This window comes from Cicer arietinum, chromosome 5 (assembly GCF_000331145.2).
Source record: "Cicer arietinum cultivar CDC Frontier isolate Library 1 chromosome 5, Cicar.CDCFrontier_v2.0, whole genome shotgun sequence".
Lineage (NCBI taxonomy): Eukaryota > Viridiplantae > Streptophyta > Magnoliopsida > Fabales > Fabaceae > Cicer > Cicer arietinum.
In genome coordinates, this window is record NC_021164.2 from 54,003,577 (window position 1) to 54,054,181 (window position 50,605).

The following is a 50,605-nucleotide window of genomic DNA, read 5'->3' on the forward strand; positions in this document are numbered from 1 at the left end:
TCTTTCCCTTGCCAAACTGTTTGAGGAAAAATATAACCCCTCCACCAAGCCCAATAACTAGCTTAGTAGACCATACTCCTACACAAACTCCAACACTACAAACCGAAGCACAAGCCCAATCCTACCTACACCTTCAAAATGACCCAATCTGCAAATACTCAACCCACGCCCACGTCCTGTTCGTAAGCATTTTCTATTGCTGCAAGTTGATGAAATTATTGATGTTTCGCTTGAAAACGACCTACCGAATCAGACTGAATTTACTTCGGTCACGGAAGACGAAACTGAACATCACTTATCTTTCAATGCTCTCAAAGGTGTTCATGGGACTGGTACTATTCGTTTTCAAGGTCAGATTTAGGGAGTTCAAATCACAATTTTGTTGGATAGTGGAAATTCTGATAACTTTCTTTAGCCTCACATTGCACACTGCTTGAAAATTCCAATCCAAGAAGCACCTCGATTTCAGGTTTTGGTGGGTAACAGAAGCACTCTCACTGCTACATGTTTAATACATGACCTTCCTGTTACAATTCAAGGTCGTACGTTCCACCTTCCTGTTTTCTTGCTTCCAATCACTAGTGCTAATTTGATTTTGGGAGCACCTTGGCTTAAAACTTTGGAGCCTCATGTGTCGGACTATAACGCTCTATCCATCAAGTTTTACTTAAACAACAAATTCATCACTCTCCGGGGTGAATCTTCAAAAGAACCAGGCCAGGCCCAATTTCACCACATTTGTAGGTTGCATAACACTCACTCTATTGACACATCTTACACTCTTTAGTTCCACTCTATTTTGGAACAGAACTCTGATGATGTTCTTGCTGCATTACCTGATGATTTGGTTGCTTTACTACACTCTTATTGGCATGTGTTTGACTAACCAATAGGGTTACCTCCCCCACAGATTCAGGATCATTATATTCCATTACTTGTTGGCAGCAATCCGGTTAAGGTAAAACCCTATCGATATCCGCGTAGTCAAAAATATGAAATTGATCGAATGGTTTCATATATGCTTAATCATGGTATTATATAACCTAGTACAAGTCCTTTTACGTCACCTGTTTTACTAGTTAAGAAAAAAGACGGTTTGTGGCATTTTTGCACTGATTATCGAGCTTTGAATGCAATTACTACTAAGGATAGTTTTCCAATTCCAATTGTTGATGAGTTACTTGATGAATTATTTGGAGCTTCTTATTTCTCCAAATTAGATTTACGGTCTCGGTATCTTCAAATACTGGTTACTCGTGAGGATAGGCATAAGACGACATTTCGAACTTATCAAGGGTTATACGGATGGCTTGTTATGCCATTTGGCCTCTCTAATGCTCCGGCTTCATTCCAAAGTCTCATGAACTCTATTTTTAAGGAGCAGATATACAAATATGTGTTGGTTTTATTCGACGACATTCTTGTGTATAGTCCAACTTGGTTTTCTCACTTTAGCGCATTTAGAAGTGGTTCTCAAACTGTTGCAGCAACATGTCTTATTTGCCAAATTTTCGAAATGTTGTTTTGGTCGTACCACTGTGGATTACTTGGGACAAACCATCTCAAGTCAAGGTGTAACGCTCTGGATTTTGATCCAAGACATTACTTAAAAATATTTATTTTCTTTCAAAAACGACATTAATTTTTTTTTTTTTAAAAGTAGTCCATCATATGATCAATAAAATTTCTCTAGTAAATAGTTTGATTTCATTTTAAGAAATAACAAATGCAATTTATCGGATATTATCATTTTTATAAAGACAATTTACTAATTGTAGAAAATGTTCACTTAAAAATAGAATAGTTCAAGTTTTTCCTAGCAGAAGGACCCCGCCTCCGCATTTTTATTTAAAATCGACGATGAAAAATAAATAAACTTAAAAATTGTATCACAACAGTCTTATCACTACAAGCATTATTATTATTTTATTAAAGTACCCATTTTTCCCACGCGCATGTGCCAAGCGAACGTCATTCATGCAACTCTTCGAGATCGTTAGTACCTAAATGTTGGTATAAGGGGTTAGTTCATACCACGGCAAAATTATACCAAATAATAAATTAACAACCATAAAATATAAATATAAAATCTTTTTGTAATAAAAGATTTAGAGAAATTGATTTTTATAATTCGTAAGGTGTATCAAAAATTATAAAATGTATCTAAATAACAAGTAGTAACTCACCTTAGAACAAATAATTATATAAAAATAACAATGACAATAAAATATATGCAAATTATGCATGCCTTAAACATATATGATCCAGATTAATTTCTTTTAAATTACATAAAACATCAAATTTACGTTATCATGGATGTTCATGGTTAGAACTCAATAACTTCAACACATCAAATGTGAACAACTATCTCAAAAATCACTACCTTTTATTGATAAAAAATTAAAACTCATATCCCAAGAATACAATAACAACATAAATTTCATTCGTTTTAATATAAAATTTTCCGCATTTTAAAAACGAACTATTCATTAATACATTCAATAATCAATTTCCTCATATTGTTAAAATTAAAAAAGATAAAATTCTCATCAATTTCATCAAGACACATATAGTGTTCATAAAAGTCAAGTTTTAAAATTTAAATACTCAAGAGTCAAGAATTAAAATTAAATACATCATAATAAACATGTTAATAATTATATCATTATAAAAATTATAACTTTATAATTAAGTACTCTAAAACATGTATGACATTGAACGTTTTCACAACAAACATATTGATCAAGGTATGATAATAAAAATATAACTTTATAATTAATTTCATCAAAATAGAGATATTACTCAAGAGAAACAATCAAAGTATGATAGTTAATTTCTTTACGACGAAAATAAAATCGATATTTTTCTTTTAAAACATCCAGACATCATATCAATATCTTACAAATCGCTAATTTAATATCTAGCCTAACTCTGCATGGGGAAAAAGCCCTTACCTTGGACGCTTTCCATCCACGTACCACTATATAGCCCTAAAAACTCTCACCAAGATGAATAAAGGTTTATAGCTTCGATCAGAATGCGAGGGAATGTAAGGATGGTTGTTTGAGTGGCTTAGAAAATATTTGAGATAAATGTAGTGTTGGTAATGACGTGTGAGTGACTGACTTATTTTCCTCTACTGCAAGTTAATCGTGTCCTAAGAAGGAGAGGTGTATGTGACTAATAAAAGAGGCATAGAGCTGATCAGAGAGAATGAATAATTCTCTTCATTGAGTTTAATTGCACACATGAATAAGGAATTAAATTGGAATAATGTCATTCAATGACCAACCGTTAAGAATTAATTGGCATTCATGTATTTATTCTTGCCAGTTACACATTTGAATGGACACAATATAAACTAAATGTTATAAAATATAGTTATAAAATAGTAGTGTGGGTGATTCAATTTTGACTTAGTCAAAATTGGCTTGGTCATTGTTCACTCTAAGACAAATATTTCTACGAGTTTTAATTAGTCAATAATAAAAATCCCAATAATAAATTATTTAATATGAAAATACTTTATCAAATAATTAAACATCCAAGGAATAATTATCTTACTATCGTCACACTAAATTAATAAAAAATGATAAACAAAACTAATGATTTTAAATTAATTAATTAAAAAAAGTGTTACACAAGGTGTAGAGATGGATAAATCCAAAATTCAAGTTGTCATGGAATGGAAAGTCCATACTACTTTTAAGCTATTACGTGGGTTCTTGGGATTATCGGTTACTATCGCGATTTATAAAGAACTATGTTGTTATTGCTTCTCCACTTACTTCTTTACTAAAGAAGGATGGTTGACAACTAAAGCTTTTAATAATCTCAAGCATGCAATTACACAAACATTGGTGATCTCCCTCCCTGATTTTGCCATGCCTTTCACCTTGGAAACTGATGCCTCAAGAACTGGAATATGGGTTGTTCTTAGCCAAGCTCACCAACCTATTGCATATTTCTCCAAAAAAAATATGCCCTAGGATGCAAAAGCAATCAACATATATATGCGAATTGTATGCTATAATCGAGGCTTTTGGTCACAAATTTGTCATTAAAACTGATCAATGCAGCTTAAAGTCCATCACTGATCAGTTTGCCTTTCTCGCTCATTCTATTTCGCCATGTCTGTTCTTATGCCGCATTTGGTCTCTTTGATTTATCAAGCTATCAATGATGACCCTCTCTTGGCTGACATTCGCAATCACTGTTTGTTAGGTACTAGCTTTGCACCTCACTATCATGTTAAACATGATATGCTATTTTGGAAGAACTAACTAGTGTTCCCACAATCTCCTGAACTAATCCAACTTATTCTCAAAGAGTTCCACTCTTCGCCTTTGGGTGGTCATGCTGGTGTTACACGAACTAAAGCAAAAATTTCTACTCAGGTTTTTTGGTCTACTATGACAAAGGATATTAAGGTGTTTATGGCTCAATGCTTGATTTGCCAATAAGCCAAACATTCTAATGCTCTCCCTGCATGACTATTGCAGCCACTTCCAATTCCACATCAGATTTGGGACGACGTGGCTATGGAATTTATAACGGGACTTCCCTTGTCTAATTCATACATTGTGATATTGGTGGTTGTTGATAGGTTGTCAAAATACAGTCATTTTACTCCCTTGACGGCTGATTATAACAGTGCCAAAATTGTTGAGGTTTTTCTCAACACTATTGTGAAACTTCATGGATTTCCTAAATCAATTGTGTTAGATAGAGACAGAATCTTCACTAGCCATTTTTGGCAGCATGTGTTTTCCTCTGTTGTTTCACAAGCCACAATCCTCGATCTTGGTCCAAAATTTTGTCGTGGGATGAGTTTTGGTATAATACTTCCTTCCATACAAGTATTGGTATGACCCCATTTAAAGTGGTTTATGGTCGGGATCCCTCTGCTCTCATTTGTTATGGACTGAGTTCCCCTGACCCCCTTCCTTGCAACACATATTAGTGGAACGAGATGATACTATTGCTGCCCTCAAGGCTAACCTTGCTAGAACCCAACAAATTATAAAGAAGTTTGCTAACAGTAAATGTCGCTTTACTGAATTTCAAATTGGGGACATGGTGCTTGTGAAATTATGGCTGTATCGCCATCACTCCATTGCTCTACACCATAATCAATAACTGAGTATGCATTACTTCGGTCCATTTTCGATCATTGAACGAGTTGGACAGGTTGCTTATAACCTTTCGCTTCCATCGACTGCCTGAATTCATCCTATTTTTCACATATCGGCATTAAAGCCTTGTAAGGGAGATCACTTAATATTGTTTCTGCCACTATCATTAATTACTACATAACAAGGACCTCTTCTTAAGCCCCAATCTATTGTTGGTTCTCGCACAATCACTCATCAAGACCAACCAATTCAACAAGTGGGAAGGCATGCTGCCTATTGAAACTACTTGGGAGAATTGGACTGACTTTCACACTCTTTATCCTAACCTTGAGGACAAGGTTTTTGTTAATGAAGGGAGTAATGTTATGAGCAAGGATAAACATGTGAACTGGGAAAATACGACAGTTGTAGGAAACCGACAAAATAAAATGAATCAAGGACAACTGGTGAATGATCCACACATCATGAAGCCAATGAGAGGCCAAAGAGACAAGGTTCCTAACCGTAAATATTCCTTTTATCAGCATAAATAGGAGGAAGGTGTGCTAAAGATGGGTGTGTAGAAATTGAGAACATTCTTTCCTTTCTCTTGGCATTCCTTGAAATAATTTTCTCGTTATTTCTTTAATCAGGAGTTTTTTACATTCCTAGAAGTGAAGGGTTTGTTGTAACTTCAAATAACTCTTCTAAGAATTTCCCTTGTATTAGATTTGAATTTATCGAAACATAAATATGAGGTTTCAATACATCTTACATGTGCTATTATTATAATCGTTACACAATATAGTTTTGTATTAGTCAAAATAAGCTTATACAAGGGCCACAACAATTGGACTATCATAACCTAAATACTAGAAGTCAATATTAGATATATATTTTAGGTCTAAAATTTGATACACAACTTCAATTTATTAAAAGAACTTTGTTAAAGAATCTAGGAAATTTCAACTGGTGTATTTAAAACTGTCTCCAATCGCAGCAGCAAGAAAGGGAAAAAGCACGGCGTAATAATTAAGCTTGTAATTTGATTCCCAAATTTTTGTCAATGATTTATTAAAAAGTTTTTTGGACTAAACTTTTCATGGTAGATCATTTTTTTTTCAATTAATAGTATTGTTTGTTTTCCATCTTATTAATAATCTTGATATTGTTTTCAATTGGAGTTTTTTGGTTCTTATATATAGTAGATTTACATATGTGAAGTCTGTTTTCATCTAAATAATACTAACTAGATGTTAATCCGCACGTAGTGCGGGTTAATTTAATATATTATTGAGTATAAAATAATAATATATAAATTAAAAGTAATATTGTTTTTGTTTTAGAATAGAATATAGTAAAACTTTTATGTTTTAAGAGATAAATATATTTTTGAATAACCGTATATATACTAGTTTTTTTTTTATTTCAATTTATGCAATATATATTAAAATATGATATTATTATAAGATTTTTTTAACTTTAGGGATGTATCATGTAGTCTTTATCTTTAACATTTTTTCTACTTAGAATTGGTTTATTAAACCTTTTTATTTTTTTTGAATTGTTCCTTCTAATAATATATTTGTTAAATAATTTAACATTTCTTTATCGTAAAAGTTGTATATTTAACTATAATATGTTCTTCATTATATTTTTTAAGTTTATGTACTTTTTGACATTTTTAATTTTAAAAACTAATCATAGAAATTACTTTATGCAAAAAATTGGTTAACATTAGACTAATCAAGTGTAAAGCTAAATATGATAGTCCATTTCAATGAAAATGTAAATACATATTCATAAAGATTCACAAAGAGGTGTAAAACATTGATTAATAGTTGAATTTCAGTGTACACCAAAGACTTCTTAAGATAAAGATTACACTCCATAAGTTTTAGTCAAACAATAGTTAATGTTGTCTTACTCAAATTAATTGGTAATACAGTATAACTATCAACCCAAAAGTAAATTACTCAAATGGACAGTAAAAATTGAACAACTTCACATGTCTCTCATGATTTTCTTTATATACTCTAAGAGTTCTTAATAACTTAGTAGAGAATAATTGTTGTGTGGACACAAGAATTTAGATACACATAAAAGAAAAAAATGGAAAAGTAACAATTAAATAATGTATAGTTTTAAAATAATTAAAAGAAATATAATTTTTGTGTGTTTGATCAAATTGTGTGTCCAAATTCTTATGTTTACACAATAATTGCTTCTTAATAGAACAACTTGTCCTAGTATGAATTGTATTGATCATTCATGAGTAGTAGTTTGTTAAAAACAATGTTTAAAATAGTATTCAAAATATTGCAACAATTCTTCGCGTATGCAAATATAGCTGAGAGATATATGTGGAAGAAACACTACAAAGCAAAATAGAAATTTCTCGATAATCAAAGGTCTTAAATAATAAATAAATAAAAATAATAATAACAATAATAATAATAATAATAATAATAATAATATTTAGATAACAAAAATATTATTTACACAAAACTCTCAAGACAAACGAAAATTTGATACAAAACAATAGTTGGTGCGAAATTTGTATTTAAACTTCAAATATAAATACTATAACTGCAAATCAATTTTTTATCTAGTTTTTTGTATATGAAGAAGTTTCAATTAGTTTAACTATTGTTTCAATTAGTTTAACTATTTGTCATGGTCAAGAAATATCAAAATTAGGTTACCAAAAATTATATGCAAGAAAAGTTATCTCAGTTTAAGACATAGGAAATTTCAAGTAGTGAAATGGTTAAAAGTTTAGTGAAATAGTTAGAAATTATTTATTTTCAGACAAATATTTTTAGTATTCTTCATCTTTATTTTGTTTTGATTATGATATTTAATTTTTTAATTATAAAAAGTAAAAAAAATGCTACAAAAAAACGCATTTAATAGCTTAGAAAAAATACTCACCTTCAATATATGATATTCAACATTAATGACAACAGAGGAACAATGTTATTGAAATATTTGTAGACTTAGAATGTGCGACACGTTCAAATGAATATGGCTTTGTTGCATTTCATAATGTCTTTATTCATTGATAAGTGATTTTAACCAAACGAAAGATAGTGGTTGAAAATCAACTTATGGATCTTTAAGTGTGATAAACAATGCATTGAGGATTGTGAGTTGATTGTTTTTTTTTTTGTATGAGTTATTAAAATAAAAAATTTGATATTTGATCAAAGTCTTTTAAGTATATTGATTATAGTTAAAATTACTAAATATATGAAATAATTGTATTTAAATGGACAAGTGAAAGGGTTTTCTTTTCTTTACATTACATATTGGTGAAAAAAAATATAGTGTAACCAAAAATTGAAAGAAGTAGTGAGATTTAGAAGATTTCACATCATAATTTTTGTGAGGTGACAAATTTTAGAATATGTGGCTTACATATAGATGAGTTGTCGTTGATAGAATTTGAATATCTGTTTTAATATATTATAACAAATGTTATTTTTTCTTATTCTTGTAAAAATTTTAGATTGAAGAGGGAACTACGAGAATAAAATTTGTCTAAACTTAGTATAATGTGTCTTAAAATGTAACCAATCTGAACTCATATTTTTACGGTACATTTGCAAAATACCTCAACGAAAAGGCAAAAAAATTATACAAAGGCATTATGACTTTCAACGCTTATTTATTTTCAATATTTAATTTATACAACAATTGTTACATTTTGTATTCCATTTTTTACTCCTTATCCTTTAATTATCCATTTATTTTTATTTTTTTAATTCCTGACTTAAGATGATATAGAAATATACCTAATTCAATCTTCTTAACACCGAATGAAGGTGGAAGAAATTTGGTTTTAATGTATAGCAAATCAATCATTCTTTGAAAGGATTCTCTCTTTCTTTTGTTTTCTTTCGGATTACTTAATTGGTATTTGGAATGAACAATTTCCAAATCTAAAAAATTTGGAAATTTTGAAATGGAAAGATACTTCTGATCCAATCATATCATTCATTATATTGATAATTTCAAAAAACTGATCATACTATGAACATAGTAGAATGGCGGTCGGGCAAGCATTCCCCCATCGTCCAGTAGTTTAGGGCATCTCTCTTTCAAGAAGGCAACGGGGATTCGACTTCCCCTAGGGGTAGGGTACTACGAAAGGAAATGGATCAGGATTATTAATAAATGCTTAAATAGAGTCTTCTTGGATCGATGCTAGAGGGGCTAATGGAGATAAACTGTAAATTCGTTGGCAATATGTCTCCCTAGTTCAAATCTAACTCGACCCAAAAAATTTCTAATCCACCATTAAATGATATAACATTTGACGTACTCTAAAAATTTCCAATGGGCTCAGATACAGAAGAATAAAATCTAGAGTGGTATTTATTTTTTCCATAGTACATATTTTTTCCACAAATTCCGGATTTGCGGAATGGGATTGGGATCCATAAGTATAAAGTCTAAGGAAAGGAATAAAGTAAACAAAGAACACTCTTTTTTTGTTAAGAAACCCCATTCATTCAATATTGAACATCATTGTTACATGGTTATTTCTCTTTAAATGTGAGGGTAAAACATTTGAATATTTACTGAAAATTTTAATCGAAAATAAAGAAATACTACCTCACAAATCACCACCGTTGCTTCAGTTTTTGAATATCTACTTCCACAAGAAAAATAAACCATTAACAAATTAAGATAAGCATCTATGGAAATACAGCTACATTCCATACGTGCCTTAGATTTTGTGTGTTGTATAAGAATATGGTCGCCACTATGTTTTATGTTCATTAACGAGTTACTCTTGTGGTTGTGGCAAATCTAAGATATATCTCATGAACATTTAAATAAGTTTGGTTAAAGAGAATGTTTAATATTTGATCTGTTTATCTTTGTATTTGATTCTATGTTGCAATTTACTTTTACGGAAAAAAGAGTTTTTGTTGCTTTTGTCACTTATTGTATATCATGTTCTTCTGTATATTATTATTTTTGTTTGTTATATTAATTTTAAAGAGAAGTTTCCAAGACAATTTTTGGCCACATTGTTTATAATATATTTATATTTATGTTTATTTTATCTTGTGCGATTTGTGATAATTAAATCCCAAAATTTCACTTTTTACTGACCGTAGCGTTACATTTAAAAAGAAAAGTGATGAAAAGAGATCGTTGGTCTATATAGCTTCTGCAGCTTTTTTACCTTTCGATCAGAACCAGACATAAACCCCAAGTTATTTATGTTATTGGAATTGATAGTTTTCATAATCATTAATTGTGCAAATTTGATAATATTTATAATCATGTAAGACTTAATACTTTATATAAATATTATTTAAAGAAAAATTCTTCAACGAAAATGACACATTTTACCGATAAAAATTATGAATTTTACAATTTATGTATAAGACAAAAAGATACTAGGAAAAAAACATGAAATTGATTATGTTTATTTGTTAGAAATGATTCAGTAACTAACATATATATATATATATAGCTGACTCTTATCCTACGACTTCAATAGCCTGGCAATCAAATTGAAATTTGGCAGCTAGACAACATTGGAATTTTAGATGGAATTGGACTGGTCACGAATCTAATTACTTTGTGAGAGTAGATTGCCAATTACACTCTGAGTCAAGTTTCAGGAGTTGGCAATTAGGGGTGTTCAAAAATACAAAAATTCGAATCAAACTGTATAATTGAACCGAATTATTTCTGAACTGAGCCGATTTATAAAAGTTGAGAACCAAATAGGTTTTTCGAAAATAGTTTGTTAACTGAATTGATTTTTAAAAACTAGAATCGAAACGAAACGGTTTTCAATTCATTAAAACTAAACCAAACCGATTTTTAGTTTAAAAAAACAAGAATCGATTTTGTTTTTTTAGAAGTAATTAAGGGTAATTATGTAAAATTTAGCCTATAGGAACAAAAAAACTAAGTTAAAACTAGTTCAATTCAGAACAGTAAACCGGTTTATAAAACAATTTGGTTCGGTTTTTTGAACTGAAAATCAGTTCGGTTCAGTTTTCAAACAGTTCTAATTTAGAACTGAACTTTGTCCATCCCTATTGCCAATGATGATACTATTATTCACGTACACTACTTGAGGACGAGGATGATAAGTAAAGACAAAAAGATCACATGTGTAATCCTCGAAACCGAGCTAAAGCAGGTTATGTTTAAGCATTGTCTAGGGCTTGTTTTAAGCTGTAGAGAGTTGTATGCAGCCCACAAACCTTTGATGTATATGACTATAGGCCATTGGTAAGAAACAACAACAATCAAAATAAGCAGTATAATAACTTGCTTAACCAATATAATGGTTGTTGAAATATAACAGAGTAGAGAACTTGAAAGTTGAGATGACAGTCCTTGCATATTTAAAGTAAATTATTAGAAAAAAAATGCTACTATGTAGAACCTGAAAGCCAAATACAAAAGAGGGGAAAATGATTAAAAAGCAGCATAATAATGTTCAATTGGTCTCAAGAACTTTAACAACACTTTAGCATGAAAAAAATACTCTATGAGCTTATTTCTTGACTTATTGTCTACTCTAAAAGTCTTTTGATGTATCTTTGTAAACAAAAAATGCGTTATTTATGACATCAACATGAATTATTTATTTTGAGACGAAAAATAAAATAATTGAAATACTCAAGGACGGGTCTATTGTGAAAAACCAATTAAGTAATCTTCCAACTCATGTGGATATTGTGAATACTTGGGTGGAGGTAGCCTTACTACTAAGCATTTACTTTATCGAAGTTAGTGTCTTGCAATTTCTTTCTTGAAATTAATAAACATGATTCTCTCTTTTATGATGTTTGTCTTAATCTATAAAATAATCAAAGAGAAACAGTGGAATACTCTTTGGAGCACGTCAAAATTTCATTTACATAGACATTTTATTATATTTGGTTTTTCAATTAATGTATGTTGAACTCCAATTCTTGTTTACTGTTTATGAATGTAATGTTTATGTGGAAATGAGTAATAATTATTACGAGTGCTGTTCATTCTGTCACAAATTGCAGAGGAAGATCTAAGGCGTCTTCCTGCGACATATATATACAACTCTCATTTTGAACATTTAATGGCTTCGTCGTTTGAAAAGCAATTAACTTTAATATGGGAGGGTAAAAGGCCTAGTCATCTACTTTGCATTTCTCCTTTGAATTTAACATTCATCCAGAACGAATCTACTAAACTTGACAAAATTGAAACTTATACAAATCAGGGTTTCAACAAAATTTCTCATTTCGCAAATTCCATTATATATGAATTAAGATGATCTTGACAACTTTTTTCTAATTGACATTTTAGTCGTTGATATTCAAAAAGTTGCATGAGAACTGACTTCAAAGATAAGGTCTTTTAGAAACAAAATTTATCATACTCATCTATATTTTAGGTCTTTATGAAACTCTACCTATTGAAATATATGTTAGATGGATTGTTGATAATTTTGTACTCACTTGCATCTAATTTGTGTTTATTTGTATGCTTATTTTACATGCTTTCAAACTTTTTTCTTTTTAGATTAGTAAAAAGTGTGAGAATTTTTAAATTTTTCGACTTTAAATTTTGATTCTATTTATATGTTTTGATATATTTGTAGTCAATTTGTGTGTGTTGACATTTGGTCCAAATATATCCATGTTTTTTTAATCAAATTATGCTTATATTTTATTAAGTAGTACATTTTGTGGTATATGTAGTGAGATCTATGAAAATATATAATTTTATCCCACATCACTTATAAAATTACTAAAATTATTATTTAAACCAATATAGATTAATACAATTTAAAATTAGACCAACCATTAATCCGTTATTGAAGTATAAAATTCATTAAATTCAATTCATATTGTTTTTCATACATTTTTCTATTTCATCTTATTATATCATCATTGATATGAACTTAGAGGAAAATATGTATGGTTTCTAAAAATATTTAATTTGTTTTGTATGGTTATATACTAAAATATATTTTTAACTTCTTTCATGTAGTAAATTGTTTCAATATTAAAAAAAAAATTAATCTAAAATACATATTTTTTAATTAATTTTTACATTTTATAGAATTTATTTCGATACATCAAAGTAACAACAACCGCACTCTTCAATCCATTAAGACATTTTTTTTAAAGACAAAATCGCAAAACTAACTCTCAAAAACACAAAAATAATTGTCTCATTTTTAATAACTAAACAAATTAAGGGGAAGGATCTAAGGTTAAAACATACTAGTACCAGAAGCCCCAATAGAGCATAATGTCATTACTTACAAATGATATTAATTTTTTATTCTATATCTTTTTGGATTCATATTTTTGTTCGAAATCTCTTTGGACTTATATTTGATTTTGTGGTTGTGATTTCTCCAAAGCCACCTTAAAACCAAACATGGAGCCACATTGTTTACCAACTGATTCTATATCTCTTTTTTTATATGTTACGCTCTTTCTTTTGTAAAAGAAGCTCATAGATTAGATTTTGAACTCTTCAACAGTAAATTTACACATATTGATCAGGTTAAAGAAAGGACATCAATTAATTTTTCAAATAATCTTAAGAAAATGATCATATCGGTTTATTGAGGATATTTTTTCATTTCATTCTTCATCTGTAGACTTTGATAAGACTTATATTAATCCATAGAAAATTCTACAGGGTTACCTTGAGAGCACCCTTCAAGTTTGATTTCTCTTTGGTCATTAGTCTCATACATGAAATTTAATGAATTTGGAAGATGTATGTGAAGCCCCACATTTCAATTTAATATGTGCATGCAGTTTGGAACAATATATGAAATGATCAGAGTGAGTCGAGGCTGTAGCCCATCTCCAATTGGAAAAAAAAATCCCTTCTTCAGTTAACTTGCCTGTGTTTGTTGTGGCTTTCTCTTTCCACTTAGATATACTTAAGGTGGGTTTGATAGACATGATAAAAGACGAATAAAAATAAATTAGTATATTAAGTTTGAATTCAGTGTTTCGTGAACCAACATGATAGTTTAAAAACAATAGTTTACTCAATTATTCTTACAAAATATAATTTAAAATATAAATCGAAATATACTAAAATATAAATATAAAAACAATTTATAAAATATAATCTAAAATATAAAAATGTAAATCTAATCAAATAAAAATATAATTAATAGAATTTGATATTTAACTTAAAAATTAAATATCAATAATTAATTTAAAAAATATTTATAATTTTACACAAGAGTAGATTTGTCTTTTTATATAATTTAATTTATTAGTATTCACAATTATAAAAATATGAAAGTTAATTGAAATTTTAAAATAAATATAAGTTGTTTACAAGGTATTCTTGCCATCTATATATAATATATATAATATCTTTATTTACATTCTATCAAATAAAATATAATTATTTGGTTACTCATGATTTTATTTTTAAAATTTAAAGTTTTTATTTAGTAGTGTCAATGGATAGTTTTAATATAAAATTATTTAATTACTTATTTAATTTTTTTGTTAATTTATAATATTTAAAATATAATAAGTTAAATTTATAAATAAAAAAACTAATATGTAATTGTTTACAATGGTAATTTTGTTATTTAAATGTAATATATTATATTATATCATGATGAGATGTGTATCAAATACATCACAAAATAAAATGTGATCATGTGTGTATTAAACACAAGATATGGTAATTTTTATCTTGTCATTGTCCTATCATATATTATCCTATCCTTATTCAGCTTTATATCTTATCATGTCCGTTTCTATCATGCACATTGAATGTGCTCTTATAGCCTTAACCCAAACTGAGAAGTTTTCATTCTTTAATCTATAGAAAATTTGCCTCTTTGTTTCATTTGGTTGCTCAAAGTTTATATTAATTATATAAGCTGTTGTGTTTGAGTATATTGAAGATTTGTGTACAATAAAACCTAATGTATGTAAATCGATTGTTTAACAACAGTCTGGAAGAAACTTGTACGACACAACTTTGAAAAAATTAGATAGTTTAGAATCTCCATTAACTTTTCTTCTGGTTCAACTTTAATACTCGGAAGCAAGTACAAAAGAAACGAAATTAATGAGCGTTGGGTCAGAACACAAAATTGGAGAAAAGAAAAAAGAGAAAGACAAACAGGATCCAACATTGATGGGAGTGAATAAAGGAATACTCGTTCGTCAAGCTTTACAGAAAAAGTTTCCAAGCATTTCTAGCGCATTAGCGCATGAGTAAACGAGAGTGTAGAAGAGAATGAGGTTTTAGACCAAATAGACTACACGGCTTATTTTGTTTTCTCAATGAATTGCATTTTCTCCAAAATAGGGTGTTGGCATTGTATGTCATCTAAACTTGTTGTGAAAAATGGATTACTCAAAGATTTGATTAATCTTAAATGGGAGTTTGTTAGAAGCAAAATGTCCACGAAGCTACTCTCTCGATCAAGTATAAGTATTGTTTCATATCTTATATCTTTACGCTAAGCCTAACATTAATAAATCATAGTAAGTTGGTAGTGTTTTCTCTACCAGTCTATAAATAGTTGTTGTGACAAAAGGATAGAAGAATATGACTCATGCATGGAATGCGAGTATACATATGTTTGGATGATTATTTTAGTGTTATTGAGTTACTTTTGGGAAAATGCACATGGGAATAATGCATTTTACTTTGGGACTGAGCGTAATCTCAAGATGTCATCTGTTATAATTATTGACTATCTATTTATGTTGTGTACTTCAAAAGTAAGACATGTCGCTATATAGTATATAATGCACTTTTTGATACTACATCATTTCATCCCTCTTTTTGAATTGTTATACCTAGATTTAATTCGTAAATGGTGTTGAGAGTAGTTTTACATTTTCTAAAAATGTCAATGATTACTAATAAGATGTGGGAAATAGGCATAACCAAATATTTTGATAAACTTGTACTCGAGATGATGATGGATGAAGAAGAGCCAGTAAATAACCGAAGGAAGTCTGTTAATAAGGTAAGTGGCTTCAGTAAGGCATGCGGTAAATTGACTATCGTGCCACAAGATGTACACAAAAAGAAACCCATATAAAGGACAATCACATAAAGAGCTTTAAAATTGTTGGTTTCATAGTGTTAACCAGCCATACATTAATTAAGGAGTTATCAGACTTCAAAAATTTGAAACCTGGATCAGTTATTTAACCAGCCATATTTTCTCTTGCCCATTCCCTTGATGTTTAGTCCCCTATGGCCAATAAAAAAAGGACAAACCACCACTGCTGAAAAAACTGTATGGGCTGTTGTCGCTTGGATTGATGTTGTAGTGTTTCATGAGCCATTGTCGATCATGTTCATTCTACTACTAGGGCTTCTGCTTGTCACTCTCAGTTAATTAATGTTAATAACATAAGTTCAATTTCAGAATCAAAATACTAGTGGATCTTCTTATAACAGAGAGCACATATATCTTACTTAGGTAATGGTCATTCTTATTGCATTCTAAAGCAAATAATCAAATCATATACCTTGAATAAATATTGTCACCATCTGTGTTGCTTCTTGTTGCAGGATTCTTGAGACTAAAGTAGATCACGAAGGACATGCAAAAAAGTGGGAAAAAGGGATCGTTTTTTACAAGTCAAATTTTATACTTTGACAAACATCTTGAAAAATTGTTAAGGTGCGCAACCTTTTTATGAATTTTGCATCCTTTCTCGGTGGTTTAACAACCTGTGAAAGATGTGACTCGATCTGATTTTTATGAAGGAAAATCAATTTAAAAAAGCACTATTTACAGTTGCATAATTTCATGGTTGAAGGGAATAGTTTTAAATTCACAAATAGTTATGTCTCCTTGTATAATTGTTATACCTTTTCAGAAAGTTTGTAATTTGTGGTTTGATCCTTGGAGATGTATGCTTCTTGGAGAATTGGATGATTGCAAAATTGGACTCGGTACTTGATAACCTTCTAAAGAAACTAAGATCTAAGTTGCAGTTGGATAAAAATGAGTATCTTGTTAAGATTACTCTTGGAGGCAGGCTCCAAATATGTTTCATCATAAGCCTCCAAAACAAGATGTAATATTGCTGATTTAGGCTATTATGAAGAATTAACAAGTGCAATATTGTTCAAAGCTACCAAGTGCGATATTGTTGAAGAAACATTAAATCTAATGGAAGTAAATGGTTCTCTTCTTATAATACTTCTATTGGATTATGAAGTATAGATAAATAATTTGTTTTAGTTATCATGCAGTAGTTATAAAGTAGTTAAACATTAAGCACTTATGTTTTGTGCTATTTGGAATTACATTATTTAGTGACATGATATAGAAAATTAACAAATTGTGTTATTTCTTGTCATTTGTTTCAACATTAATCTTAGAAATGAGTATACATTTTTTTTTTATTTCAATTCATTAATCTATCTACATTTAGAATTGACGCATTAGAACTATTAACATGTAAGATATACGTTGAAGCACGTACGTATTAGCATTTCATAATATATATAAAAATAAAAATAAAAATAAAAATAAAAATAAAAATAAAAATCGGTTTAAATGAGCTTATTCATGTCTGTCAATACTTATAAACCATGAGGTCTATCGCATGCATTCAATACTTATAATGAGGTCTTCGTAGGTAGTTGCACCCTCCATAATACTAATCATTTTCATCTATGATGCGGTAGTTGCACCATCCATAATACTAATCATTTCCATCTATGATGTTTCGTAGTAGTTGCACCATCCAGACCAATCCTTTCCATCGATAAAATTTTTAGTTGCTTAACTTTACGAGGAATCGACGGGTACGCCCCTATCATATTTGAATCTATGCCCCTGTCATATTTGTTAGTCAGTTGACGTGACGATTGATATCATATCATAGCATATGCGTCTTTGTAGTTTAGAGAAATTTAACATCATAAGATACTTGTTTTACCTTTGTGTGTGTAATTACATACATAAAAATTAATAACAATTTAATTTAATTAATTTAAAGGCAAATTTCACTATTGATTCTTATAAAAGGTAAATTATAAGGTCATTGTGCAATGCAATGGTAGAGCTGGAAAAATTCCACATAGCAAAAACTTAATCAATGACAAAAAAAATCCACGATCAATATGTAGATTAGTCAAACCAACTTCTAATATATTTTTCATAATTGACTCAGAATAAAAAATATCTTTTAAAAAATTTCTTCAATTTCCAGAAAAGACGTAAAATTAATTAATTATTTAATACTTAAGACTGATCATTAAAATAGTATAAATGTTAATTCAATATATTTCTGGGGCGAATAATACATTCTAAAAGAACACGTTAGAATAAGTATTTGAACTCTAGTTTTAAAATTTATTTACTTATTTTTTCTTTATTTTATTTCTAGTGTCGTATTGGACTGTTGGTAGATATTGATAGTTACTACTATTAGTTTCTCATTTGGTTGTTATTTTAGCGCTTTATCCACTTTCATTCCAAAAAAGGATATATTAAGAAACTCGTGTTAAAAAGTATATTATCTTTATATACGAAAAAATAAAAGTATAATGTCTATTTGTATCCAGAAAAAAGTATAATCTTTTTTAATTCTTTTTCACAAATTAATTTCTTTTTTGGTACATTCATATTCATATGATAATATAATATTATAGAGTTAAAACACAGTATGTCGGAAACAAAAAAAAGCCAATATATAAAAGATTGCTGATAGAAAATTAAGTAAATATCTCTCCTCTACTTCTAATTCAACACTGAGAGAGTGGGGAGAAAATTCTTGTACTTGTGTACCATGCCATTTCTATCCTATATAAAGCATTGCAATTCACTAACATTCAACCAAACCACTATACATTATTCACTTCTATTATGTAGAGAGCAATGCAATTCACTAACATTCAACCTAACCACCATTCGTCCATACACTATCTTTGTCGTTTAACTATTTTATCTCTCCCACCATTGATGTGCTACAAATTACATTTTTTCTATACAAAAACAAATATCATTGTTCTTTTCTCTTGTGCAAAAAAAAACTTAATTGTTCTCTAATTTTATTGTTTTATCTCTTTTCTACCATTTAATTTACTACAAATGACCTTTTTTCTATATAACAACAAATTTCATTATTCTCTTCTCTCATGTAAAAAAAGTTGACAACTACTTACTCTCTCATATAAACCCAATCTCTTCAGTTATCCAAGTGTTAATTAAAGATATCCACTCTCCCTTAATCAAACCTCGCATTCCTCTTTTTCTTCACTTAAACTTTCATAATAAATAACACTACTATTTTTAATATTTAATTTATCTATTATACTTGAAAATAAGTATGAGTAAGATCGCAATTTTATAAAATACAATACTAAAATTTATTTTTTTCACTTGATATGTTAACACAAGTTTATTTTAATACACATTTCTACCTAGTTTATTTGCATATCTCGAAAATATCACTAACAACCAATTAGAGCTTATAAACAACTTAAATAAGACTAGATTAGTTCAAAAAACAAAATTAAAATAATATAAATAATAATAATAAATATTAAAAAGATGAGAAAAAAAATAGTATACCTCAGATCGACATAACTTTGACTGCACACAGCTCCTCCACTCCAAAAGTGTGAGTTTTTTATAAGATTATTATATATATCTTGTAAAAATGAGATGATCTGATATCCATTTGTTTTAGTCGTAAGGCCTACAAGTGAGAGTTAAATTTATGATTAATTCGTTACTCAGTTTTCCCAGAACAGAGAAAAAGTTTTTATGCATATATGTGTATACATGGGTTACACACAAAACATTTTAAATAAAGGATAACTTTGTCAATTCCATTTTATTTAAAACAAAATCATTTTTTCAATTCCCACAATCTGGTTCCAGCAGTATTTAATAGTTGATCAATTGGTTTGATCAAAGCCACTGTCACTAGATAAATAGTTAAACACCACAAGATTTTTCATTTGACTTAATGTATGGTTCACCAATGTAAGCAAAAATAAACTCTTTCCTTTATATGAGTTAAAATAATATGAATACAAGAGTAAGTAAAAAAACATTATTCAATCATAAAATTACTCCAAGAAAGAGTGATCATTTTGTTACTCCAAGAAGAAAATGGTTCAAAAGAATGGATCATCATCCCATAAAAAAATAGATTAAAAAAAAAACTAATTTTTTGCAATAAGTTGAAGAGTCCATTAAAATTTATAAATAAGTACCGCATTACAAATAAGTGAGTGGAAAGTTTAAAAAATAATAATAAATAAAATCACATGTCAAGAAGAGATGAGACTCACACTAAGCAATGTTCTCTGAAGTCTTCAAGGAATAAAAAAGAAATGTAGAATAGGAGAGGGTGACTAAAAAAATATGTAGTGTGTTTGTTTAGTGTTTTGATTTTATATTTGATGGATGTAGTGTGTTTGTGTTTAGTGTTTTGATTTTATATTTGATGGAGACTAGAAAAACAAGATATGTTGTATGAAATTTTAAGCAAGTTAATTTGATGAGTGGGAGTGTGGGAGAAAAAGAGATTTAATCTAGACCGTTGAATATAATTTATCAACGGTTGAGAATATTGCAATTATGATATTTGTTGATTTGATTTGGTCCAATCAAATTATTCTATCAAAGATTCAATCTTGTCCTTTCAATATAGTTCATCAATGGTTGTAAATGATGCATTACAAATCCTTGTGATGTAGTTTAGACCAATCAAATTGTTTTATTATAAATCCTTGTGATGTAGTTTAGACCAATCAAATTGTTTTATTACAAATCATTGTGATGTAGTCTAGACCAATCAAATTGTTCTATTTAAAGATACAATTTTGTCCTTATATATGAGGTTTTTTTTAACTATTTTGTGTGTACATGTATGTGTTTGGTTAAAATTTTTCATTTTATAAGACAAATCAATACTACTAGTACTAGTATTAATAAAGATATTTTAAGAACAATAATAAATATATTTAATAATTTAAATTATAAATTACATTTAGAAACACATCAATTTTTTAATTTTTTATCATTATGCAGTGTACAGTAAAAAATATAGAGTTCTTTAAAATAACCTCCCTGTAAAATGATGAATCAATACTACTTTTTTAATGTCATATAGCTTCCTTACCTTGTATTCACACTGGAATTTAAAAGGAGTGTTATGATAATATGGAATGCAAGTATGCAAAAGCTATGACTCAATCAAGCGGTAAGTAATAAAAATTGATAATCACATCAACAAGAAAGGAAATTGACCACATAAAAATAGTATAATAAAACAAAAAGAAATAGAGCCTTTTATAACCACTGCCACCTTAAAAAAAACAACCCCCAACATAACCTGCATTATTTTGTGACATGCAAAAATTATGTCCTGCTATTCATGCTAGACCAAAAACTTAAGTTTCAAACTGAGTCAATTCACAGACCATTTGATTGAATGAACGAACTAGGGATCAAAACCCCGACCAAGCAATGTCTGGAACTAGGTATAGTATATGATATGACCAATCAACCAGATAAATAAAAAAATTAAAATATAGATTTTTTTAAAAAGAAAAAGTGAGTTAGAACATTTATCAAACAGTTTATGAGCAGAGCTAGAACAACATAACGTATAGATTCTATTGCGAAACTATTAACTAACCATTTTTATAAGCAATGCTCCGTGCCTTGCCATGTTGTCCATCCTGCAAAAATCATACAAATGAAAAAGAAAATGAGAATCTTCAATTTAAGAGAAATGAAACAAAGAAGACTGAAATGCTAAGAAAACTTTATAGAGATTGATTTGAATGATTTCGTAAGAAACTATGCATTAGCAGAAGGCGAAGGAGTGGATGATGATGATGAGAGTGAGGGAAGAATAGAGTAAGTAAGAATTTTGAAGAGACTGAATTTTGGTACCCAAGGCACTCGGCATTGCTTTCCAGCTTCTTCCTTTCTCGGCGGCGCATTCTGCCCAAAAAGAGCAAACAAGAAGAAGAACAACAAGTTTTTTAAAATAATAATACTAATCTTAATAATAATCTTGATTTCACTATAATTAGTTTATTAATTAAAATTATTTTGACAAATTATTATTAAAAACTTATTCATATTATCAGAAAAATTTAGTTTAAAAATTCATAATGCTATATATAGTTTTTTTATAATATCATAAAACTTGTTTTAATTTATTATTTTGTTTAAAAAATAATTTTACTTTATTTATATATAAATAAAAACATGAAAACTGGCATGAAATTTTGCAATTTGCTGCCAATGTTTCCTAAGATTTTATCCGAATGTAAATTTTTAAGGAAAAAAAAAGGTGAATTTTGCTGAAAAAATATAGTTGCATCTAAATCACCGTAAAAGAAAAATTTACAAATCGTATTACTTTGTAGGAGTATTTCTAAAATAATTGTGATCTATGGCAAAATAATTCTCATGTATTACTTACAGAATTATTTTTTAGTAGTTTACATGGGTCTTTATTATTTGATTTATGTGCTATAAATTATTTTTTTTCTTATACAAAACAAACTTTATTATGTTGCGTTGTACCGTTGGTGAATGTTAACTTTTTTTTTACTCATTACTAATTGCTACAATTAATTTCTCTTAACATTTTTAATTTGTTGTTATTTTAGAGTTTTAGCTACTATCAATCTATCATTTCAAGAAAAATATATTAAGAAACCCCTGTGATACAAAGTATAATATCTTTTAATTATTTTTCTCAGGTTAATTGCTCATAGAAGAATGAATAAATGTATTATATTTGAACAATTGGATTTTGGTTACCATACATACAAAATGGGTTGTTATTATTTGTTAATGATAGATACATGTTGCCCGGTAAGATATTTGAGGAATCAAATTAACCAAAAAAAAAAAGTTATCTTCTCTTATTTGATGCTATTTAGTACTATTTTCTATACAAACAAAAAAAAACTTGGTTGTACTCTTTTCTCAATAGATGATGATGAGATATCATCATAATGGGTTAATTATTTTAAGCAAATAAAAGTTTGTTATAGTTGCACTTGCTTTAGTCGATAATTGGTTAATAGAATCAATATGTATACAAACCTTGCACAATGTAATCCTTAAATAAGTTTTTGATCGAAATGAAAATGAGAATCTAGAAATTCAATTTATCTTCTTTGTGTCCTTGATAGAGTATAATGTGTTTGTTGAGTAATGTTATTGCTCTATTTTTAGAATTTTTTTTTAAGTTCTAGTTTTTATCGGTTTCTATTTTGAAGTATTAATCTTGGCAATAATTCTTAAATGTAATTTCAATTGATTCAACAATTAAAAGATTAAATTTAATGATGTTTTTAAATTATAAACAAAATATAATATAGATTTCACAAATATACGTTGAAGGTTGATATAAACTTTTTTTCATTGTTGTCGATCTACACTTATATTTACTTATCTTTGTTTGGTAATTAGGTGAGTTTATTAATATACTCGTTGTAATTAGTTACTTTATTAATATTCTCTCTTTAATTAGTAAAAATTCAAAATGTGAATGAGAATAACTTAAATGTGACCTGATTGTGTTTTAATATTTTTCAAAAGTTTTGAATACAAATTCTTGTTAAATTTGTGTGTTTTTATTTTGATGACTATTAACAGGTTTCAATGGCTATTTCAGTTGTGTCTATGTTGAAAGAAGAATTGTTTAGTTTGCTATAACACCTAAGCAACATGACCACAAAATCTGAACTCATGTTGCAGTTCAAACTGTTGAGCCTTAAACATTCACGAAAAAATTACTTTACACATTTGTCCCATCTTGCTTTGTAAGCGTCTATTTCAACCCCATAAATTCAAGTATATTAAATGTATTATTGAATAGTTATTTCAAGTATACGAACTTTGTTTGAGCTCGTTTTATGGAATGTTTCTTGAGCCTATCAAATTCGATAAACAAATGTTAAAGAAATATCTTATAATTAATAGAAGAAGAAAATATTAATTATTCTTTATATAATCTATCTATTATATTGAAAATTGAAGGAGAAAATCTTAGAAAGGGCAATTTTGGATTTTATGGAGCAAAAGTAAATGCGCGATTTTCTCTTATTTATAAATTAAATCAGGTGTTCTTCAGTTTTTTTGTCGTTGACATTTTCTCTCTCTCTCTCTCTGATCTATCGCAAGAAATAAGTATGAGAAGTTACTATTTTTTTTTTCTTTCATTTTTTAACAAATGATTGTTAAAAATCTAAAACAATCCCTTCAAACAATCAAAATTGATTTTTAGTTTGAAAAAATAAATTTTTTAAAGAAAAAAACTGAATTTTTTATTTATTTATAAAATAGAGAAGAATATGAGAAATTTTGTTTTTTAAGACATTACCCTTAAAGTGAGTTCACATGCAAAATTCATATGAGAATTTGCAAATAGAAAAGAGAAATTATGTTAAAACCGTGATTTGTTTTCCTTAAGACAATTTATACATGTTTCAATTTAGAATTATCATTAATTTATGCATTTTGATCATCAATTTATATACTTCATTCGAGTGATGTAAAAACAATAAAAAAAAATTTTCAATTTAAAAAGTCAAAATATTATAAACCATCAAAGTCCAAAAAATTCATTACACTTTGAGTCCACACCTTAGATCTTCGATTGTTTTCTATTGGATTTTCACATCAAAGGCATATTAAAAATTACATGTTGAAGTGTATATTATTTATACCTCTCTACCGTAGATCAATATATTAATATTTGAACAAAAGGAAAACAGTCATCATAATTCTTATTGTGTATTTGAAACAGTTACATATATATCTATATATACATATTGGAGAAAAAAACGAATTATATATCTCTTAGACACTTTATATATTGAGGATGAGGTGAAGGAGGTCATGGCAAATAAACTAAATAATGAAACATGCACATCATTCTCATGAGGTGAAGAAGGATGATGAACATTCTTGATCATCTTCTTGAAATAAAGTGGAGCAGGTCATTGAGGTTGTGATAGCAAATTAAAGGAATTAAATGCATTAGAGTAGACCCATCATTCTCTTTAAACAAATATAAACAATAATAAAATACAAAATAAATTATGACGAAATATCTATGTAAAGAAAAGTTTCACCTCATTACTTTTATTTGATTCGTTTATTGATAAACACATACTATCATATAATAAAGAATCATCCTTGTTAACTTCAAATTTATTCAAATATACATGCATAATAATATATATGATACAACAATCCAAAGAAATTGTAACACACTCAATTCCGTAAAATAATGCGTATTAGTAAGGCTATTTCACCCTGGAGTTTGAAAGTTTCTCCGATTGCTAAAACTAAACATAAACATTTAACTTATTTTGACTTGAATTGCTGTTGAAATTTTTTTATTTTAACAAGAATGATATAGGGCACATCTTTTTAAACCATTAAGAAACACAGTTTAAAATTCAAAACAAGATGGAGCGTGCACGTTCTATCAACATTTACTGCATATCTTATAACATTTATTGCATATCTTATAACATTTATTTGGCATTACACATGTAAATGGCAATGTTGGCAGAAGGGTGACATCTACTTTGACTAGAAAGTGGTATGAAAGTTGACACTTCTACTGTTTGAGCAACCAATAAATGTGAAATAAAAATTACAAGTCGGACCTTTTAGTTTTTCAGAATAAAGTGGTAGTTTTCATTTTACTATATAATACTAGTATAAAAAAATTATTTATCTTATTTTAAAATTAATATAAAAAAATATTACGTTACTTTTAATAGACGTGGATGCTTCCACTTCTTTACCTTGAAATTAATATAAAAAATTTCTTTTTTAAAAAGTTTAATTTTTATAATTAAAATAATAAAACTATTTTTAGATAAGTTGATTGTAATATATGTTAGTATTTGAGTTTTAAAGATACAGATGGTACACTTTGATAATTTTAAAATTTATATTTTAAAAAAATTATTCTAATTAAATAAATATATTTTTTTTCAAAACAACAATTTTATTAATAACAAAATACAATTTTTTTTAAAATGTATTTTTTTTTAAACAATTAACATATTTATATTTTATACTAAAAAATTAAGTAATTTAAATTTTTCTATAATAATTGAATATATGTATAAATAAGATTGTACTCTTATAAAACAATAATTATAAAATTTCTTTTTTCAAAAACTACATTAAACATATTTTAATATTATATTTATATATCTAAAATATATTTCATTTATCCACATAATTTCTATCACACACGTGTATTCCTAACACCAATTATAGCTTACTAGTACGTAAATACGTCTAACTAAATTAATGCAAAAAACAAAAAGAATCAAAATAATATGAACAATAATTAATGTTCAAATAATGAGAAAAAAATAGGATACTTTTTCTTCCGTCGAAATTAAATTTTTTGACGCATTCTTCTTTAATCATGTAGATTTCATAAGATTATTATATATATCTTGGATATATAAGATGAAGTATAGTACATTGTGATGCGGTACTTGATACATATACATCTAAATTTATTATTATTTTTTACTTAACTTTCCGATAAAAAAATTATATATATATATATATATAGGGGTTACACACAATATTTTAAATAAAAGATACCAACATGATAGTTTAAAAACAATAGTTTACTCAATTTTTCTTACAAAATATAATTTAAAGTATAAATTGAAATATACTAAAATATAAATATAAAAACAATTTATAAAATATAATCTAAAATATAAAAATGTAAATCTAATCAAATAAAAATATAATTAATAGAATTTGATATTTAACTTAAAAATTAAATATTAATAATTAATTTAAAAAATATTTATGATTTTACACAAGAGTAGATTTGTCTTTTTATATAATTTAATTTATTAGTATTCACAATTATAAAAATATGAAAGTTAATTGAAATTTTAAAATAAATATAAGTTGTTTACAAGGTATTCTTGCCATCTATATATAATATCTTTATTTACATTCTATCAAATAAAATATAATTATTTGGTTACTCATGATTTTATTTTTAAAATTTAAAGTTTTTATTTAGTAGTGTCAATGGATAGTTTTAATATAAAATCATTTAATTACTTATTTAATTTTTTTGTTAATTTATAATATTTAAAATATAATAAGTTAAATGTAATATATTATATCATATCATGATGAGATTTGTATCAAATACATCACAAAATAAAATGTGATCATGTGTGTATTAAACACAAGATATGCTAATTTTTATCTTGTCATTATCCTATCCTTATTCAGCTTTATATCTTATCATGTCTGTTTCTATCATGCACATTAAATGTGCTCTTATAGCCTTAACCCATATTGAGAAGTTTTCATTCTTTGATCTACAGAAAATTTGTCTCTTTGTTTCATTTGGTGGCTCAAAGTTTATATTAATTATATAAGCTGTTGTGTTTAAGTATATTGAAGATTTGTGTACAATAAAACCTAATGTATGTAAATCGATTGTTTAACAACAGTCTGGAAGAAACTTGTACGAGACAACTTTGAAAAATTTAGATAGTTCAGAATCTCCATTAACTTTTCTTCTGGTTCAACTTTAATACTCGGAAGCAAGTACAAAAGAAATGAAATTAATGAGTGTTGGGACAGAACACAAAATTGGAGAAAAGAAAAAAGAGAAAGACAAACAGGATCCAACATTGATGGGAGTGAATAAAGGAATACTCGTTCGTCAAGCTTTATAGAAAAAGTTTCCAAGCATTTCTACCGCATTAGTCCATGAGTAAACGAGAGTGTAGAAGAGAATGAGGTTTTAGACCAAATAGACTACACGACTTATTTTGTTTTCTCAATGAATTGCATTTTCTCCAAAATAAGGTGTTGACACTGTATGTCATCTAAACTTGTTGGGAAAAATGGATTACTCAAAGATTTGATTAATCTTAAATGGGAGTTTGTTAGGAGCAAAATGTCCACGAAGCTACTCTCTCGATCAAGTATAAGTATTGTTTCATATCTTATATCTTTACGCTAAGCCTAACATTAATAAATCATAGTAAATTGGTAGTGTTTTCTCTACTAGTCTATAAATAGTTGTTATGACAAAAGGATAGAAGAATATGACTCATGCATGGAATGCGAGTATACATATGTTTGGATGATTATTTTAGAGTTAGAGTTACTTTTGGGAAAATGCACATGGGAATAATGCATTTTACTTTGGGACTGAGCGTAATCTCAAGATGTCATCTGTTATAATTATTGACTATCTATGTATGTTGTGTACTTCAAAAGTAAGACATGTCGCTATATAGTATATAATGCACTTTTTGATACTACATCATTTCATCCCTCTTTTTGAATTGTTATACCTAGATTTAATTCGTAAATGGTGTTGAGAGTAGTTTTACATTTTCTAAAAATGTCAATGATTACTAATAAGATGTGGGAAATAGGCATAACCAAATATTTTGATAAACTTGTACTCGAGATGATGATGGATGAAGAGGAGCCAGTAAATAACCGAAGGAAGTCTGTTAATAAGGTAAGTGGCTTCAGTAAGGCATGCGGTAAATTGACTATCGTGCCACAAGATGTACACAAAAAGAAACCCATATAAAGGACAATCACATAAAGAGCTTTAAAATTGTTGGTTTCATAGTGTTAACCAGCCATACATTAATTAAGGAGTTATCAGACTTCGAAAATTTGAAACCTGGATCAGTTATTTAACCAGCCATATTTTCTCTTGCCCATTCCCTTGATGTTTAGTCCCCTATGGCCGATAAAAAAAGGACAAACCACCACTGCTGAAAAAACTGTATGGGCTGTTGTCGCTTGGATTGATGTTGTAGTGTTTCATGAGCCATTGTCGATCATGTTCATTCTACTACTAGGGCTTCTGCTTGTCACTCTCAGTTAATTAATGTTAATAACATAAGTTCAATTTCAGAATCAAAATACTAGTGGATCTTCTTATAACAGAGAGCACATATATCTTACTTAGGTAATGGTCATTCTTATTGCATTCTAAAGCAAATAATCAAATCATATACCTTGAATAAATATTGTCACCATCTGTGTTGCTTCTTGTTGCAGGATTCTTGAGACTAAAGTAGATCACGAAGGACATGCAAAAAAGTGGGAAAAAGGGATCGTTTTTTACAAGTCAAATTTTATACTTTGACAAACATCTTGAAAAATTGTTAAGGTGCGCAACCTTTTTATGAATTTTGCATCCTTTCTCGGTGGTTTAACAACCTGTGAAAGATGTGACTCGATCTGATTTTTATGAAGGAAAATCAATTTAAAAAACCACTATTTACAATTGCATAATTTCATGGTTGAAGGGAATAGTTTTAAATTCACAAATAGTTATGTCTCCTTGTATAATTGTTATACCTTTTCAGAAAGTTTGTAATTTGTGGTTTGATCCTTGGAGATGTATGCTTCTTGGAGAATTGGATGATTGCAAAATTGGACTCGGTACTTGATAACCTTCTAAAGAAACTAAGATCTAAGTTGCAGTTGGATAAAAATGAGTATCTTGTTAAGATTACTCTTGGAGGCAGGCTCCAAATATGTTTCATCATAAGCCTCCAAAACAAGATGTAATATTGTTGATTTAGGCTATTATGAAGAATTAACAAGTGCAATATTGTTCAAAGCTGCCAAGTGCGATATTGTTGAAGACACATTAAATCTAATGGAAGTAAATGGTTCTCTTCTTATAATACTTCTATTGGATTATGAAGTATAGATAAATAATTTGTTTTAGTTATCATGCAGTAGTTATAAAGTAGTTAAACATTAAGCACTTATGTTTTGTGCTATTTGGAATTACATTATTTAGTGACATGATATAGAAAATTAACAAATTGTGTTACTTCTTGTCATTTGTTTCAACATTAATCTTAGAACTGAGTATACATTTTTATTTATTTCAATTCATTAATCTATCTACATTTAGAATTGACGCATTAGAACTATTAACATGTAAGATATACGTTGGAGCACGTACGTATTAGCATTTCTCAATATATATAAAAATAAAAATAAAAATAAAAATCGGTTTAAATGAGCTTATTCATGTCTGCCAATACTTATAAACCATGAGTCTATCGCATGCATTCAATACTTATAATGAGGTCTTCGTAGGTAGTTGCACCCTCCATAATACTAATCATTTCCATTTCGTAATTGCACCAGACCAATCCTTTCAATCGATGAAGTTTTTAGTTGCTTAACTTTACGAGGAATCTACGCACCAACGGGTACGCCCCTATCATATTTGAATCTATGCCCCTGTCATATTTGTTAGTCAGTTGACGTGACGATTGATATCATATCATAGCATATGCGTCTTTGTAGTTTGGAGGAAATTTAACATCATAAGATACTTGTTTTACCTTTGTGTGTGTAATTACATACATAAAAATTAATAACAATTTAATTTAATTAATTTAAAGGCAAATTTCACTATTGATTCTTATAAAAGGTAAATTATAAGGTCACTGTGCAATGCAATGGTAGAGTTGGAAAAATTCCACAGAGCAAAAACTTAATCAATGACAAAAAAAATCCATGATCAATATGTAGATTAGTCAAACCAACTTCTAATATATTTTTCATAATTGACTCAGAATAAAAATATCTTTTAAAAAATTTCTTCAATTTCCAGAAAAGATGTAAAATTAATTAATTATTTAATACTTAAGACTGATCATTAAAATAGTATAAATGTTAATTCAATATATTTCTAGAGCGAATAATACATTCTAAAAGAATACATTAGAATAAGTATTTGAAATCCAGTTTTAAAATTTATTTACTTATTTTTTCTTTATTTTATTTCTAGTGTCGTATTGGACTGTTGGTAGATATTGATAGTTACTACTATTAGTTTCTCTTAACATTTTTTATTTGGTTGTTATTTTAGCGCTTTATCTACTTTCATTCCAAAAAAGGATATATTAAGAAACTCGTGTTAAAAAGTATATTATCTTTATATACGAAAAAATAAAAGTATAATGTCTATTTGTATCCAGAAAAAAGTATAATCTTTTTTAATTCTTTTTCACAAATTAATTTCTTTTTTGGTACATTCATATGATAATATAATATTATAGAGTTAAAACACAATATGTCGGAAAAAAAAAAAAGCCAATATATAAAAGATTGCTGATAGAAAATTAAGTAAATATCTCTCCTCTACTTCTAATTCAACGCTGAGAGAGTGGAGAGAAAATTCTTGTACTTGTGTACCATGCCATTTCTATCCTATATAAAGCATTGCAATTCAATAACATTCAACCAAACCACTATACATTATTCACTTCTATTATGTAGAGAGCAATGCAATTCACTAACATTCAACCTAACCACCATTCGTCCATACACTATCTTTGTCGTTTAACTATTTTATCTCTCCCACCATTGATGTGCTACAAATTACATTTTTTCTATACAAAAACAAATATCATTGTTCTTTTCTCTTGTGCAAAAAAAAACTTAATTGTTCTCTCATTTTATTGCATATCTTATAACATTTATTTGGCATTACACATGTAAATGGCAATGTTGGCAGAAGGGTGACATCTACTTTGACTAGAAAGTGGTCTGAAAGTTGACACTTCTACTGTTTGAGCAACCAATAAATGTGAAATAAAAATTACAAGTCGGGACCTTTTAGTTTTTCAGAATAAAGTGGTAGTTTTCATTTTACTATATAATACTAGTATAAAAAAAATTATTTATCTTATTTTAAAATTAATATAAAAAAATAGTACGTTACTTTTAATAGGCGTGGATGCTTCCACTTCTTTACCTTGAAATTAATATAAAAAATTTCTTTTTTAAAAAGTTTAATTTTTATAATTAAAATAATAAAACTACTTTTAGATAAGTTGATTGTAATATATGTTAGTATTTGAGTTTTAAAGATACAGATGGTACACTTTGATAATTTTAAAATTTATATTTTAAAAAATTATTCTAATTAAATAAATATATTTTTTTCAAAACAACAATTTTATTAATAACAAAATACAATTTTTTAAAAATGTATTTTTTTTTAAAACAATTAACATATTTATATTTTATACTAAAAAAATAAGTAATTTTAATTTTTCTATAATAATTGAATATACGTATAAATAAGATTGTACTCTTATAAAACAATAATTATAAAATTTCTTTTTTCAAAAACTACATTAAACATATTTATTTTAATATTATATTTATATATCTAAAATATATTTCATTTATCCACATAATCTCTATCACACATGTGTATTCCTAACAGTTTACTAGTACTTACATACGTCTAACTAAATTAATGCAAAAAAACAAAAAACAAAAAGAATCAAAATAATATGAACAATAATTAATGTTAAAATAATGAAAAAAAATAATATACCTTTTCTTCCGTCGAAATTAAATTTCTTACGTTTTTTTTTTTAGTCATGAAGATTTCATAAGATTATTATATATATCTTGGGTATATAAGATGATGAGTATTGGGGTGCGGGGTACCTGATACATATACCATCTAAATTTATTATTATTTTTTACTTAACTTTCCTATAAAAAAGTTATATATATATATAGGGATTACACATCATATTTTAAATAAAGGATAATTTTGTCAATTTCATTTTATATTAAATAAAATCATTTTCTCAATTTTCACAATATAGTTTTAGCAATGTTTAGTAGTCGATCAATATTAATTTAATTAAAATTTGTGTCATTAAATCATTTTTATAAACTAGGCAAGAATAATTTTATAAAAATAAATTATACAAATTCTCAATCATACATATGAATAAGATAGACATTGAAACAATAATGAATTAACAAAATCAAATTAACTTAAAAAAAATATTAATGAAAAGTTGAAATAAAAAAAACGAGACAAGAACCATTAAGTCATACAATCATTCAATGAACGTGAGGGAACGTGTAAGTTAGAAATATGAAAGGCGAAAACTAAAAAAATTCAGAAAGATAAATAATAGAAGAGAAAATTATAAATTTATAATTCAATTCATTAATAAAAATTATTTAAAATTTCTTATAAAGAACAAGACATTATTATTTTTTCTTAACTTAGCGATGAGATGGAAGTTCAAAAAGTTTGAGAAAGAAATTCACCACTGCAATGAAAAAGAAAGTTTATTGTGTGTGACTTCTTTTATTTTATTATTGAATTGGATGTGTGTTAATATCAGATTCTCAAATAATTTTTATTTATTTCAATCGGATTATTAATAGAAAGAAAAAGAAAATAATATATTTAAAAAAAAATTGCAATAACATTAAATTTTAAAAGAGATGGTAGAATTTTTTGTTCAAATAAAAAACGTGTAAATTACTAATATACAGTTCCATTTTTCCTGTATGTGTATATGAACTTTTCATATACACATCTTCTATTTAAAGCAACTTACTTCATTTTGCATTAATTTCTAATAGGATTTAGATGGTTGACGACTCTCCCGAGATCTTTCTACATTTATAAAATACGTATGTGTAAAATTAAAATAACTATAAATAGTATGTATAAAGAATAGAAATGTAAAAATAAAAAATAAAATTAATATTAAATAATAATAGTAGATACTCAAAATCAAAGTTAAGATATTTAACACAAAATTAATTTTTTAATAAAATTAACAATAGGATGCACATTAAAACTAAATCTCATCTATTAGAAAATCTAAATCACAACCAATTACTTAACGGAACAAATAAGATCAAAATTTAATGAAAAACATACACTGTATTATAAGAGGCATATATTGAAGGGTTTAATCGAGTAGATATACGGAGTTTACAAGAATAATCGAGAACAATGTATATTTTGGATTCCATCAGAGGTTAAGGAATCGTAGAATATGAACCGTGAACTACTATTATTGCCGTATATAGGGTTTCATGATTAAGCTTAAGTTAATAGTAATTAAATAGTTAAACACCAAGTAGAATATGGTTCAAAAGAATGGATCTTCGTCCCATGAAAAATTAGATAAAAAAAGATTATTTTTTACAATAAGTTGTAGTTGAAGAGTTCATTAAAATTTATAAATGAGTAGTGCATTACAAATGAATAAAAATGTAAAAAAATAAAAATAAAGAAAAAATATGTCAAGAAGAGACGAGACTCACACTAAGAAATGTTCTATGAAGTCTTCAAGGAGTAAAAAAGAAATGTAGAATAGGAGAAGGTGAGTAAAAAAGGAGTGTGTTTGTGTTTAGTATTTTGTTTTTTATATTTTCATTTTATATTTGATGGAGATTGAAAAAACAAGATATTTTATATGAGATTTTAAGGGAGTTAATTTGATGAGTAGAAGTGTGGGAAAAAAAGAGTTTTAATCTAAACAGTTAAATATAATTTATCAACGGTTGTGATCAAATGTTATATTAATGATCCTTGTAATTTAATTTGAACCAATCAATTTGTTTTATTAAAAATTCAATCTTGTTCTTTCAATATAGTTCATAATGGTTGTAGATAGTGCATTACAAATCCTTGTATTTTAATTTGAACCAATCAAATTATTTTATTAAAGATCCAATCTTATTCTTTTACTCTTATCCTCATACATGAGTTTTTTTTTTACTATTTTTGTGTGTATATGTGGTTGGTTAGAACTTTTCATTATAGACAAATCAATACTACTAGTACTAATATTAATAAAGATATTTGAAGAACAATAATAAATTTATTTAATAATTTAAATTATAAATTACATTTAGAAACACATTTTATTTTTTATTATTAAAGAGTATATAGTTAAAAATGGAGAGTTTCTTAAAATAACTTTACTATAAAAAGATGAATCAATACTATTTTCAATGGTTTTGGTAGTTTAGTGGTATTTCAATTTTGGAACAATATATTATTTAGAATGGATTAATATACAGTTTGGTAGTGATACTATGTCCATCATATTCTTGACTAAAAGTTGTTCAACAGGTTCTTCCTTTGGATACTTACCTAAGCTTCCAACACTAATTCCATGTCCAGGTCCGCACGATTGTTGTTTCACATGTTACTAATCATCTCAAATTGTTTGAATTTAAGCCTCACAAAATATCTTGTGACATTGAGAATTGTGAATGTTACTAAAATTATGATTGGCACTTGGCCTTTAATATTGTCTTAACTATTAATCAAAATTTTTGTAGACCCTATGATGGATTCATATCAACAATGATAAGATCCACATGAGTATCAATCAATGCTAGTCCTGGAAAAAAATAATAATAATACTTATGAAGTTCAAATACCTCAAATTAATATAGAAATGTATATCTATCGTATATCGTATATGTATCTAATATCGAGACTTCATAGATATATATCTTAAAAGTATCATAATTATTATTTTAATACAATCATTTTAAAGTCAATTTATCTTATATACTTTTGAGATACTTCATACATACATATTTTAAGGAAATTAAGTAAATTAGTAAATAATATTTGCAATTCTTAAATTGAAAAAATTATTTCTTCAAGTTTTTAAGAGTCCCATTAATATTAATATAGATTCAAACTATGAGTTTGAACGTCTAACCTAACCATATATTTGACATAGAAATTAAAATCCAATTACGTAATTTTTATTTTTTCATAAAAAAACAAAACAAAGATTTTATTGATCAAATGCTACTATTAAACAACGGTACACGTCATAATATATTTTTCATTTATTTTTTTAATTAAATTTTACATCTATACAATTTTTTTAAAATGAGTTATGCATTGATCCCATGAAAATTATGTGAAGTTAGACTTTTAATATGATAAAGTTAAAGAAGGAAAAATTAGACATCATGAAGAAAGGGTCAAATTTGCTGAAACTTTGGTGCAAAAAGTGCTTCTTAGCCAATTCTCTCTTAAAAAGTTATAAGCCTTCTATTTTTTTTTAAAAAAAGTTATTGAAGAATTTATTCGTCTTTGTTTGGTGGTCTAACACCTTTTGTCGAGTTGCAAGGTGGATTCAATGTAAAAAACATAGCTTCAAATCAGTTTTAAAAACGAAGGATGATACAAACACCTGCTAAAAAAAATGAAATGCATAATAATAATAATAATAATAATAATAATAATTATTATTATTATTATTATTATTATTATTATTATTATTATTATTATTATTATTATTATTATCATCATCATCAAATAATACTCCCCAATAATCATTTTATTTAATGATTATAGACAAATAAAAAATAATAAATGTAAAAAAGTAAATGATAATTTTACTGATTTATTATTATTAACAATGATATATTACCATTACTATAAGCATAAAATAAAAAACAATAATTTAAAAGTTATGTACATAATACTACTAATTATAATATATAATTAGAAATCTACATTAAAATTTAAAAATAATATTTTTTGACAGTTTTTTCTATAAATATGAATGAGACTGATTGAGTAATTAAATAAAGAGGAGTGTCTGTTTAAATATTTAAAAACTTAATTAAACAATAAAGAGGAGTGCATCAAAACTTAATTAAACATAGCAATTTCAATTAACAACTTTGCTTTTAAATTATTTGAGTTGTGTATCAGATTATTTGAAGTTTAAAGTTGAACTTTGTCGTTAAAAAATTAATCATCTTATCTTTTAAAATATATATTAATTTCATTTGTTAACAAATAAGATGTAAAATTATAATGTGAACATCTATATGTACAACTTTGCTACACACCTCCCTTTTTGTTACCCACACATTCAAATTTTTTATAAAATCCAAAATGCCCATGTTTATATATATGATTTTAAATCTTAATTTCTCTTTTTATCTTCATTTTGTCAATATTTGATATCAGTGATTCTGATGGTCTCTATGCGTACGGAAAGTGAGCATACATATGAAAATTGAGTATGTCTAGGAATCTACATGAACTGAGTTTGCATAAATGAACTGATTTAATGAACTTTTACGTGAACTAAATTCATAAATCACCGGCGGCAACTCCCAGGCACCATCTCGCCGCTGAGACCTCTCTTCTTCTTTCTCCCTCAGCGTGCAGATTCTTTTCCCTTTCTCATTTCGTCGCAAATAGCGACCACCAAGTAGGGATGGCAATGGGTAGGGTTTGGGTAGGGTACTATAGTACCCGTCCCCATACCCGCGATTTTAAAAAATACCCATACCCGTGCCCGTACCCTCTTGGGTATCAACTTTAATACCCGTACCCTTACCCTCTGGGTACTTAAGTGCCCGTACCCATACCCGTTACCCACACTTTAACTAAAAAAAATCGATAAATAAATGATATTATTGTGATTAAATTTAAAAATTATTTAAATATCTTAAATCCAATCATAAAATATTATAAATCAAAATATTTTCTGACTCAACATTTCAAATGAACACTTGTTACAATACATATTTAAATATCTATAATAATATTTTGTGAAGTTGCAAGTCATATGATAATATTATCTGAGATAATTGATAAAAAGTTGCAAGTATAATTATAAAGTCACGATTAATAAGATATAACTATTAGTTATAAAATCACAATTATTTACCTATTTATCATAATCAGATTCTTAAAAAATTTGCAAACGTTTATGTTTCAATTATAAATATTGTAATGGTCCAATGATATTAATAGATGTTAAAATATAAAAGAAAACAATTAATTAAACTAAACACTAATATAATAAATAAATAACTAAATAAATAAATAATATATTTATATAAGTGCGGGTGCGGGGCGGGGTGGGTACTACAGTACCCGTACCCGCACCCATACCCGCTTAATTTTGCGGGTAATTACCCGTTCCCATGCCCATACCCATGATGCGGGTTTTTACCCTACCCATTGTGGGTTTTTTTTGCGGGTACCCACTGGGTATGGGTCTAATTGCCATCCCTACCACCAAGGCCTCCACCACCCTCCTCCGTCCACGAAGGTGTAAACCGAGCCACCAATACCTCCTTGTTCGGCCTTCATCTACAGACAAAAATCATCAACTCAATATATGGTATCACAAAATTACATTGTTTAGGGTTTAGTGATTTGGTTGATTCATTATTCGAATGAGACTATTAGTAATATATTTGTGTTATGAAATCATTGCTAGGGTTTTTCATTTGATCAAAATTAGAGATTTTGTGTTATTCTTCAAAATTGTGGATTTGTTTATCAAATTTTCATTCTCTCCCACATATTCTCCACGCTTGCGCTTCTCATTTATGTTGATTTGCGCTTCTCATTTCTCAAATATTTCTCAGCTTTTCTAGCCGATTTGAGCTTCAATTTATCAGGTAATTCTGCTTCGATTTAATTTGTCAAATAATGCATGTTCTGAATTGATTTTCTTACATTGTGGGTTCATAACTATCGATATTTATTTGCAAATATGAGTTTAGTGTAACCAAATTGGACTAGGCTTTGTAGGAAAGTGGGGCAACAAGAGGGAGATAGGGAGATAGTATGAAATTTTGTATAGAGGGTAATCCTTTTGATTTTTATGTTGAGATACTAAGACATTAGATTTTTGTTAACATACAAGTAAGTACTTATCAGAGAAGTGTTTGATAATTGAAATCCAAAAAAGCACCCAAAATTGGATCAGTAGGGATATTGACAAATGTGAGCAGTCGACAACTAAGAACAAGTTTTGAACTGCAAGAAAAAATTGGAAATGAGATTTGAATCCATCTTAGAAAGACAATGGATTTTGAAGCCAAAACAAGGCCTTGGTGAAAGACTCTAGGACAAAGTGTATTAACTATGTGTGTGTAGGACAACTGCTTTAGTGTTAGCTCATTGAAATCTGTGGTTCAATTTTTTTGACATCAAATGCTTCAGTTCAATTAATGAATTATATGAACTTTGTAAGTTCTTATGTGAGTTTGTAACATACTATATTAGTATTATGTGCATTCATGTGATTGATTTTAATACTGAAGTTTCGGAGTGTTAGCATTGTTTTCTTGTTATTATGCTATTATTTCCAGGTTTATTAGTTGAATAAATCGGAATAATCGATGAGTTAAATGATCACATTGTAGGACATGATTTTGTAGTAAAAATAAAGTAGGACAAGATTTTTCATAATTCATTCTTGTCATATGATTGTAGTTCACTTCCTGAATGAATGATTGCTTCAGTACAACAGTATAAGCAAAATGTTAATTATTTCATATGTAATAAAATTTAAATGAGCTTGGATTGGGAATAGCTTCTTTATTTTTTATTCGAAAATATTTCATTCACTGCAATGAAGAAAAACATAAACACTAATCATGGAAGGAATCTATAACATGCACAACCAATATTTTACTTTGATTTCTTAAAATAACAGAAAATAACTTAGAAAATAAAAAGTATATATTGTGATCGATGAGCATTCTATATCTCTTATTTATTGTTACAAAATAAAAAATCGACAATTCTTTTTGATATGATCTTGTATCTTAAACAACTTAAAGCTGAATTCAAATTTCTAATCATAATAAAATTAAGCTTAATAGGTTTGTTGATTCTTTTCTATTCAAATAAATCAGCTGAGACCAAAAGAACAAATCTCCCCTAAGGAAGAATGCAAATCTTTCTATTATTTATTCATTAATATTTCATAACATAGTACAAAAACAATATTATAGCTTCCATTTAAAGGTATTTTCACAATTTCCATGAAAATAACAATTTATGTACTTTTCTCTGGTGTGATTCAAACACAACTTAACCTCTAATAGTTAAGAGGAAGTACAATGAAGTTCAACATTAAAGTTTGCAATCCCGATGTGTTTGCTTATGACTTTTATGAAATCTATTCTATTTTGATTAGAGGAGGAACTTGGAGAAATACATTTTTTTATAAGTATATCATAAATGTTTAAATGTTTAAGTCTTTCCATAAGTCATTTACATGCTCAAAATATATTAATGAGATTAAATTCTATTTTGTTAGAAAGTTTTACCCTATACCCCATTTCTATATCTATACCCTCATAATTTAATAAAAATGCCAATTATACCCTCATAATTTTAAAAAAATGCCAATTATACCCTCAATTTTTTATTTTAGTAATTCCAAAGTTACTCTTTTTTACCATTTTATCTTTTCCAGAACCAGAGTAACTTCCAGAAAACTTTCTAAGAAAGATTTCCAGTACACCAATTTATTTTTTGTCAATACCATAAATAATAATATTAATTAATACATCATACCATAAATAATTAATACACTATAAATATACCATTAAATAATTAATAATTAATACACTATAAATAATTAATACACCATAATAATTAATAATTAATAAACCATAAATCGTCGTCGTCTACTTGTTGGATGAATCTTTTCGGAGCAGCATCCATAGATTCAAAGTCACATATTCTTCCTACAGTTTTGCCATTTTTATCTCTAGTCCTACCCATTAAAAAAAATTAGTTAAAATCAAATCAATTAAATAAATACTAATATAATAAAAAATTAAAACAAACAAAATTAATTTTAAAAATATTTTTTTAAAAAATTAAACAACTACCAAAAAACTTGTGGATGAAGTTTTCCGATAGTTTCCAGAAATGTCATTTTGAAGTTTGCGGATAGTGTAAGTTTTCCAGAAAAGTTAAAATAAGTTTTCTAGTAGTTTCGAAAAACTTTAAAAAAGATTTCTAAAAATGATGTTTTGTACTGAAATTTTTTTTTCAAGTTTTCCGAAGTGGAAGTTATGTACCAGAAAACTTGAAAAAAAAATTTCAAAATATTTTTTTTATTGAAATGAATGAATAAAAAAAATGGTAACCTTTTATATATATTAGTGTATGGTAATATTTTCCTTTACTTTTTGGGTTACATGGATAAATGAAAAGGTACAAGGTAAAATTTTCATTTTGTTATTTAATATAATATTTTAGATAATTTAACTTTATATGACATCTTATTTAATTTTTTTCTATGTTATAATATGTTCAAATATGTCAAAAATTTACCGTCTAATTACAAACCAATCAACCTTGATTTGTCTCATTTGTATAACGAATTTGTTATACCAAAGCAGGTCGGGTCAGCCCATTTTAGATAATGTGTTACACAAATTCTCAATACTAATTTAAATTAATATAAAATACATTAATTTATGTATAACGAGTTCACGTCTTAATATCTTACACATAATATATACGAAAGAAGAACTTGTTCCCTGAAAACATTTGAATCGAAGGAAGAACTTGTTCCCTAAAAACCTTTGAGTCAACTAACCTGTTGCTCGTGTGTTTACTTCTTTGTTAACCCGTCGATGCTCGGGTGTATTTACTTGTTTGTTAGAACTCTGCATTAAATATATCGGATGATCTTAAATATAAATAAAATAAATACATATAAATAAATAAATTAACTACTTTCTATTTTTAATATACCGAATTTTATTTTTTAAGGACTCTTATATTTTTTTTTCTACAAAAATAAATAGAAGATATTATCAAGCTAAATGGATATTGCATATAATCAACACAGCAACACAGTGGAACAAGAAAGAAGAACCAACCTACACCACTAACAAGCTGCATAATTTATGCTCGACGTGGAAATACTAGATAACAAATTAATTTCAAATGCTCTACACCTTTTCATAGTAGTAAAAATTGCATATTTATTGTACAATTCCATCCAAATACAAAACATTCTGCAACTTCTTAATTATTATTCCAAAAGCTAACATGATTATGAGATTTAATTAAACACTCTAGCAACCACCACCAACCATATACTCCCAACACCATCTAATGAAGATAAATAAGAAAATGATCCTTCAAAAGAATCCTCTAACTAGATAATTATATATAATCTGTTAACGAGTGCAGGGAAAGTATAATTTTTGTATGAAATTTAAAATGTGAATGATTACGAAATTTTAAGTGAAATTTTAACAAACAAGAGATTGATCAATACTTTTGCTTATAATTAATATCAGCCCTGCAAAATAATAATGGCACAACTTCACAAGATAAACTTCCTACCAAACAAACCATTATTCTTTATTTTCAAAGGTCAATTTTTATAATCGAATTCACGTACAAAATTTTATATTATTTAATAAACATATATGTAACATATAGATTATACCTTGATTTTCTCTGTTAGTAAAAGTAGAAGTACAACGTGGTTTGCATTCAAATCTCTAGTGAAAGATGACATTCCTCGCTTGAGTTAGATATAACAAACATTATAGCGAGTTTTGACACCTGATACAATATATATCGTCATATAATATGAAATGTAAGATGCAATTTTTTTTACAAATAATAACATCAAAAAATGAGATTATAACCTTTTCAATTGTGAGGCAAGAAACTATATCTTCAAATTTGGAGGCTTCCGGCTGATAACAACCAAAATTTAGTTCTAATACAACTATTTGTAGTCCACCAGAATATGTAATAAAGCAAATATCATAATCCAATCAAGATTTCTACATATTAGTATAGTGCGTAAACAAATATCATAATCCAATCAAGAATTCTATATATTAGTATATCCTTGCGTTTTATCTTATTTTCTGTTACTATTAACAATAATCGCTATAAGATTAAGAACATGTGTCTAATAGAACTGATGAGATAAAACGAAAACATTGTGCGTGTCTAACGGCCCATTGGAGCTTATGAAGGACTTAAATACGACTAAATAGATTAGCTTAAAAAACAAAATTAAAATAATATAAATAATAATAAATATTAAAAAAATAAGAAAAAAATATAATAACCTAATCATCGACCGGCATAAACTTGACTGGATATATCCTCCACCACAAGCTTCATTTTTTCGAAGATTATTATATATATCTTGTAAACATAAGATCTGGTATCCAATTTTTTCCAGATTGTAAAGCCTACAAGTGAGAGTTAAATTTATGATTAATTGGTCACTCAACTTTCCCAAAACACAGAAAAAGTTCATATATATATATATATACATGGTTACACACCCAACACATTTTAAATAAAGGATAATTTTGTCAATTCCATTTTATTTAAAACAAAATCATTTTCTCAATTAGTAGCTAATCAATGTTTGTTTAATTAAAGTCACTGTCACTAAAACATTCTCTTGAACCATGCAACAAGAATTTTATATAAAAAATGACAAATTCTCAATCATACATATGAATAAGATACACATTGAAACAATAAAATAAATAGCAAGATCAAATTAACTTAGAAACAATATTAATGAGAAGTCGAAATAAAAAAATTAAGCAAAAATCATGAAGTCATACAATGACTCAATGAACGTGTGGATACGGTAAGCTAGAAGATGACGGTAAAAATTAAAAACAATTTAAAAAGATAGTTGCTCTAAAAAATAGAAGAGAAAATTACAAATTTATAACCCAACCCATTAATAAAAATTATTTAAAATTTAATTTTTTTTTCTTAAGTTAACGATAAGATGGAAGCTCAAAAAGTTTGAAGAAGAAATTCGTCGGTGTAACAAAAAAGAAAGTTCATTGTGCGTGACTTTTTTATTGTTACTTTATGAATTGGGTCATCAAACAAGAAATCTTAACTTCAACGGAATTATTAATGGGGTGAAAAAGAAATTAATATTTTTTAAATAAAATTAAAGTAACAAGTTACAGTAACATTAATTCATTAAATTTTAAAATAGATAGTTGAATTTTTTGTCCAAATAAAAAATGTGTATATTAACTTCGCATATATACATCTTCTATTTAAAGCAACTTACTTCGTTTGCATTGATTTCTAATCGGATTAAGATGGTTGACGTTTCTCCAGAGATCTTCCTACATTTATTAAGAGTAATTATAATTATGTATAAAATTAAAATAAATATAAATATTATGTATAAAAAATAGAGATGTAAAAATAAAAAATAAAATTAATATTAAATAATAATAATAATAATCATAGATACTCAAAATCAAAGTTAAGATATTTAACACAATTAATTATTTAATAAAATTACAATAGGATGCATATTAAAACTAAATCTCATCTCTTAGAAAATCTAAATCACAACCAATTAGTTTACAGAACATACAAGATCAAAATTTAATGAAAAACAAAATAAAATTTATGAAAAACATACACTGTATTATAAGAGACATATATTGAAGGGTTTAATCGAGCACGTATATGGAACATTATAGCATATTTATGCTAACAAAAATAATCGAGAACAATGTATATTTTGGATTCGATGAGAAGGTAAGAAATCATAGAATATGAACAGTGAACTACTATTATTGTCGGTTTCATGATTAGGCTTAAGTTAACAGTAATTAAATAGTTAAACACCACAAACATTTTTCATTTGACTTTATGTATGATTCACCCATGTAAGCAACAAAAACTCTTTCCTTTATATGAGTTAAAATAATATGAATACTAAAGGAAGTAAAAAGACCCTATTCATTCATAAAATTAAAAGATCAGAAAGAGTGATAATTTTGTTACTCCCAAGTAGAAAATGGTTCAAAAGATTGGATCTTCATCCCATAAAAAAATAGATACAAAGAGACTATTTTTTTGCAATAAGTTGAAGTTGAAAAGTCCATTAAAATTTATAAATAAGTAGTGCATTACAAATGAGTGAAAAGTTATAAAAAATAAAAATAAAGAAAACACATGTCAAGAAGAGATGAGACTCACACCAAGCAATGTTCTCTAAAATCTTCAAGGAGAGGGTGAGTAAGAAAAAGTAGTGTTTGTGTTCAGTGTTTTGTTTTCAACTTTTTGATTTTATATTTGATGGAAGTGTGAGAGAGAAATAGCTTTAATCTAGACCGTTGAATATAATTTATCAACGGTTGTGAATGTTGCAATTATGATATTTGTTGATTTGGTTTGGACCAATCAAATTATTCTATTAAAGATTCAATTTTGTCCTTTCAATATAGTCCATCAATAGTTGTGAATGGTGCATTACAAATCCTTGTGATTTAGTTTAGACCAATCAAATTGTTCTATTAAAAATACAATCTTGTCATTATATATGAATTTTTTTTTTTACTATTTTGTGTTTACATGTGTTTGGTTAAAACTTTTCATTTTATAAGACAAATCAATACTACTAGTACTAATATTAATAAAGATGTTTTAAGAACAATAATAAATATATTTAATAATTTAAATTATAAAATACATTTAGAAACGCATCATTTTTTTAATTTTTTATCATTAAGGAGTATACAGTTCAAAATATAGAGTTCTTTAAAATAACTTTCCTATAAAATAATGAATCAATACTTCTTTTTTAATGTCATTTTTTTTGTTTCCGGCATCCCCCACTTATTTGAATTTATGTTTTTATACTGATGCCAAATTGCTCTAATTTTAACTAACTACTCAACATAACAAGTATTCTTCGAAAAACTTTCTATTGATTTCTAAACATTAATGCTTTATTTTGAAACAAAACTTAAATTTTAAAGCCACCATGGATTTAACTAACAGTTGTATATGAATTAGGTTATTTCAGGATATTATCGTAAAGAATGAAGTAACACTTAAATCAAGAAATTTCCAGTGGCTTGAAGAGGCAATATTAATTCATAATCATGATCTTCATTTCTAAGCTTCTTTACCTTGTATTCACACTGGAATTTAAAAGGAGTGTTAGGATAATATGGAATGCAAGTATGAAAAAGCTATGACTCAATCAAGCTATAAGTAATAAAAATTGATAATCACGTCAACACAAGAAAGAAAATTGACCACATAAAAATAGTATAATAAAACAAAAAGAAATAGAGCCTTTTATAACCACTGCCACCTTAAAAAAAACAACCCCCAACATAACCTGCATTATTTTGTGACATGCAAAAATTATGTCCTGCTATTCATGCTAGACCAAAAACTTAAGTTTCAAACTGAGTCAATTCACAGACCATTTGATTGACTGAACGAACTAACTTTTAATAGCATGCACAATGTTAATCCAACAAAAGATTAAGGATTCAAAATTAGTACCTTCCAAGTTCTAATTTTCAAAACAGTAACATGAAAAACGGTGTATGGTACTACATGACAGTAAAACAAAATGAACACAAAAATTTAGCATCAACTAGCAATGTGTCTATACCTCATCTTCAATAGAATTTTTTCGATCTTGCTTAGCAAATCTGGCTGGCATTCCCATTCTTCAAAAGGATGTATAAAAATTTGAAAGTGGAAAACAATTTAAATTACTCCAAAATCAAAATTTGAAAGTGGATTTCTTAGGAATTGCTAGGAAGTCAGCCATCCAGTTAAATTACTCCAAAATAAAAATAGTTCAATAATTTTAATAGCAGCAACCTTGACAATTAAATCAAACAATATCAAATACTCAAGAGCCAAGTGAACACATAAAGATAATAAGAAAGATTTAATAAAAATGATAAATTTTAATTCTAATAGGTGTCATCTGCTATGGGTTGGTCACTTGTTTATAATCTGGTAAATGTTCCTAGTGATATCGAGAAGAAAATTGACCTCTCAGATTTCTAGATTGAACTGCAGAATTCATGAAATTCCAAAGATAGAAGCTTCTGAAAGTGGAATCGTCAAATATCAAACTGCAGAGATATTCTAGTTGATTGATCATACATGCGAATCAGCCACTGTGTATCGGATTTCATAGCGTTTGCTCAAAATCCCGCTACGTAATAGCGCAATAGCGGCGCTATACCGGTAATTTAACAACACTGAGATAATAAGAAACAACTAACAATTATGACAACAAAGAACTATAAATCAACAAATTAATCAAACATAAACAAATAACAGTACCTACACAAACATAACTAACAATATCACTAAAAGGGAAAACACACGTTCTTAATCCTACATTATTGCCATGTCAAATTTTCAAATCAAATATGTTAAATTCAGAACAAGTCAAACTAGATATAAATTATTGTTCCCCTATTTGAATAAAAATTGAAGTTCCTCATATCTTTCAATCCACCTCAAATCCACACACTCTTCAATCTAATAAGACTCTTTGGTGTTGCCTATACTACAAAAAAAATGGATTCTTATATACCCCCAGCTTCCTTTTCTCATATACTCATTCATGATATAAACTTAAAACAATAACTCACAAAACCGTAAAATAATTTGAGGACTCAAAGAATCAACAATGTGCACCCTAAGAAATATCCACATTTTGCAATTTGCTGCCAATTCTACAGATTTTATCCGAATGTAAATTTTTAAGAAAAAAGGTGAAGTTTGCTGAAAAAATATAGTTGCATCTAAATCACAGTAAAAGAAAAATTTACGAATTGTATTACTTTGTAGAAGTATTTCTAAAATAATTGTGATCTATGGCAAAAAAATTATCATGTATTACTTTACGGAATTATTTTCTAATAGTGTATACGGGTCTTTATTATTTGATTTATGTGCTATAAATTACTTTTTATACATATACAAAAACCAACTTTATTATGTTGCGTTGGACCGTTGGTGCATGTTAACTTTGTTTTTTACTCATTGCTATTTGTTACAGTTAGTTTCTCTTAACATTCTTAATTTGTTGTTATTTTAGAGTTTTAGCTACTATCAATCTATCATTTCAAAAAATTATATTAAGAAACCCCTACAACACAAAGTATAATATCTTTTAATTATTTTTCTCATGTTAATTGCTCATAGAAGAATACATAAATGTATTATTATATTTGAACAATTGGATTTTGGTTAACCATACATACAAAATGGGTTGTTATTATTTGTTAATGATACATGTTGTCAGGTAACATATTTGAGGAATCAAATTAACCAAAAAACAAAGTTATCTTCCCTTGTTTGATGTTCTTTAGTACTATTTTCTTTACAAACACATAAAAAAAAGAAGAAAAAGAAACGTTGGTTGTACTCTTTTCTCAATAGGTGATGATGAGATATCATCATAGTGAGTTAGTTATTTTAAGCAAATAAAAGTTTGTTATAGTTGCATTTGCTTTAGTTGAAAATTGGTTAGTAGAATCAATATGTATATAAACCTTGCACAATGTAATCCTTAAGTAAGTTTTCGATTGAAATGAGAGTGAGAATCTAGAAACTCAATTTATCTTCTTTGCATCTTGTGTCATTAAAATTAGGATTTTTTATTGTTTCAGAAAAGGAAGAAATGGGAATTCTGGATTGTCATATGGTTGTCTAGATCTCAAACACAACAGCTAGACAAACTCGCCTTGATAGAGTATAATGTGTTTGTTGAGTAATGTTATTGTTCTATTTTTAGATGTTTTGATAAGTTATAGTTTTTATCAGTTTTTATTTTAAAGTATTAATTTTAACGACAATTCTTAAATGTAATTTCAATTGATTCAATGATTAGAAGATCAAATTTAACAGTGTTTTTAAATTATAAACAAAATACAATGTATGTTTCACAAATATACATTGAAGGTTGATATAAACTTTTTTTTATCGTCGTCGATCTACACCTATATTTACTTATTTTTGTTTGGTAATTAGGTGAGTTTATTAATATACTCTTTCTAATTAATTAGCTTATTGATATTCTCTCTTTAATTAGTAAAAGCTCAAAATGTGAATGAGAATAACTTAAATGTGACCTGATTGTGTTTTAATATTTTTCAAAAATTTTGAATACAAATTCTTGTTAAATTTATGTGTTTTTATTTTGATGACTATTAACAGTTTTCAATAGCTATTTCAGTTGTGTCTATGTCCAAAGAAGAATTGTTTAGATTGCTATAACACCTAAGCAACATGACCACAAAATCTTAATTCATGTTGCAGCTCAAATTGTTAGAGCCTTAAGGCATTCACGATAAAATTACTTTACACATTTGTCCCATCTTGTTTTGTAAGCGTCTATTTCAACCCCATAAATTCAAGTATATTGAATAGTTATTTTAAGTATACGAACTTTGTTTGAGCTCATTTTATGGAATGCTTCTTGAGCCTATCAAATTCGATAAAAATTACTTAGAACTCTAAGTTCGATTTATAAAGTGCTTAGAGGCTCACGGACACAATGTTGATGTTGAAAAACGTGGATTAAGGTTTTAAATAAGATGAACAACAATAATCATCTTATGTGATTGACATATTGGATTGCGTTGAATTTATTAAATAATAATCACATTGCTTTTATCTTTCTTTAATTTCATATTACATTGATTCTTTTTGTTAAGTATCAAAACTGATTTATAGCAATTTTGTTTTATAGCTTAATTGGTATTCTTTTGTTTAGATTTTTTGTTAGTTAATTCTTGTTACAGACCCAATAATTGTTTCAACAGTTTAAATCACACACGTTAAATTAGAATTTTTTTAAAGTCAAGTTGCCTTTTTCCATAGAACTTGTCTTGATGGATGGATCTGTAACCATTTCACTTCTATTTTTAGTATTTTTCAATATATGTTTTGTTTCCTTGAAATTTTTTAAACAGCCCAAGGCTGGAACTAAGTACAATTTGGAACTAAAATAAAAGCATTTAGATTGTTATTTTCACCGTTGAATTAATATCTTATTTGTCAAATCAAATTTATATCATTTTCCTTCGTAAGTTAATATACGTAAAAAAACTGTGCACTAATATTGAATTTGGTTTAAAGTTGTCCATTGAATTTTCCACATGTGACTCTATTAATGACCCTCTTCTCTCATTTGTTTGCCTATATATACTTTAATTTGAATTTAATACAGTAAGTCTCATTATAGTAAATCTCTTATATAAATTAATGGATTCAATTAAATTTTTCACAAATCTAAAATAGGGAATATTCCTATCAATAATAATATTAATAATAACATAATTTTTATTTGCTATGAATTGATTGCAGCTATGTTAAATACTCTTCTAGGATGATGATTTTACCATAAATACATTTAATACAAAGTCAATTCAAGAACAAATCATCGTCCTATATTTGAACTTTAAGTTTCCACATTTAATACAAAATCGCTTAATTTTAGGAGACTAGCTTTTCCTTTAAGCCGCTTACTATAGCATTTCTCAATTATAGGTCTTTCAATTTAACCCTAATAACACAAGTACAATTAAACATGGTTATATTACTTAGTTTAGATTGATTCTTATACATTGGATATAATAAAAAAAGCGGTGAAAAAATTATTATTATCACAAATTTTATTAAATTTGATATATTAGATTGTTCTAACAAACGATTTACAACAAACAAAAAATCCTTTAAATTAATCAAAAGATCAAAACTCGTCTTCACTCCATCCCGCAAACTTTTTTTCACAATTTTTATCTCCCTATGAACTCCTTTTCCCAATTTTCATCTCCCTTAGCGACAATAACGAGTTGGTCGGCAACAACGTTTTCTACTTCCGCGTCAGTGATGAGTTTCTTTTTTCCCATTCCATCTATCTAGAAACGTTGTCGTTCGCTGATAAGTGTCAAAGTCATTTTTTTACCGTCAAGAAATGTTATCCTTCGTCGAACAAGTGTTTGTTCCTTTCTTTTCTGTTTCTATTTGTCTCTTTCC

The 50,605-nt window shown here is 27.3% G+C and overlaps 2 long non-coding RNA genes across 3 annotated transcripts; both read right to left on the reverse strand.

Moving 5' to 3' along the window:
* Window positions 1-17,485: 17,485 nt before the first annotated feature.
* On the reverse strand, window positions 17,486-22,106 carry LOC101500960 (uncharacterized). 2 transcript variants are annotated; one of them, XR_012163046.1, is made up of 4 exons: window positions 22,030-22,106; window positions 21,770-21,812; window positions 19,690-19,816; window positions 17,486-17,949 (listed from the first exon to the last, which is right to left on the reverse strand). It is a non-coding gene; the product is annotated as an uncharacterized lncRNA (long non-coding RNA). The 2 variants fall into 2 exon arrangements; XR_012163045.1 differs by lacking the exons at window positions 21,770-21,812; window positions 22,030-22,106 and adding an exon at window positions 20,418-20,573 and having other exon boundaries at window positions 17,562-17,949.
* Window positions 22,107-40,325: 18,219 nt separating this feature from the next.
* LOC113786099 (uncharacterized) lies at window positions 40,326-44,828 on the reverse strand. The gene is made up of 7 exons (XR_003472181.2): window positions 44,777-44,828; window positions 43,851-43,908; window positions 42,868-42,993; window positions 42,433-42,483; window positions 42,228-42,346; window positions 41,364-41,433; window positions 40,326-40,529 (listed from the first exon to the last, which is right to left on the reverse strand). It is a non-coding gene; the product is annotated as an uncharacterized lncRNA (long non-coding RNA).
* Window positions 44,829-50,605: the final 5,777 nt, after the last annotated feature.